Here is a 62786-nt window from a genome sequence, read left to right as displayed (position 1 = left end):
TCAAGAGTTGGATGCTCTACTGACTCAGCTACCCACACTCTCTGAAGATCAAGAAATGGAAAACATTCTGTGTTCATGGGTTGGAAGAACAATCATTATTAAAATATCTATACTACCAAAAGCAATCTACACGTTTAATGCAATCCCTATTAAAATACCACCAACATATGGAATCACACACACACACACACACACACACACACACACACACACACACACAGCACAAATTTCCAAAGCAATCCTGAAAAGGTAAAGAAAAGCTGGAGGCATCATGATTCCGGACTTCAAGCTATATTACAAAGCTGTAGTCATCAAGACAGTATGGTACTAGCACAAAAATAGACACATATACATCAATGGAACAGAATAGAAAACCCAGAAATGGACCCACAGCTATATTTTCAGGTAATCTTCGACAAAGCAGGAAAGAATATCCAATGGAAAAAAGACAGTCTCTTCAACAAATGGTTTTGGGAAAACTGGACAGCAACAAGCAGAAGAATGAAACTGGACTGTTTTCTTATACCATACACAAAAATAAATTCGAGATGGGTGAAAGCTAAATGTGAGACCGTAAAGCATGAAAATCAAGAGGAGAACATAGACACCAATGTCTTTGACCTCAGCCATAGCAACTTCTTCCTAGACACATCACTAGATGCAATGGAGACAAAAGGAGAAATAAACTGTTGGGACTTCATCAAGATTAAAAGCTTCTACACAGTGAAGGAAAATAATCAACAAAAATAAAAGGCAGCCTACAGAATGGGACAAGACATTTGTAAATGACCTATCTGATAAAGGCTAGTATGCAAAATCTATAATGTGCTTATCAAACTCAGAACCTAAAAAACAATCCAGTTAAGAAATGGGCAGAAGACATGAATAGACATTTTTCCAAAGAAGACATCCAGATGACTAACAGACAAATGAAAAGATGCTCATCAGGGAAATACAAATCAAAACCATAATGCAATACCACCTCACACATGTCAGAACGGCCACAATTAACCACACAAGAAACCACAGATGTTGGCGAGGATGAGGAGAAAGGGGAACCCTATCGCACTGTTGGTGGGAATGCCAACTGGTGCAGCCACTTTCAAACAGGGAGGTTCCTCAAAAAAAATAGAACCACCCTACAACATAGCAATTGCATTACTATTTACCCAAAGTATACAAAAATACAGATTTAAAAGTGTACATACACTCTGATGTTTATAGCAGCATTTTCAACAATAGTCAAACTATGGAAAGAGCCCAAAGATGAATGAATGTGTGTGTGTGTGTGTGTGTGTGTGTGTGTGTGTGTAAAATGGAATATTACTCTGCCATCAAAAAGAAATCTTGCCATTTGCAAAAATGTGGATGGAACTAATGTATTATGCAAGTGAAATAAGTCAGAGAAAGACGGGTATCACAGGATTTCACTCGTGATATTTAAGAAACAAAGAAGATAAACATTTGGGAGGTGAGGTGAAGAAAAAAGAGAGAGGTAAAGAAACTGCAAGAGACTCTTAGAGAGCAAACTGAGTGTTAATGGAGAGAAGTTGAGGAGGATGGGCCAGATGGGTGATGGGTATTAAGGAGGGCACTTATTATGCTGTTGTATGTAAGTGAGGAATTACTGAAATCTACTCCTGAAACCAGTACTTCAGTGCATGTTAACTAGAATTTAGATATTAATTTGAGAATAAAATAAAAACTGTGTGCACCATTCTAATGAATAATGATATTGGACATTCATTTTGTGCTTCTCACCCATGTATCTTCTTTAAGTTTCAGTTTATATTTTTGCTCTTTTTCTAACAGGATTGTTATTTTCTTATGCTGAAATTAGAGAGTTTGCCATATACCATGAAAGTTTTTTTGTGTTAGATACGTGATTTCTAAGTATTTTTTCATAGTCTGCGGCTTATTGTTTTCATCCTCTAACAGTGTATTTCTCACAGGATAGGTTTATATTTTGGGTTGCATGTTTAATAGCTAACTCCAGGTCATAAGGATTTTCTCTTAGGATATCTCCTATAGTTTAGTGTTTCATAAAGATGTATAATTTAGACCTATATTCATTTTGAATTGATTTTTCAGTGTTTATTTATTTGTGTGTGTGAGAGAGAGACAGAGTGCAAGTGGAGGAGGGACAGAGAGAGAGGGAAACACAGCATCTGAATCAGGCTCTAGGTTCTGAGCTGTCAGTATAGACCCTGATGTGGTGCTCGATCCCATGAACCTTGAAATCATGATTTGAACCAAAGTTGGATGCTTAGCTTACCAAGCTACTCAGGCATGCCTATCTTGAGTTAATTTTTGTATATGGTGTGAGGATTAGTTTGAGGCTTTGTTTTGATTTTTTGTTTTTGTTTTGTCCTTGGTGTTGTATGATAATTATTCTAACACCATTTGCTGATAAGCAAATTGAGTTCTTCTTGTATCTTTGTGAAAAAACAAATGGACATTTTATATGGATCTGTTTCTGAAATCTGTCCTATACATCTCTGTGCCTACTCCTTGATTAATGTATATTTATAATTTTTTTAACTATAGTTTGATTTCTCTAACATAATTCTTCCTTATCAAAAACTGCTTTGGTTATACCTTTGCATATATATATATATATATATATATATATATATATATACTTTAAATCAGCCTATATCTACAAAAAATTCTGCTCTAATCTTAATAGCTATTGCATAAGATCTTTAGAAAACTGTGGGTATAATGAACAATTTTCCTATGTTGAATCTGCCAGTCTATAAATATGATATCTCTTTTACATTTATTTAGGGAGTCTTTAATTTTTTTAAACTTGATTTATTTATTTTGTGAAAGTAACAGAGCATGCACATGAGAAGGGAAAGAGGAAAGGGAGAGAGAGAATCCCAAGGATTTTTCTCCACGTGTGTAGAGTTGGCTCCTAGAGGGGCTTGATAGTCCTATTGGCTCAGTGGTGTGGCTCTGCCTGGCTCATGTCTCTGGAAGACTCTGAGGCCATAGTCTTATCTCTCCGAGCTTCCCAGCCTGCCTGGTTCAGTTAGCCAGGCAGCCCCAAATGTGCTCAGATTGATGATGCCTCCATCAACACCATTCCGTGGAAAGCTGAACAAAAAGAGTGAGAACTCACTATAGTCATTCTCATCGAAATTGAGGTCCAGCACGTTATCTGCCCCAGGGAACATAAGCGTGAGGACAACAGCTTCCCCTGGGTCACACTCCTTCAACTACCATCACCGAGGACCTCAGCATGGGAGAGGTTTCCTGAGGCCTCACGGTCCAGGAACTGTTTCCCCACCTTACTGGGACATCCAGGGCTCGCAGGTCCTGAGGGGGATGGCCAGTGTCTGGGGTCGTGTGGGGCAACTGGTCTCCAAGGCGTACTAGGATTTCAATGGCATGACTTTGATGCCAGCCCTGGGAGCCAAGGGCAGGGACCTGTGTGGGCCAGGATGGCACCTCGGGCATAGCTCATGGCCGAGAGTGTTGAGTTGCCAAGCGTGGGAGCTTGCCTAGCCTTGCGGGGAACCCCAGCTCAAGCCAGATGGGATTCCTGGATGAGCGCCTTCCCTCGCTGGCGTATGTGGAGTGGCCCATGGCTTGGGGTGGTGGGCCAAGTCATAAGTCTGGTTTGCAACACGTTCCACCTTGGGAATAAATCCCGGTCCACACACAAGTCGGCAAGCAATGCCTGTGTTTTGGGCCCAGGGTGGAAGTCAAGATGCTGTGCTGACCGTTGGACTGGACAGTAAAGGCACGGTCTGCAGAGGACTGCACCCTGGGTGATTCCAGAGGCCTGCTCAGATCTAGTGTCTCATGGTGTTCCCAGGTCAGTTGTGGGTTCCTGGGAAGGCTCAGACCTCCTCTCAGGGGGTAAAGCATGTCTACCAGGGCCGGCCTCAGGGTGCACAGATTAGCCACTGCGGTCCCACTCCTGTGTGCACTCCTGGCCCTGGGGCTCCCAAGGAAGGGCACCCAGCAGCAGTGTTCATCATGCCTTTCAGTGGGCCCTGCATGAAGAACTTATTGCCAGCCAGTCCTGCCATGGAGACCTTGTCTCTGCGGTCACAGAGCTGGGGAGGTGAAAGAGTTACTCTACGAGGTTCTGTCTGTTGGACTTGACACAGTTGTTCCATGTCTGTTCTGGTGGGTTGGAGACTCCTCTGTGGTGACCTCGCAGCCGGGCGGGGGCCTGAGAGCTACAAGGCCAGGCACAGTGCCATGGCAGCACATGGAGTTGAGAAGGGGTTGGCCTCCCTTTGTGACAGAGATATCTTCTCTCACTGTGCCCTTGGCCTGTGGGGCTGCAGCCCTTGTGCTCACTGTGAGGACCACACCGGTGTTCCTGGACCATGGGAAGGGGACATGTTGCTTGCAGCGGGCCGCATCCTTGCAAAGGCCAAAGCCTGTCTGCGGATGCCCACGCTGCAGCATCCTGCGGCCAACAGGGGAGTCCGATGGGCAGAGGGTGCCAGAGAGTAATTCCATGCAGGCAGGAACACGCTCCCATGGACCAGGCAGCCCAGGGGATGCTCGTTCCCTTGGAGGCCAGGGCCCTGGCACCCATTGGCCCTGGCCTTGCTGACACGCTGGGCTAGAACGTGGCTGTGGTTCAGTCGGGATTGTCACTAGTGTTTGGTGGGGGCAAGGCCCATGCTGCTCAGGTCATTCTGGCAGAGTGGACAGGAGTGGGCACCTGTTGTCGTGTGGCCACCTCAGAGGGCTCTGCGTTGGCCTCTGCCCCATAGCCTGGAGGCCAGGGCGGCTAGCCTCCCTGCAGGCAGTTTTTGGGTTTTCCTTTGACCCCTTAGTTTCCATCCCGTGCTGGCGTCCAAGTTGCCAGGGTGGCCAGCTGTGGGAGTGGATGGGTGTCTGGGCTGGTGGGCGCTTCTTGGCCAGAGTGGCTTTGGGAGAGGGAAACCCTGCCCAACGTTAGTGGCCCAGAATTGTCCAAGGAGGCTCCATGGTGTGCAAGGCCACCGGTCCTGTGCTGCTGTGTGGCAGGACTCCGGGGCCAGGATCTGCGCACCAGGTGTGTCCGTGGAGGGCCCCAGGCCTGCACGGCGGAGCAGCCACACACACCCCTGGCCCAACCTCCCAGCGCACACTGACCCTCCACACACAAGAAGAGGCACACATTCCTGCTCCTACAGTCCCCTGTGCCCGCGGCTTCTTGCCTATTCGCAGGCAGCCCCAAGGGGCTGTGGGACAGGACAGGCAGAGAGGTGCAAGGCTTGGTCATGGATTCCTTCTGCACTGTGTGGCGAGTGGAGGCCCTGGGTACCTTGCTCACTCCCATGGGTGACTGTTCCCCTTTTCTCAGGTGCAGTGGACATGTCAGGCTTGCCATCGGCCAAGAGAAGAAGGCCTTCCTGGCCCCCGAGTGCCTGTGGTTGGCGGGACCACCAGAAGAAGTGTGCCCCACTATGGGCACCTTGCCAACGGGAGTGACCAGACGGTAAGCCTTCCCCAGTTTAAGCTTGTACCGTGGCTTTCGCGGGCCTGCCCGAGAGGCCACCAGTGAAGGTTGCCAGCAGGGCATGTGGGGTTTTGATGCCAGAGGGGCCTGCCCGTTCCTCTGGCTCAGTGGCATGGCTCTGCATGACCCGGGCTGCGGGTGGACCCTGAGTCCCTCAGCTTGTCCCACTGAGCTACCCGGCCCACATGGGTCGGCTGTGCAGGTGGCCCCGAATGTGCTCGGATCGATGATGACTCCCTCAACAGCATTCCTTGGAAAGCTGAACAAAATGAGTGAGAACTCCCTACCGTCTTTCTCATCGAAACTGAGGTCCAGCACGTTGTCTGCCCCAGGGAAGGTAAGCGTCAGGAACAGCAGGCTTCCCCTTGGTCACACTCCTTCAAGCACCAGCACCCACAGCCTCTGCCTAGGTGAGCCTCAGGGGGGACTCATGGTCAGGGAGGCATTTACCACCTGAGCAGAGTTTCCAAGGCACAGAGGTCCTGAGGGCAATGACTGGTGTCTGGGGTCAGTGGGGCCGCTGGACCCCAAGGCCTCGGACTCAAAGGCATGTCTGTGGCACCAGAACGGGGAGTCAAGGGCTGGAGACTAGGCCAGAACAGACCCTGGGGCATAAGCTCGTGGAGGTGTGGGTTGAGAGGCCAAGCATGTCAAGATTACCTGGTCCAAGGGTGGGGGCGTGGAGCCCCAGCCTGAGGCAATGGCGATCCCTGGATGAGTCCTTGCTCTCACTGACATACATGGAGTGGGCTCCTGGCTTGGGCTGGTGGGCTAAGGCAGGAAGCCAGGCTGTGGCACCTGCCAGCTTGGCATCCTCGGCCCTACCCGGCAACAGAGAAAGCAGCAAGCAGTGCCAGCACTCCATGCCCAGGGCGGAATACAAGTTGCTGTGCTGGCCATTTGCCTGGATGGTAATGGCACAGTCCAGAGAGGGCTGCGCCCTGGGAGACCGCATGGGCCTGCTCAGCTCAGGTGTCTTGTTGAGTTCCCAGGTCATTCATGGTTTCCACGGAGGCATCAGTCCTCCTATTGCAGAGGGCAACACGTGGCTCCCAGGGCCAGATTCAAAGTGCACAGGTGAGGCATAGCGTTCCCTTTCCTGCGGGCAATCCTGGCCCCTGGGTTCCCAAGGAAGGGCACCCATTTGTGGTGTTCCTTGGGCCTTTCAGTGGGGTCCTGGCCAAAGAAGCTACCCCGGCTGGGTGTGCCACGGAGACCTTGTCTGCTCGGCACAGAGCTGGTGAGGTGGAAGTGATACTCTGGGATATTCTGTCCCTTATTTGGCACAGTGTGTCTTACATCCTCTCGGGTGGGCTGCAGACCCCTCTGTGGTGGCCTGGCAGCCAGGCACTGGCCTGCTAGCTCTGAAGCCAGGTGCTTTGCCTCGGCCCCATCGGCCGCTTGGCAGTCGTCCGCCTCCCTTTGGGAAGGAGATGTGTTCTCCTCTCAGTGTGTCCCTGGCCTGCAGAGCTGCAGCCTAGGGCTCTCTGTGAGGGCCACGCTGATGTTTCTGGGCTGTGGGAAGGGGCCACATCACCTGCAGAGGGCCACATCCTTGCAAAGGCCAAAGCCCATGGGAGGCTGCCCTTCCTGGAGTATCCTTCTGCTGATGGGGGTGTCCATTGGATGGAGGGCGCTGGAGGGACTTTCCATGCAGGTGGGGACACACTCCCATGGACCAGGCAGCCCAGGGAATGCTCACTCCCTTGTGGGCTGGGGCCTGGGTGCCCACTGGCCCTGGCCTCACCAATACCTCGGGCAAGAAAGTGCCTATGGTTCAGTTGGGTTTGGCACCTGATTCGGTGGGGGCTAGGCCCGTGTAGCCTAGACGCTGAGGGCATTCTGGCAGAGTGGAGAGGAGCGGGCAGCTCTTGTCGTGTGGTGACTTCAGAGGCCTCTGTGTTGGCTTCGGCCCTGTAGCCTGTGGGCCAGGGCAGCCAGCTTCCCTGTGGGCAGTTTTTCCATCCCGTGCTAGTGTCCATGGTCCACATTGACAGGGTGGCTAGTGGCGGAAGAGGATGCGTGTCTGGACTGGTGGGTGCTGCTTGGCCAGAGTGGCTTTGGGAGAGGGAAACCCTGCCCAATGTTAGTGGCCCAGAGGCGTCCAACATGGCTCCCTGGAGTGCAAGGCCACTGGTCCTGTGCCGTTGCCTGGCAGGACACTGGGACTAAGATCTGTGCACCACGGGTGCTCTTGCAAGGCCCCAGGCCCTCACGGTAGAGCGGCCACACATGCTCCCTAGCCGAAACTCCCAGCACACACTGACACTCCATGCACAGGAACAGGCACACGCTCCTGCTCTTATAGTCCCCTGCGCCAGCGGCTTCTTGCCCATCCGCGGGCAGCCCCAAAAGACTGAAGGACAGGACAGGCAGAGAGGCACAAGGCTTGGTCATGGATTCATTCCATCCTGTGTGGTGAGGGGAGCCCCTGGGTACTTTGCTCACTCCCATGGGCGATTGTTCCTCTTTTCTCAGGTGCATTGGACAGGCCACGCTTGCCGTCGGTCGAGAGAAGGCCTCCCTGGCCCCCAAGTGCCTGTGATTGGCGGGACCGCTGGAAAAGGTGTGCCCTGCTATGGGAATCTTACTGACAGGAGCACCCAGACGGTAAGCCATCTCCAGCGTCAGCTGTGCTGCTGGCTTTAGACTTCGGGAACTTGTCGAAGAGACCGCTAATGAAGGTTGCCCCCAGAGCATGTGGGGTTTTGATCCCAGAGGGGCCTGACTATTCCTCTGGCTCAGTGTCAAGGCTCTGCATGGCCCGGGCGGTGGGCAGACCCTGAGTTCTTCGGCTTGTCCCGCTGAGCCATCCGGCCCACCAGGGTCGGCTGTGCAGGTGGCCCTGAATGTGCTCGGATCGATGATGACTCCCTCAACAGCATTCCTTGGAAAGCTGAACAAAATGAGTGAGAACTCCCTACCGTCTTTCTCATCAAAACTGAGGTCCAGCACGTTGTCTACCCCAGGGAAGGTAAGCGTCAGGGACAGCTTCCCCTTGGTCACACTCCTTCAAGCACCAGCACCCATGGCCTCCGCCTGGGAGAGCCTCGCTGGTGGCTCATGGTCAGGGAGGCATTTACCACCTGAGCAGGGTTTCCAAGGCATGCAGGTCCTGAGGGGAATGGCCGGCGACTGGGGTCACTGGGACAGCTGGTCCCCAAGGCGTTGGACTTGAAAGGCGTGTCTGTGGCACCAGCCCAGGGTGTCGAGGGCTGGGTCCTGTGTGGGCCAGGATGGCCCCACGGCATAAGCTCATGGCAGGGTGTGTTGAGAGGCCAAGCATGGCAAGTTTGGCAGGCCGTGGGGGGCGCGGGAGCCCCAGCCCGAGGCAGCAGCAATCCCTGGAGTATTCCTTCTCTCACTGACGTACGTGGAGTGGCCCCTGGCTTGGGCTTCTGGGCCAAGGCAAGAGGCCAGGCTGTGGCACCTACCAGGTTGGGAACATCGGCCCTGCCCGGTGCCACACAAGGCAGCAAACAGTGCCAGTGCTTCGAGCCCAGGGTGGAAGTCAGGATGCTGTGCCGGCCAAAGGCCTGGAAGGTAATGGCACGGTCCAAAGGGGACCACGCCCTGGGGGAGTGCCTGGGCCTGCTTAGCCCTGGTGTCTTGTTGCATTCCCAGGTCAGTCGTGGGTTACGTGGAGGCCTGCAGCCTCCTCTTGTAGATGGCAAAGTGTAGCTCCCAGGGCCAGCTTCAGGGTGCACTGGTGTGGCACGGCAGTCTCCGTCCTGAGGGCCCTCCTGGCTGCTGGGCTCCAGAGGAAGGGTGCCCAGTGGTGGTGTTCCTCAGGGATTTCAGCAGGGCCCTGGCCAAAGAAGCTACTCTGGCTGGGCCTGCCACAGAAACCTTGTCTCCTTGGCACCTTGCTGGTAAGGCAAAAGTGATACTCTTTGATGGTCTCTCCCTTGGAGTCAGGCACAGTGTGTTTCACGTCCTCTTGGGTGGGCCACAGATTCCTCTGTGGTGGCCTGGCAGCCAGGCGGGCATGAGAGTTCTGAGGCCAGGTGTAGTACCTTGGCCTCATGGGCCGCTTGGAAAAGGTCAGCCTCCCCTTGGGAACAAGATGTGTTCTCCTCTCAGTGTGCCCCTGGGCTGTGGGGCTATAGCCTAGCACTCTCTGTGAGGGCCATAATGGTGTTCCTGGGCCGTGGGAAGGGGCCACGTCACCTGCAGAGGGCCACATCCTTGCAAAGGCCAAAGCCTGTGGGCAGCTGCCCTCCCTAGAGCATCCTGCCACTGACAGGGGCCTGTGTTGTGCGGAGGGCACCAGAGGGACTTTCTGTGCAATCAGGAAACACTCCCCTGGACCGGGCAGCCCATGGGATGCTATTTCCCTTGTGCCTGGGACCCTGGCGCACACTGGACCTGGCCTCGCCCACACCCCGGGTGAGAAAGCGCCTGTGGTTTGGTCAGGATTGGCACTGGATTCAGTGGGGACAAGACCGGTGTAGCCTAGCCACTCAGGGCATACTGGCAGAGTGAAGAGAAGCAGGCAGCTGTTGTCGTGTGGCTGTCTTGGAGGGCTCTGCATTGGCTTCTGCCCCGTAGCCTGAGGACCAGGGCGGCCAGACTCCCTGCGGGTGGTTGTTGGGTTTTCCTTTGACTCCTGAGTTTCCATCCCGTCCTGGCGTCCACAGTCCACGTTGACAGGGTGGCTAGTGGTGGGAGAGGATGCGTGTCTGGGCCAGAGGGCTCTGCTTGGCCAGAGTGGCTTTGGGAGAGGGAAAACCTGCCCAACGTTAGTGGCCCAGAGGCATCCAACATGGCTCCCTGGTGTGCAAGGCCACTGAGCGTGTGCCATTGCTTGGCAGGACACTGGGGCCAGGATCTGCACACCAGGCATGCATGCCCTTGCAGGGACTCAGGCCTCCGAGCTCAGCAGCCCCATACACCCCCTAGCCCAGCCTCCCAGCACACATGACCCTCCATGTACATGAAGAGGCACATGCTCCTGCTCCCACAGTGCCCTGCGCCCGTGGCTTGTTGCCCGTCTGCAGGCAGCCCCAAGGGGCCGAGGGACAGGACAGGCAGACAGACGCAAGGCATAGTCACAGTTCCTTCTGACCTGTGTGGAGAGCAGAGCCCCTGGGTAGCTTGGTCACGCCCGCGAGTGATTGCTCCCCCTTTCTCAGGTGCAGGGGACACACCAGGCTCGCCATCGGCGGAGAGAAGAAGGCCTCCCTGGTCTCCGAGTGCCTGTGGTTGGCGGGACTGCTGGAAGAGGTGTTTCCCGTGACGGGCACCTTGCTGACTGGAGCGAGAAGACGGTAAGCCATCTCCGTATCAGTTGTGCCGCTGGCTTTAGGCTTTCGCAAGCCTGTCCAAAAGGCCACTAAGGAAGGTTGCTGGCAGGACAGGTGGGGTTTTGAACCCAGAGGGGCCTGTCCTTTAATGGCTCTGCACGTCCTGGGCCACGGGAAGACCCTGAGTCCTTCAGCTTGTCCCGCTGAGCCATCTGGCCCACCAGGGTCGGCTGTGCAGGTGGCCCCGAATGTGCTCGGATCGATGATGACTCCCTCAACAGCATTCCTTGGAAAGCTGAACAAAATGAGTGAGAACTCCCTACCGTCTTTCTCGTCGAAACTGAGGTCCAGCACGTTGTCTACCCCAGGGAAGGTAAGCGTCAGGGACAGCAGGCTTCCCCTTGGTCACACTCCTTCAAGCACCAGCACCCACAGCCTCTGCCTAGGAGAGCCTCACGGGGGACTCATGGTCAGGGAGGCATTTACCACCTGAGCAGGGTTTCCAAGGCATGCAGGTCCTGAGGGGAATGGCCGGCGACTGGGGTCACTGGAGCAGCTGGTCCCCAAGGCCTTGGACTTGAAATGTGTGTCTGTGGCACCAGCCTGGGGTGTCGAGGGCTGGGACCTGTGTAGGCCAGGATGGCCCCACAGGCATAAGCTCATGGCAGTGTGTGTTGAGAGGCCACGCATGGCAAGCTTGCCTGGCCTGTGGGTGGGGGTGCAGAGGCCCAGCCCGAGGCAGCAGCGATCCCTGGACGAGCCCTTTCTTTCCCTGACGTATGTGGAGCAGGCACCTACTCTGGCTGGTGGGCTAAAGCAGGAAGCCAGGCTGCAGTACCTGCCAGCGTGGCATCCTCAGCCCTACCAGGCGACAAACAAGGTGGCAAACAGTGCCAGCACTTCGTGCCCAGGGCAGAATACAAGTTTCTGTGCTGGCCATTTGCCTGGATAGTAATGGCACAGTCCAGAGAGGGCTGTGCCCTGGGAGACCACATGAGCCTACTCAGCTCAAGTGTGTCATAGCGTTCCCAGGTCTTTCATGGGTTCTGCAGAGGCCTCAGGCCTCCTCTTGACGATGGCAAAGTGTGGCTCCCAGGGCTGGCTTCAGGGTGCACAGGTGTGGAACGGCAGTCCCCCTCTTGAGGGCCCTCCTGGCTTCTTGACTCTTGAGGAAGGGTACCCAGTGGTTGTGTTCCTCGGGGCTTTCAGCAGGGCTCTGGTCAAAGAAGCTACCCCGGCCAGAGACCTTGTCTCCTTGTCACTGTACTGGTGAGGTGAAAGGGATATTCTGAGTCTCACTTGGACTCGGGCACAGTGTGTCTCATGTCCTCTCTGGTGGGCTGCAGACTACTCTGGGATGGCCTTGCGGTCAGGCATGGGCCTGCGAGGTCTGAGGGCAAGCCCCGTACCTCGGCCCCATGGGCTATTTGGAAGACATCTGCCTCCCCGTGGGAAGGAGATGTATTCTCCTCTCATTGTGACCCTGTCCTGTGGGGCTACAACCTAGCCCTCTCTGTGAGGGCCACGCTGGTGTTCCTGGCCTGTCAGAATGGGCCACGTCGCCTACAGAGGGCCACATCCTTGCAAAGGCCAAAGCCTGGGGGCAGCTGCCGTCCCTGGAGCATCCTGACACTGACGGGGGCGTCCGTTGGGATAAGGGCAACGAAGGGACTTTCTGTGAAAACAGGAACACACTCCTGAGGACGGGCAGCCCAGGGGATGCTCATTCCATTGCAGCCTAGGGCCCTGGTGCCCACTGGCCCTGAACTTACTGACACCATGGGCAAGAAAGCGCCCATGGTTTGGTCGCATTTGGCACCATATTCGGTGGAGGCTAGGACCATGTAGCCTAGCCATTCAGGGCATTCTGGCAGAGTGGAGAAGAAATGCACCTGTTGTTGTGTGGGTGTCTCGGAGGGCTCAGCTTTGGTTTCAGCCCCGTAGCTGCAGGCCAGGGTGGCCGGCCTAACTGTGGGTGGTTGTTAGGTTTTCCTTGGACCCTTGAGTTTCCATCCTGTACTGGGGTCCACGGTCCACATTGACAGGGTGGCCAGTGGAGGAAGAGGATGCATGTCCGGGCCGAGGGCACAGCTTGGCCAGAGTGGCTTTGGGAGAGGGAAACCCTAACCAACGTTAGTGGCCCAGAGGCATCCAACGTGGCTCCCTGGTGTGCAAGGCCACCAGTCCTGTGCTGTTGTGTGTTAGGACGCCAGGGCCAGGATCGGCACACCAGGCCTGCTCTTGGGGAGCCACAGGCTCAAACGGCAGAGCGGCAACACATGCCTCCTAAACCAACCTCCCAGTGCACTCAGACCCTCCATGCACATGAAGAGATACCTGCTCGTGCTCCTACAGTCCCCTGAACCCACAGCTTCTTGCATATCTGCAGGCTGCCCCAAGGGACAGGGGAAAAGAACAGGCAGAGAGGCGCAAGTCATAGTAATAGATTCCTTCTGCCCTGTGTGGAGACTGGAACCCCTGGGTAAATTGCCCATGCCCATGGGTGATTGCTCCACTTTTCTCAGGTGCAGTCGACATGCCAAGCTCGCCGTCGACTGAGAGAAGAATGCATCTCTGGCCCCGACTGTCGGTGGCTAGCGTATCTCCCGGAAGAAGTGTGCCCCACTATGTACAACTTCACGAAAGGAGCACCGAGACGGTAAGGAGTCTATAGTGTCATTGGTGCTGCTGGATATAGGCTTTCCAAAAAACGCCTGAGAGGCAGCTAATGAAGGTGGTCGGAAGGGCAAGTAGGATTAGCAATTCACAGGGGCCTGTCCGTTCCTCTGGCTCAGTGGCTCGGCTCTGCACGGCCCGGGCACCGGGAGGACCCTGAGTCCCTCGGCTTGCCCCGCTGAGCCACCCGGCCCGCCTGGGTCAGCCGGCCAGGCGGCCCTGAATGTGCTCGGATCGATGATGACTCCCTCAACAGCATTCCTTGGAAAAGCTGAACAAAATGAGTGAGAACTCCCTCCCGTCGTTCTCATCGAAACTGAGGTCCAGCACGTTGTCCGCCCCAGGGAAGGTAAGCGTCAGGGACAGCAGGCTTCCCATTGGCCACACTGCTTCAAGCACCAGCACCCACGGCCTGCGCCTGGGAGAGGCTCGCGGGGTGTGTCCGGGTCAGGGAGCCGTTTCCCCGCCTTAGCAGGCTTTCCACGGCTCGCAGGGCCTGAGGGCAACGAGCGGCATCGGAGGTCGAGGGGGGCAGCTGGTGCCCGAGGCCTAGGACTTCAAAGGCGTGTCCGTGGCACGGGCCCTGGGCGCCGCGGGCAGGGCCCTGGCTGGCAGGGCCTGCGGGCGGTGGCTGGCGACTGGGGTCGAGTGGGGCAGCCGGTCCCCCAAGGCCTAGGGCTTCAACGGCGTGTCTTGTGGCGCCGGCCCTTGGGAGTCGAGGGCTGGGGCCTGCGAGGGCCCGGACGGCTGTGCGGGCCTAAGCGCGCGGCGGTGTGTGTTGAGGGGCCGAGCGTGGCAAGCCTGGCAGGCCGTGGGGGGCGCGGGAGCCCCAGCCCGAGGCGGCGGCCATCCCGGGACGGGGCCTTTCTCTCACTGACGTACGTGGAGCGGCCCCTGGCTCGGGCTTCTGGGCCAAGGCAAGAGGCCGGGCTGCGGCACCGGCCAGGTTGGAAACATCGGCCCTGCCCGGCGGCCACACAAGGCGGCGAGTGGCGCCGGCGCTTCGGGCCCAGGGCGAAGTCGGCATGCCGTGCCGGCCGAAGGCCAGAACGGTAATGGCACGGTCCGGAGGGGACCGCGCCCTGGGGGAGTGCCCGGGCCTGCTCAGCCCTGGTGCCTCGTTGCGTTCCCACGTCAGTCGTGGGTTACGCGGAGGCCTGCGGCCTCCTCCCGTCGATGGCAAAGCTAGGGCCTCCCAGGGCCGGCTTCAGGGTGCACCGGTGTGGCACGGCGGTCCCCCTCCTCAGGGCCCTCCTGGCCTCTGGTCTCCGGAGGAAGGGCGCCCAGGGGTGGTGGCCTTTCAACCGGGGCTTTCCACAGGGCCCCGGCCAAAGAAGCTACCCCCCGCCCCGGGCAGGGCCTGCCACGGAGGCATTGTCTCCTCGGGCACGGAGCTGGTGAGGCGAAAGTGACACCCCGGGAGGGACTGTCCCTTGGAGTCGGGCACAGTGTGTCTCCCGTCCTCTCGGGTGGGCCGCAGATTCCTCTGCGGTGACCTGGCAGGCAGGCGCGGGTCTGCGAGCCCTGAGGCCGGGCGCGGTGCCTCGGCCCCGCGGGCCGCTTGGCACAGGTCCGTCTCCCCTTGCGAGGGCGACGCGATCTCCTCTCGCTGTGGCCCTGGCCTGCGGGGCTGCAGCCCTTGTGTCCCCTGTGAGGGCCACGCTGGTGTTCCTGGGCCGTGGGCGGGGGCCACGTGCGTCGCCTGCCGCGGGCCGCGACCTTGCAAAGGTCAAAGCCTGTCTGCGGCTGCCCTCCCTGCAGCTCCCGGCCGTCGGCGGCGGGGTCCACTTGGCAGAGATCGCGGGAGGGAATTTCCATGCAGGTGGGAACACACTCCCACGGAGCGGGCCGCCCAGGGAATGCTCGTTCCCTCGCGGGCCGGGGCCCTGGCGCCCAGGGGCCGTGGCCTCGCCGCCACCCTGGTAGAGAACGCGCGCGCGGCTCGGTGGGCTTTGGCGCCGGCGTTAGTTGGGGGCCGGGCCCGTGCAGCCTAGCCGCCCCGGCCCTTCTGGCAGAGTGGAGAGGTGGGGGCACCGTTTGTCCCGTGGCCGCCTGGGAGGGCTCTGCCTCGTCCTCTGCCCCGTAGCCTGCGGGCCAGGGCGGCCAGACTCCCCGTGGGCAGTTTTTGGGTTTTCCTGGGACCCCTGAGGTTCCATCGAGTGCTGGCTTCCACGGTGCACGTGGAATGGGTGGGCAGCGGCGGGAACGGATGCGTGTGGAGGTCGGTGGGCACCGCGGGGCCAGAGAGTGTTTGGGCGGGGGAAAGCCTGGCCGACGTCAGTGGCCCAGAGGCGTCCAGCGCGGCTCCCTGGGGTGCAAGGCCACCGGGCCTGTGCCGTCGCTTGGCGCGACGCCGGGGCCAGGACCTGGGCACCAGGCACGCGTGCCCTTGCAGGGACCACCCAGGCCGCCCGGCTCAGCAGCCCCCTACACCCCCTAGCCCACCCGGCCTCCCAGCACACACGACCCTCCGTGCGCACGAAGAGGCACGCGCTCCTGCTCCCACAGTGCCCTGCGCCCGTGGCTTGTTGCCCGTCCGCAGGCAGCCCCAAGGGGCCGAGGGACAGGGCAGGCAGACAGACGCAAGGCGTAGTCTCGGACTCGTTCTGCCCGGCGTGGCGAGCGGAGCCCCTGGGTAGCTTGGTCACGCCCGCGGGCGATTGCTCCCCCTTTCTCAGGTGCAGTGGCCACGCCAGGCTCGCGGTCGGCCGAGAGAAGAAGGCCTCCCTGGCCCCCGAGTGCCTGTGGTGTGCGGCACGGCCGGAAGAAGTGTGGCCCGGAACGGGCACCTTGCTGACGCGAGCGTCCGGACGGTAAGCCTTCCCTGGGTGTCAGCTAGCGCCCCTGGCTTTAGGCTTTCCCGGGGCTGCCCGAGAGGCCGCCAGTGCAGGCGGCCCGCTGGGCGTGTGGGGTTTTGCTCCCAGAGGGGCCTGTCCGTTCCTCTGGCTCAGTGGCGCGGCTCTGCACGGCCCGGGCACCGGGAGGACCCTGAGTCCCTCGGCTTGCCCCGCTGAGCCACCCGGCCCGCCTGGGTCAGCCGGCCAGGCGGCCCTGAATGTGCTCGGATCGATGATGACTCCCTCAACAGCATTCCTTGGAAAAGCTGAACAAAATGAGTGAGAACTCCCTCCCGTCGTTCTCATCGAAACTGAGGTCCAGCACGTTGTCCGCCCCAGGGAAGGTAAGCGTCAGGGACAGCAGGCTTCCCATTGGCCACACTGCTTCAAGCACCAGCACCCACGGCCTGCGCCTGGGAGAGGCTCGCGGGGTGTGTCCGGGTCAGGGAGCCGTTTCCCCGCCTTAGCAGGCTTTCCACGGCTCGCAGGGCCTGAGGGCAACGAGCGGCATCGGAGGTCGAGGGGGGCAGCTGGTGCCCGAGGCCTAGGACTTCAAAGGCGTGTCCGTGGCACGGGCCCTGGGCGCCGCGGGCAGGGCCCTGGCTGGCAGGGCCTGCGGGCGGTGGCTGGCGACTGGGGTCGAGTGGGGCAGCCGGTCCCCCAAGGCCTAGGGCTTCAACGGCGTGTCTTGTGGCGCCGGCCCTTGGGAGTCGAGGGCTGGGGCCTGCGAGGGCCCGGACGGCTGTGCGGGCCTAAGCGCGCGGCGGTGTGTGTTGAGGGGCCGAGCGTGGCAAGCCTGGCAGGCCGTGGGGGGCGCGGGAGCCCCAGCCCGAGGCGGCGGCCATCCCGGGACGGGGCCTTTCTCTCACTGACGTACGTGGAGCGGCCCCTGGCTCGGGCTTCTGGGCCAAGGCAAGAGGCCGGGCTGCGGCACCGGCCAGGTTGGAAACATCGGCCCTGCCCGGCGGCCACACAAGGCGGCGAGTGGCGCCGGCGCTTCGGGCCCAGGGCGAAGTCGGCATGCCGTGCCGGCCGAAGGCCAGAACGGTAATGGCACGGTCCGGAGGGGACCGCGCCCTGGGGGAGTGCCCGGGCCTGCTCAGCCCTGGTGCCTCGTTGCGTTCCCACGTCAGTCGTGGGTTACGCGGAGGCCTGCGGCCTCCTCCCGTCGATGGCAAAGCTAGGGCCTCCCAGGGCCGGCTTCAGGGTGCACCGGTGTGGCACGGCGGTCCCCCTCCTCAGGGCCCTCCTGGCCTCTGGTCTCCGGAGGAAGGGCGCCCAGGGGTGGTGGCCTTTCAACCGGGGCTTTCCACAGGGCCCCGGCCAAAGAAGCTACCCCCCGCCCCGGGCAGGGCCTGCCACGGAGGCATTGTCTCCTCGGGCACGGAGCTGGTGAGGCGAAAGTGACACCCCGGGAGGGACTGTCCCTTGGAGTCGGGCACAGTGTGTCTCCCGTCCTCTCGGGTGGGCCGCAGATTCCTCTGCGGTGACCTGGCAGGCAGGCGCGGGTCTGCGAGCCCTGAGGCCGGGCGCGGTGCCTCGGCCCCGCGGGCCGCTTGGCACAGGTCCGTCTCCCCTTGCGAGGGCGACGCGATCTCCTCTCGCTGTGGCCCTGGCCTGCGGGGCTGCAGCCCTTGTGTCCCCTGTGAGGGCCACGCTGGTGTTCCTGGGCCGTGGGCGGGGGCCACGTGCGTCGCCTGCCGCGGGCCGCGACCTTGCAAAGGTCAAAGCCTGTCTGCGGCTGCCCTCCCTGCAGCTCCCGGCCGTCGGCGGCGGGGTCCACTTGGCAGAGATCGCGGGAGGGAATTTCCATGCAGGTGGGAACACACTCCCACGGAGCGGGCCGCCCAGGGAATGCTCGTTCCCTCGCGGGCCGGGGCCCTGGCGCCCAGGGGCCGTGGCCTCGCCGCCACCCTGGTAGAGAACGCGCGCGCGGCTCGGTGGGCTTTGGCGCCGGCGTTAGTTGGGGGCCGGGCCCGTGCAGCCTAGCCGCCCCGGCCCTTCTGGCAGAGTGGAGAGGTGGGGGCACCGTTTGTCCCGTGGCCGCCTGGGAGGGCTCTGCCTCGTCCTCTGCCCCGTAGCCTGCGGGCCAGGGCGGCCAGACTCCCCGTGGGCAGTTTTTGGGTTTTCCTGGGACCCCTGAGGTTCCATCGAGTGCTGGCTTCCACGGTGCACGTGGAATGGGTGGGCAGCGGCGGGAACGGATGCGTGTGGAGGTCGGTGGGCACCGCGGGGCCAGAGAGTGTTTGGGCGGGGGAAAGCCTGGCCGACGTCAGTGGCCCAGAGGCGTCCAGCGCGGCTCCCTGGGGTGCAAGGCCACCGGGCCTGTGCCGTCACTTGGCGCGACGCCGGAGCCAGGACCTGCGCACCAGGCACGCGTGCCCTTGCAGGGACCACCCAGGCCGCCCGGCTCAGCAGCCCCCTACACCCCCTAGCCCACCCGGCCTCCCAGCACACACGACCCTCCGTGCGCACGAAGAGGCACGCGCTCCTGCTCCCACAGTGCCCTGCGCCCGTGGCTTGTTGCCCGTCCGCAGGCAGCCCCAAGGGGCCGAGGGACAGGGCAGGCAGACAGACGCAAGGCGTAGTCTCGGACTCGTTCTGCCCGGCGTGGCGAGCGGAGCCCCTGGGTAGCTTGGTCACGCCCGCGGGCGATTGCTCCCCCTTTCTCAGGTGCAGTGGCCACGCCAGGCTCGCGGTCGGCCGAGAGAAGAAGGCCTCCCTGGCCCCCGAGTGCCTGTGGTGTGCGGCACGGCCGGAAGAAGTGTGGCCCGGAACGGGCACCTTGCTGACGCGAGCGTCCGGACGGTAAGCCTTCCCTGGGTGTCAGCTAGCGCCCCTGGCTTTAGGCTTTCCCGGGGCTGCCCGAGAGGCCGCCAGTGCAGGCGGCCCGCTGGGCGTGTGGGGTTTTGCTCCCAGAGGGGCCTGTCCGTTCCTCTGGCTCAGTGGCGCGGCTCTGCACGGCCCGGGCACCGGGAGGACCCTGAGTCCCTCGGCTTGCCCCGCTGAGCCACCCGGCCCGCCTGGGTCAGCCGGCCAGGCGGCCCTGAATGTGCTCGGATCGATGATGACTCCCTCAACAGCATTCCTTGGAAAAGCTGAACAAAATGAGTGAGAACTCCCTCCCGTCGTTCTCATCGAAACTGAGGTCCAGCACGTTGTCCGCCCCAGGGAAGGTAAGCGTCAGGGACAGCAGGCTTCCCATTGGCCACACTGCTTCAAGCACCAGCACCCACGGCCTGCGCCTGGGAGAGGCTCGCGGGGTGTGTCCGGGTCAGGGAGCCGTTTCCCCGCCTTAGCAGGCTTTCCACGGCTCGCAGGGCCTGAGGGCAACGAGCGGCATCGGAGGTCGAGGGGGGCAGCTGGTGCCCGAGGCCTAGGACTTCAAAGGCGTGTCCGTGGCACGGGCCCTGGGCGCCGCGGGCAGGGCCCTGGCTGGCAGGGCCTGCGGGCGGTGGCTGGCGACTGGGGTCGAGTGGGGCAGCCGGTCCCCCAAGGCCTAGGGCTTCAACGGCGTGTCTTGTGGCGCCGGCCCTTGGGAGTCGAGGGCTGGGGCCTGCGAGGGCCCGGACGGCTGTGCGGGCCTAAGCGCGCGGCGGTGTGTGTTGAGGGGCCGAGCGTGGCAAGCCTGGCAGGCCGTGGGGGGCGCGGGAGCCCCAGCCCGAGGCGGCGGCCATCCCGGGACGGGGCCTTTCTCTCACTGACGTACGTGGAGCGGCCCCTGGCTCGGGCTTCTGGGCCAAGGCAAGAGGCCGGGCTGCGGCACCGGCCAGGTTGGAAACATCGGCCCTGCCCGGCGGCCACACAAGGCGGCGAGTGGCGCCGGCGCTTCGGGCCCAGGGCGAAGTCGGCATGCCGTGCCGGCCGAAGGCCAGAACGGTAATGGCACGGTCCGGAGGGGACCGCGCCCTGGGGGAGTGCCCGGGCCTGCTCAGCCCTGGTGCCTCGTTGCGTTCCCACGTCAGTCGTGGGTTACGCGGAGGCCTGCGGCCTCCTCCCGTCGATGGCAAAGCTAGGGCCTCCCAGGGCCGGCTTCAGGGTGCACCGGTGTGGCACGGCGGTCCCCCTCCTCAGGGCCCTCCTGGCCTCTGGTCTCCGGAGGAAGGGCGCCCAGGGGTGGTGGCCTTTCAACCGGGGCTTTCCACAGGGCCCCGGCCAAAGAAGCTACCCCCCGCCCCGGGCAGGGCCTGCCACGGAGGCATTGTCTCCTCGGGCACGGAGCTGGTGAGGCGAAAGTGACACCCCGGGAGGGACTGTCCCTTGGAGTCGGGCACAGTGTGTCTCCCGTCCTCTCGGGTGGGCCGCAGATTCCTCTGCGGTGACCTGGCAGGCAGGCGCGGGTCTGCGAGCCCTGAGGCCGGGCGCGGTGCCTCGGCCCCGCGGGCCGCTTGGCACAGGTCCGTCTCCCCTTGCGAGGGCGACGCGATCTCCTCTCGCTGTGGCCCTGGCCTGCGGGGCTGCAGCCCTTGTGTCCCCTGTGAGGGCCACGCTGGTGTTCCTGGGCCGTGGGCGGGGGCCACGTGCGTCGCCTGCCGCGGGCCGCGACCTTGCAAAGGTCAAAGCCTGTCTGCGGCTGCCCTCCCTGCAGCTCCCGGCCGTCGGCGGCGGGGTCCACTTGGCAGAGATCGCGGGAGGGAATTTCCATGCAGGTGGGAACACACTCCCACGGAGCGGGCCGCCCAGGGAATGCTCGTTCCCTCGCGGGCCGGGGCCCTGGCGCCCAGGGGCCGTGGCCTCGCCGCCACCCTGGTAGAGAACGCGCGCGCGGCTCGGTGGGCTTTGGCGCCGGCGTTAGTTGGGGGCCGGGCCCGTGCAGCCTAGCCGCCCCGGCCCTTCTGGCAGAGTGGAGAGGTGGGGGCACCGTTTGTCCCGTGGCCGCCTGGGAGGGCTCTGCCTCGTCCTCTGCCCCGTAGCCTGCGGGCCAGGGCGGCCAGACTCCCCGTGGGCAGTTTTTGGGTTTTCCTGGGACCCCTGAGGTTCCATCGAGTGCTGGCTTCCACGGTGCACGTGGAATGGGTGGGCAGCGGCGGGAACGGATGCGTGTGGAGGTCGGTGGGCACCGCGGGGCCAGAGAGTGTTTGGGCGGGGGAAAGCCTGGCCGACGTCAGTGGCCCAGAGGCGTCCAGCGCGGCTCCCTGGGGTGCAAGGCCACCGGGCCTGTGCCGTCGCTTGGCGCGACGCCGGGGCCAGGACCTGGGCACCAGGCATGCGTGCCCTTGCAGGGACCACCCAGGCCGCCCGGCTCAGCAGCCCCCTACACCCCCTAGCCCACCCGGCCTCCCAGCACACACGACCCTCCGTGCGCACGAAGAGGCACGCGCTCCTGCTCCCACAGTGCCCTGCGCCCGTGGCTTGTTGCCCGTCCGCAGGCAGTCCCAAGGGGCCGAGGGACAGGGCAGGCAGACAGACGCAAGGCGTAGTCTCGGACTCGTTCTGCCCGGCGTGGCGAGCGGAGCCCCTGGGTAGCTTGGTCACGCCCGCGGGCGATTGCTCCCCCTTTCTCAGGTGCAGTGGCCACGCCAGGCTCGCGGTCGGCCGAGAGAAGAAGGCCTCCCTGGCCCCCGAGTGCCTGTGGTGTGCGGCACGGCCGGAAGAAGTGTGGCCCGGAACGGGCACCTTGCTGACGCGAGCGTCCGGACGGTAAGCCTTCCCTGGGTGTCAGCTAGCGCCCCTGGCTTTAGGCTTTCCCGGGGCTGCCCGAGAGGCCGCCAGTGCAGGCGGCCCGCTGGGCGTGTGGGGTTTTGCTCCCAGAGGGGCCTGTCCGTTCCTCTGGCTCAGTGGCGCGGCTCTGCACGGCCCGGGCACCGGGAGGACCCTGAGTCCCTCGGCTTGCCCCGCTGAGCCACCCGGCCCGCCTGGGTCAGCCGGCCAGGCGGCCCTGAATGTGCTCGGATCGATGATGACTCCCTCAACAGCATTCCTTGGAAAAGCTGAACAAAATGAGTGAGAACTCCCTCCCGTCGTTCTCATCGAAACTGAGGTCCAGCACGTTGTCCGCCCCAGGGAAGGTAAGCGTCAGGGACAGCAGGCTTCCCATTGGCCACACTGCTTCAAGCACCAGCACCCACGGCCTGCGCCTGGGAGAGGCTCGCGGGGTGTGTCCGGGTCAGGGAGCCGTTTCCCCGCCTTAGCAGGCTTTCCACGGCTCGCAGGGCCTGAGGGCAACGAGCGGCATCGGAGGTCGAGGGGGGCAGCTGGTGCCCGAGGCCTAGGACTTCAAAGGCGTGTCCGTGGCACGGGCCCTGGGCGCCGCGGGCAGGGCCCTGGCTGGCAGGGCCTGCGGGCGGTGGCTGGCGACTGGGGTCGAGTGGGGCAGCCGGTCCCCCAAGGCCTAGGGCTTCAACGGCGTGTCTTGTGGCGCCGGCCCTTGGGAGTCGAGGGCTGGGGCCTGCGAGGGCCCGGACGGCTGTGCGGGCCTAAACGCGCGGCGGTGTGTGTTGAGGGGCCGAGCGTGGCAAGCCTGGCAGGCCGTGGGGGGCGCGGGAGCCCCAGCCCGAGGCGGCGGCCATCCCGGGACGGGGCCTTTCTCTCACTGACGTACGTGGAGCGGCCCCTGGCTCGGGCTTCTGGGCCAAGGCAAGAGGCCGGGCTGCGGCACCGGCCAGGTTGGAAACATCGGCCCTGCCCGGCGGCCACACAAGGCGGCGAGTGGCGCCGGCGCTTCGGGCCCAGGGCGAAGTCGGCATGCCGTGCCGGCCGAAGGCCAGAACGGTAATGGCACGGTCCGGAGGGGACCGCGCCCTGGGGGAGTGCCCGGGCCTGCTCAGCCCTGGTGCCTCGTTGCGTTCCCACGTCAGTCGTGGGTTACGCGGAGGCCTGCGGCCTCCTCCCGTCGATGGCAAAGCTAGGGCCTCCCAGGGCCGGCTTCAGGGTGCACCGGTGTGGCACGGCGGTCCCCCTCCTCAGGGCCCTCCTGGCCTCTGGTCTCCGGAGGAAGGGCGCCCAGGGGTGGTGGCCTTTCAACCGGGGCTTTCCACAGGGCCCCGGCCAAAGAAGCTACCCCCCGCCCCGGGCAGGGCCTGCCACGGAGGCATTGTCTCCTCGGGCACGGAGCTGGTGAGGCGAAAGTGACACCCCGGGAGGGACTGTCCCTTGGAGTCGGGCACAGTGTGTCTCCCGTCCTCTCGGGTGGGCCGCAGATTCCTCTGCGGTGACCTGGCAGGCAGGCGCGGGTCTGCGAGCCCTGAGGCCGGGCGCGGTGCCTCGGCCCCGCGGGCCGCTTGGCACAGGTCCGTCTCCCCTTGCGAGGGCGACGCGATCTCCTCTCGCTGTGGCCCTGGCCTGCGGGGCTGCAGCCCTTGTGTCCCCTGTGAGGGCCACGCTGGTGTTCCTGGGCCGTGGGCGGGGGCCACGTGCGTCGCCTGCCGCGGGCCGCGACCTTGCAAAGGTCAAAGCCTGTCTGCGGCTGCCCTCCCTGCAGCTCCCGGCCGTCGGCGGCGGGGTCCACTTGGCAGAGATCGCGGGAGGGAATTTCCATGCAGGTGGGAACACACTCCCACGGAGCGGGCCGCCCAGGGAATGCTCGTTCCCTCGCGGGCCGGGGCCCTGGCGCCCAGGGGCCGTGGCCTCGCCGCCACCCTGGTAGAGAACGCGCGCGCGGCTCGGTGGGCTTTGGCGCCGGCGTTAGTTGGGGGCCGGGCCCGTGCAGCCTAGCCGCCCCGGCCCTTCTGGCAGAGTGGAGAGGTGGGGGCACCGTTTGTCCCGTGGCCGCCTGGGAGGGCTCTGCCTCGTCCTCTGCCCCGTAGCCTGCGGGCCAGGGCGGCCAGACTCCCCGTGGGCAGTTTTTGGGTTTTCCTGGGACCCCTGAGGTTCCATCGAGTGCTGGCTTCCACGGTGCACGTGGAATGGGTGGGCAGCGGCGGGAACGGATGCGTGTGGAGGTCGGTGGGCACCGCGGGGCCAGAGAGTGTTTGGGCGGGGGAAAGCCTGGCCGACGTCAGTGGCCCAGAGGCGTCCAGCGCGGCTCCCTGGGGTGCAAGGCCACCGGGCCTGTGCCGTCGCTTGGCGCGACGCCGGAGCCAGGACCTGGGCACCAGGCACGCGTGCCCTTGCAGGGACCACCCAGGCCGCCCGGCTCAGCAGCCCCCTACACCCCCTAGCCCACCCGGCCTCCCAGCACACACGACCCTCCGTGCGCACGAAGAGGCACGCGCTCCTGCTCCCACAGTGCCCTGCGCCCGTGGCTTGTTGCCCGTCCGCAGGCAGCCCCAAGGGGCCGAGGGACAGGGCAGGCAGACAGACGCAAGGCGTAGTCTCGGACTCGTTCTGCCCGGCGTGGCGAGCGGAGCCCCTGGGTAGCTTGGTCACGCCCGCGGGCGATTGCTCCCCCTTTCTCAGGTGCAGTGGCCACGCCAGGCTCGCGGTCGGCCGAGAGAAGAAGGCCTCCCTGGCCCCCGAGTGCCTGTGGTGTGCGGCACGGCCGGAAGAAGTGTGGCCCGGAACGGGCACCTTGCTGACGCGAGCGTCCGGACGGTAAGCCTTCCCTGGGTGTCAGCTAGCGCCCCTGGCTTTAGGCTTTCCCGGGGCTGCCCGAGAGGCCGCCAGTGCAGGCGGCCCGCTGGGCGTGTGGGGTTTTGCTCCCAGAGGGGCCTGTCCGTTCCTCTGGCTCAGTGGCGCGGCTCTGCACGGCCCGGGCACCGGGAGGACCCTGAGTCCCTCGGCTTGCCCCGCTGAGCCACCCGGCCCGCCTGGGTCAGCCGGCCAGGCGGCCCTGAATGTGCTCGGATCGATGATGACTCCCTCAACAGCATTCCTTGGAAAAGCTGAACAAAATGAGTGAGAACTCCCTCCCGTCGTTCTCATCGAAACTGAGGTCCAGCACGTTGTCCGCCCCAGGGAAGGTAAGCGTCAGGGACAGCAGGCTTCCCATTGGCCACACTGCTTCAAGCACCAGCACCCACGGCCTGCGCCTGGGAGAGGCTCGCGGGGTGTGTCCGGGTCAGGGAGCCGTTTCCCCGCCTTAGCAGGCTTTCCACGGCTCGCAGGGCCTGAGGGCAACGAGCGGCATCGGAGGTCGAGGGGGGCAGCTGGTGCCCGAGGCCTAGGACTTCAAAGGCGTGTCCGTGGCACGGGCCCTGGGCGCCGCGGGCAGGGCCCTGGCTGGCAGGGCCTGCGGGCGGTGGCTGGCGACTGGGGTCGAGTGGGGCAGCCGGTCCCCCAAGGCCTAGGGCTTCAACGGCGTGTCTTGTGGCGCCGGCCCTTGGGAGTCGAGGGCTGGGGCCTGCGAGGGCCCGGACGGCTGTGCGGGCCTAAGCGCGCGGCGGTGTGTGTTGAGGGGCCGAGCGTGGCAAGCCTGGCAGGCCGTGGGGGGCGCGGGAGCCCCAGCCCGAGGCGGCGGCCATCCCGGGACGGGGCCTTTCTCTCACTGACGTACGTGGAGCGGCCCCTGGCTCGGGCTTCTGGGCCAAGGCAAGAGGCCGGGCTGCGGCACCGGCCAGGTTGGAAACATCGGCCCTGCCCGGCGGCCACACAAGGCGGCGAGTGGCGCCGGCGCTTCGGGCCCAGGGAGAAGTCGGCATGCCGTGCCGGCCGAAGGCCAGAACGGTAATGGCACGGTCCGGAGGGGACCGCGCCCTGGGGGAGTGCCCGGGCCTGCTCAGCCCTGGTGCCTCGTTGCGTTCCCACGTCAGTCGTGGGTTACGCGGAGGCCTGCGGCCTCCTCCCGTCGATGGCAAAGCTAGGGCCTCCCAGGGCCGGCTTCAGGGTGCACCGGTGTGGCACGGCGGTCCCCCTCCTCAGGGCCCTCCTGGCCTCTGGTCTCCGGAGGAAGGGCGCCCAGGGGTGGTGGCCTTTCAACCGGGGCTTTCCACAGGGCCCCGGCCAAAGAAGCTACCCCACGCCCCGGGCAGGGCCTGCCACGGAGGCATTGTCTCCTCGGGCACGGAGCTGGTGAGGCGAAAGTGACACCCCGGGAGGGACTGTCCCTTGGAGTCGGGCACAGTGTGTCTCCCGTCCTCTCGGGTGGGCCGCAGATTCCTCTGCGGTGACCTGGCAGGCAGGCGCGGGTCTGCGAGCCCTGAGGCCGGGCGCGGTGCCTCGGCCCCGCGGGCCGCTTGGCACAGGTCCGTCTCCCCTTGCGAGGGCGACGCGATCTCCTCTCGCTGTGGCCCTGGCCTGCGGGGCTGCAGCCCTTGTGTCCCCTGTGAGGGCCACGCTGGTGTTCCTGGGCCGTGGGCGGGGGCCACGTGCGTCGCCTGCCGCGGGCCGCGACCTTGCAAAGGTCAAAGCCTGTCTGCGGCTGCCCTCCCTGCAGCTCCCGGCCGTCGGCGGCGGGGTCCACTTGGCAGAGATCGCGGGAGGGAATTTCCATGCAGGTGGGAACACACTCCCACGGAGCGGGCCGCCCAGGGAATGCTCGTTCCCTCGCGGGCCGGGGCCCTGGCGCCCAGGGGCCGTGGCCTCGCCGCCACCCTGGTAGAGAACGCGCGCGCGGCTCGGTGGGCTTTGGCGCCGGCGTTAGTTGGGGGCCGGGCCCGTGCAGCCTAGCCGCCCCGGCCCTTCTGGCAGAGTGGAGAGGTGGGGGCACCGTTTGTCCCGTGGCCGCCTGGGAGGGCTCTGCCTCGTCCTCTGCCCCGTAGCCTGCGGGCCAGGGCGGCCAGACTCCCCGTGGGCAGTTTTTGGGTTTTCCTGGGACCCCTGAGGTTCCATCGAGTGCTGGCTTCCACGGTGCACGTGGAATGGGTGGGCAGCGGCGGGAACGGATGCGTGTGGAGGTCGGTGGGCACCGCGGGGCCAGAGAGTGTTTGGGCGGGGGAAAGCCTGGCCGACGTCAGTGGCCCAGAGGCGTCCAGCGCGGCTCCCTGGGGTGCAAGGCCACCGGGCCTGTGCCGTCGCTTGGCGCGACGCCGGGGCCAGGACCTGGGCACCAGGCACGCGTGCCCTTGCAGGGACCACCCAGGCCGCCCGGCTCAGCAGCCCCCTACACCCCCTAGCCCACCCGGCCTCCCAGCACACACGACCCTCCGTGCGCACGAAGAGGCACGCGCTCCTGCTCCCACAGTGCCCTGCGCCCGTGGCTTGTTGCCCGTCCGCAGGCAGCCCCAAGGGGCCGAGGGACAGGGCAGGCAGACAGACGCAAGGCGTAGTCTCGGACTCGTTCTGCCCGGCGTGGCGAGCGGAGCCCCTGGGTAGCTTGGTCACGCCCGCGGGCGATTGCTCCCCCTTTCTCAGGTGCAGTGGCCACGCCAGGCTCGCGGTCGGCCGAGAGAAGAAGGCCTCCCTGGCCCCCGAGTGCCTGTGGTGTGCGGCACGGCTGGAAGAAGTGTGGCCCGGAACGGGCACCTTGCTGACGCGAGCGTCCGGACGGTAAGCCTTCCCTGGGTGTCAGCTAGTGCCCCTGGCTTTAGGCTTTCCCGGGGCTGCCCGAGAGGCCGCCAGTGCAGGCGGCCCGCTGGGCGTGTGGGGTTTTGCTCCCAGAGGGGCCTGTCCGTTCCTCTGGCTCAGTGGCGCGGCTCTGCACGGCCCGGGCACCGGGAGGACCCTGAGTCCCTCGGCTTGCCCCGCTGAGCCACCCGGCCCGCCTGGGTCAGCCGGCCAGGCGGCCCTGAATGTGCTCGGATCGATGATGACTCCCTCAACAGCATTCCTTGGAAAAGCTGAACAAAATGAGTGAGAACTCCCTCCCGTCGTTCTCATCGAAACTGAGGTCCAGCACGTTGTCCGCCCCAGGGAAGGTAAGCGTCAGGGACAGCAGGCTTCCCATTGGCCACACTGCTTCAAGCACCAGCACCCACGGCCTGCGCCTGGGAGAGGCTCGCGGGGTGTGTCCGGGTCAGGGAGCCGTTTCCCCGCCTTAGCAGGCTTTCCACGGCTCGCAGGGCCTGAGGGCAACGAGCGGCATCGGAGGTCGAGGGGGGCAGCTGGTGCCCGAGGCCTAGGACTTCAAAGGCGTGTCCGTGGCACGGGCCCTGGGCGCCGCGGGCAGGGCCCTGGCTGGCAGGGCCTGCGGGCGGTGGCTGGCGACTGGGGTCGAGTGGGGCAGCCGGTCCCCCAAGGCCTAGGGCTTCAACGGCGTGTCTTGTGGCGCCGGCCCTTGGGAGTCGAGGGCTGGGGCCTGCGAGGGCCCGGACGGCTGTGCGGGCCTAAGCGCGCGGCGGTGTGTGTTGAGGGGCCGAGCGTGGCAAGCCTGGCAGGCCGTGGGGGGCGCGGGAGCCCCAGCCCGAGGCGGCGGCCATCCCGGGACGGGGCCTTTCTCTCACTGACGTACGTGGAGCGGCCCCTGGCTCGGGCTTCTGGGCCAAGGCAAGAGGCCGGGCTGCGGCACCGGCCAGGTTGGAAACATCGGCCCTGCCCGGCGGCCACACAAGGCGGCGAGTGGCGCCGGCGCTTCGGGCCCAGGGTGAAGTCGGCATGCCGTGCCGGCCGAAGGCCAGAACGGTAATGGCACGGTCCGGAGGGGACCGCGCCCTGGGGGAGTGCCCGGGCCTGCTCAGCCCTGGTGCCTCGTTGCGTTCCCACGTCAGTCGTGGGTTACGCGGAGGCCTGCGGCCTCCTCCCGTCGATGGCAAAGCTAGGGCCTCCCAGGGCCGGCTTCAGGGTGCACCGGTGTGGCACGGCGGTCCCCCTCCTCAGGGCCCTCCTGGCCTCTGGTCTCCGGAGGAAGGGCGCCCAGGGGTGGTGGCCTTTCAACCGGGGCTTTCCACAGGGCCCCGGCCAAAGAAGCTACCCCCCGCCCCGGGCAGGGCCTGCCACGGAGGCATTGTCTCCTCGGGCACGGAGCTGGTGAGGCGAAAGTGACACCCCGGGAGGGACTGTCCCTTGGAGTCGGGCACAGTGTGTCTCCCGTCCTCTCGGGTGGGCCGCAGATTCCTCTGCGGTGACCTGGCAGGCAGGCGCGGGTCTGCGAGCCCTGAGGCCGGGCGCGGTGCCTCGGCCCCGCGGGCCGCTTGGCACAGGTCCGTCTCCCCTTGCGAGGGCGACGCGATCTCCTCTCGCTGTGGCCCTGGCCTGCGGGGCTGCAGCCCTTGTGTCCCCTGTGAGGGCCACGCTGGTGTTCCTGGGCCGTGGGCGGGGGCCACGTGCGTCGCCTGCCGCGGGCCGCGACCTTGCAAAGGTCAAAGCCTGTCTGCGGCTGCCCTCCCTGCAGCTCCCGGCCGTCGGCGGCGGGGTCCACTTGGCAGAGATCGCGGGAGGGAATTTCCATGCAGGTGGGAACACACTCCCACGGAGCGGGCCGCCCAGGGAATGCTCGTTCCCTCGCGGGCCGGGGCCCTGGCGCCCAGGGGCCGTGGCCTCGCCGCCACCCTGGTAGAGAACGCGCGCGCGGCTCGGTGGGCTTTGGCGCCGGCGTTAGTTGGGGGCCGGGCCCGTGCAGCCTAGCCGCCCCGGCCCTTCTGGCAGAGTGGAGAGGTGGGGGCACCGTTTGTCCCGTGGCCGCCTGGGAGGGCTCTGCCTCGTCCTCTGCCCCGTAGCCTGCGGGCCAGGGCGGCCAGACTCCCCGTGGGCAGTTTTTGGGTTTTCCTGGGACCCCTGAGGTTCCATCGAGTGCTGGCTTCCACGGTGCACGTGGAATGGGTGGGCAGCGGCGGGAACGGATGCGTGTGGAGGTCGGTGGGCACCGCGGGGCCAGAGAGTGTTTGGGCGGGGGAAAGCCTGGCCGACGTCAGTGGCCCAGAGGCGTCCAGCGCGGCTCCCTGGGGTGCAAGGCCACCGGGCCTGTGCCGTCGCTTGGCGCGACGCCGGGGCCAGGACCTGGGCACCAGGCACGCGTGCCCTTGCAGGGACCACCCAGGCCGCCCGGCTCAGCAGCCCCCTACACCCCCTAGCCCACCCGGCCTCCCAGCACACACGACCCTCCGTGCGCACGAAGAGGCACGCGCTCCTGCTCCCACAGTGCCCTGCGCCCGTGGCTTGTTGCCCGTCCGCAGGCAGCCCCAAGGGGCCGAGGGACAGGGCAGGCAGACAGACGCAAGGCGTAGTCTCGGACTCGTTCTGCCCGGCGTGGCGAGCGGAGCCCCTGGGTAGCTTGGTCACGCCCGCGGGCGATTGCTCCCCCTTTCTCAGGTGCAGTGGCCACGCCAGGCTCGCGGTCGGCCGAGAGAAGAAGGCCTCCCTGGCCCCCGAGTGCCTGTGGTGTGCGGCACGGCCGGAAGAAGTGTGGCCCGGAACGGGCACCTTGCTGACGCGAGCGTCCGGACGGTAAGCCTTCCCTGGGTGTCAGCTAGCGCCCCTGGCTTTAGGCTTTCCCGGGGCTGCCCGAGAGGCCGCCAGTGCAGGCGGCCCGCTGGGCGTGTGGGGTTTTGCTCCCAGAGGGGCCTGTCCGTTCCTCTGGCTCAGTGGCGCGGCTCTGCACGGCCCGGGCACCGGGAGGACCCTGAGTCCCTCGGCTTGCCCCGCTGAGCCACCTGGCCCGCCTGGGTCAGCCGGCCAGGCGGCCCTGAATGTGCTCGGATCGATGATGACTCCCTCAACAGCATTCCTTGGAAAAGCTGAACAAAATGAGTGAGAACTCCCTCCCGTCGTTCTCATCGAAACTGAGGTCCAGCACGTTGTCCGCCCCAGGGAAGGTAAGCGTCAGGGACAGCAGGCTTCCCATTGGCCACACTGCTTCAAGCACCAGCACCCACGGCCTGCGCCTGGGAGAGGCTCGCGGGGTGTGTCCGGGTCAGGGAGCCGTTTCCCCGCCTTAGCAGGCTTTCCACGGCTCGCAGGGCCTGAGGGCAACGAGCGGCATCGGAGGTCGAGGGGGGCAGCTGGTGCCCGAGGCCTAGGACTTCAAAGGCGTGTCCGTGGCACGGGCCCTGGGCGCCGCGGGCAGGGCCCTGGCTGGCAGGGCCTGCGGGCGGTGGCTGGCGACTGGGGTCGAGTGGGGCAGCCGGTCCCCCAAGGCCTAGGGCTTCAACGGCGTGTCTTGTGGCGCCGGCCCTTGGGAGTCGAGGGCTGGGGCCTGCGAGGGCCCGGACGGCTGTGCGGGCCTAAGCGCGCGGCGGTGTGTGTTGAGGGGCCGAGCGTGGCAAGCCTGGCAGGCCGTGGGGGGCGCGGGAGCCCCAGCCCGAGGCGGCGGCCATCCCGGGACGGGGCCTTTCTCTCACTGACGTACGTGGAGCGGCCCCTGGCTCGGGCTTCTGGGCCAAGGCAAGAGGCCGGGCTGCGGCACCGGCCAGGTTGGAAACATCGGCCCTGCCCGGCGGCCACACAAGGCGGCGAGTGGCGCCGGCGCTTCGGGCCCAGGGCGAAGTCGGCATGCCGAAGGCCAGAACGGTAATGGCACGGTCCGGAGGGGACCGCGCGCCCTGGGGGAGTGCCCGGGCCTGCTCAGCCCTGGTGCCTCGTTGCGTTCCCACGTCAGACGTGGGTTACGCGGAGGCCTGCGGCCTCCTCCCGTCGATGGCAAAGCTAGGGCCTCCCAGGGCCGGCTTCAGGGTGCACCGGTGTGGCACGGCGGTCCCCCTCCTCAGGGCCCTCCTGGCCTCTGGTCTCCGGAGGAGTGGCGCCCAGGGGTGGTGGCCTTTCAACCGGGGCTTTCCACAGGGCCCCGGCCAAAGAAGCTACCCCCCCCCCCCCGGGCAGGGCCTGCCACGGAGGCATTGTCTCCTCGGGCACGGAGCTGGTGAGGCGAAGGGAAAGTGACACCCCGGGAGGGACTGTCCCTTGGAGTCGGGCACAGTGTGTCTCCCGTCCTCTCGGGTGGGCCGCAGATTCCTCTGCGGTGACCTGGCAGGCAGGCGCGGGTCTGCGAGCCCTGAGGCCGGGCGCGGTGCCTCGGCCCCGCGGGCCGCTTGGCACAGGTCCGTCTCCCCTTGCGAGGGCGACGCGATCTCCTCTCGCTGTGGCCCTGGCCTGCGGGGCTGCAGCCCTTGTGTCCCCTGTGAGGGCCACGCTGGTGTTCCTGGGCCGTGGGCGGGGGCCACGTGCGTCGCCTGCCGCGGGCCGCGACCTTGCAAAGGTCAAAGCCTGTCTGCGGCTGCCCTCCCTGCAGCTCCCGGCCGTCGGCGGCGGGGTCCACTTGGCAGAGATCGCGGGAGGGAATTTCCATGCAGGTGGGAACACACTCCCACGGAGCGGGCCGCCCAGGGAATGCTCGTTCCCTCGCGGGCCGGGGCCCTGGCGCCCAGGGGCCGTGGCCTCGCCGCCACCCTGGTAGAGAACGCGCGCGCGGCTCGGTGGGCTTTGGCGCCGGCGTTAGTTGGGGGCCGGGCCCGTGCAGCCTAGCCGCCCCGGCCCTTCTGGCAGAGTGGAGAGGTGGGGGCACCGTTTGTCCCGTGGCCGCCTGGGAGGGCTCTGCCTCGTCCTCTGCCCCGTAGCCTGCGGGCCAGGGCGGCCAGACTCCCCGTGGGCAGTTTTTGGGTTTTCCTGGGACCCCTGAGGTTCCATCGAGTGCTGGCTTCCACGGTGCACGTGGAATGGGTGGGCAGCGGCGGGAACGGATGCGTGTGGAGGTCGGTGGGCACCGCGGGGCCAGAGAGTGTTTGGGCGGGGGAAAGCCTGGCCGACGTCAGTGGCCCAGAGGCGTCCAGCGCGGCTCCCTGGGGTGCAAGGCCACCGGGCCTGTGCCGTCGCTTGGCGCGACGCCGGGGCCAGGACCTGGGCACCAGGCACGCGTGCCCTTGCAGGGACCACCCAGGCCGCCCGGCTCAGCAGCCCCCTACACCCCCTAGCCCACCCGGCCTCCCAGCACACACGACCCTCCGTGCGCACGAAGAGGCACGCGCTCCTGCTCCCACAGTGCCCTGCGCCCGTGGCTTGTTGCCCGTCCGCAGGCAGCCCCAAGGGGCCGAGGGACAGGGCAGGCAGACAGACGCAAGGCGTAGTCTCGGACTCGTTCTGCCCGGCGTGGCGAGCGGAGCCCCTGGGTAGCTTGGTCACGCCCGCGGGCGATTGCTCCCCCTTTCTCAGGTGCAGTGGCCACGCCAGGCTCGCGGTCGGCCGAGAGAAGAAGGCCTCCCTGGCCCCCGAGTGCCTGTGGTGTGCGGCACGGCCGGAAGAAGTGTGGCCCGGAACGGGCACCTTGCTGACGCGAGCGTCCGGACGGTAAGCCTTCCCTGGGTGTCAGCTAGCGCCCCTGGCTTTAGGCTTTCCCGGGGCTGCCCGAGAGGCCGCCAGTGCAGGCGGCCCGCTGGGCGTGTGGGGTTTTGCTCCCAGAGGGGCCTGTCCGTTCCTCTGGCTCAGTGGCGCGGCTCTGCACGGCCCGGGCACCGGGAGGACCCTGAGTCCCTCGGCTTGCCCCGCTGAGCCACCCGGCCCGCCTGGGTCAGCCGGCCAGGCGGCCCTGAATGTGCTCGGATCGATGATGACTCCCTCAACAGCATTCCTTGGAAAAGCTGAACAAAATGAGTGAGAACTCCCTCCCGTCGTTCTCATCGAAACTGAGGTCCAGCACGTTGTCCGCCCCAGGGAAGGTAAGCGTCAGGGACAGCAGGCTTCCCATTGGCCACACTGCTTCAAGCACCAGCACCCACGGCCTGCGCCTGGGAGAGGCTCGCGGGGTGTGTCCGGGTCAGGGAGCCGTTTCCCCGCCTTAGCAGGCTTTCCACGGCTCGCAGGGCCTGAGGGCAACGAGCGGCATCGGAGGTCGAGGGGGGCAGCTGGTGCCCGAGGCCTAGGACTTCAAAGGCGTGTCCGTGGCACGGGCCCTGGGCGCCGCGGGCAGGGCCCTGGCTGGCAGGGCCTGCGGGCGGTGGCTGGCGACTGGGGTCGAGTGGGGCAGCCGGTCCCCCAAGGCCTAGGGCTTCAACGGCGTGTCTTGTGGCGCCGGCCCTTGGGAGTCGAGGGCTGGGGCCTGCGAGGGCCCGGACGGCTGTGCGGGCCTAAGCGCGCGGCGGTGTGTGTTGAGGGGCCGAGCGTGGCAAGCCTGGCAGGCCGTGGGGGGCGCGGGAGCCCCAGCCCGAGGCGGCGGCCATCCCGGGACGGGGCCTTTCTCTCACTGACGTACGTGGAGCGGCCCCTGGCTCGGGCTTCTGGGCCAAGGCAAGAGGCCGGGCTGCGGCACCGGCCAGGTTGGAAACATCGGCCCTGCCCGGCGGCCACACAAGGCGGCGAGTGGCGCCGGCGCTTCGGGCCCAGGGCGAAGTCGGCATGCCGTGCCGGCCGAAGGCCAGAACGGTAATGGCACGGTCCGGAGGGGACCGCGCCCTGGGGGAGTGCCCGGGCCTGCTCAGCCCTGGTGCCTCGTTGCGTTCCCACGTCAGTCGTGGGTTACGCGGAGGCCTGCGGCCTCCTCCCGTCGATGGCAAAGCTAGGGCCTCCCAGGGCCGGCTTCAGGGTGCACCGGTGTGGCACGGCGGTCCCCCTCCTCAGGGCCCTCCTGGCCTCTGGTCTCCGGAGGAAGGGCGCCCAGGGGTGGTGGCCTTTCAACCGGGGCTTTCCACAGGGCCCCGGCCAAAGAAGCTACCCCCCGCCCCGGGCAGGGCCTGCCACGGAGGCATTGTCTCCTCGGGCACGGAGCTGGTGAGGCGAAAGTGACACCCCGGGAGGGACTGTCCCTTGGAGTCGGGCACAGTGTGTCTCCCGTCCTCTCGGGTGGGCCGCAGATTCCTCTGCGGTGACCTGGCAGGCAGGCGCGGGTCTGCGAGCCCTGAGGCCGGGCGCGGTGCCTCGGCCCCGCGGGCCGCTTGGCACAGGTCCGTCTCCCCTTGCGAGGGCGACGCGATCTCCTCTCGCTGTGGCCCTGGCCTGCGGGGCTGCAGCCCTTGTGTCCCCTGTGAGGGCCACGCTGGTGTTCCTGGGCCGTGGGCGGGGGCCACGTGCGTCGCCTGCCGCGGGCCGCGACCTTGCAAAGGTCAAAGCCTGTCTGCGGCTGCCCTCCCTGCAGCTCCCGGCCGTCGGCGGCGGGGTCCACTTGGCAGAGATCGCGGGAGGGAATTTCCATGCAGGTGGGAACACACTCCCACGGAGCGGGCCGCCCAGGGAATGCTCGTTCCCTCGCGGGCCGGGGCCCTGGCGCCCAGGGGCCGTGGCCTCGCCGCCACCCTGGTAGAGAACGCGCGCGCGGCTCGGTGGGCTTTGGCGCCGGCGTTAGTTGGGGGCCGGGCCCGTGCAGCCTAGCCGCCCCGGCCCTTCTGGCAGAGTGGAGAGGTGGGGGCACCGTTTGTCCCGTGGCCGCCTGGGAGGGCTCTGCCTCGTCCTCTGCCCCGTAGCCTGCGGGCCAGGGCGGCCAGACTCCCCGTGGGCAGTTTTTGGGTTTTCCTGGGACCCCTGAGGTTCCATCGAGTGCTGGCTTCCACGGTGCACGTGGAATGGGTGGGCAGCGGCGGGAACGGATGCGTGTGGAGGTCGGTGGGCACCGCGGGGCCAGAGAGTGTTTGGGCGGGGGAAAGCCTGGCCGACGTCAGTGGCCCAGAGGCGTCCAGCGCGGGCTCCCTGGGGTGCAAGGCCACCGGGCCTGTGCCGTCGCTTGGCGCGACGCCGGGGCCAGGGACCTGGGCACCAGGCACGCGTGCCCTTGCAGGGACCACCCAGGCCGCCCGGCTCAGCAGCCCCCTACACCCCCTAGCCCACCCGGCCTCCCAGCACACACGACCCTCCGTGCGCACGAAGAGGCACGCGCTCCTGCTCCCACAGTGCCCTGCGCCCGTGGCTTGTTGCCCGTCCGCAGGCAGCCCCAAGGGGCCGAGGGACAGGGCAGGCAGACAGACGCAAGGCGTAGTCTCGGACTCGTTCTGCCCGGCGTGGCGAGCGGAGCCCCTGGGTAGCTTGGTCACGCCCGCGGGCGATTGCTCCCCCTTTCTTAGGTGCAGTGGCCACGCCAGGCTCGCGGTCGGCCGAGAGAAGAAGGCCTCCCTGGCCCCCGAGTGCCTGTGGTGTGCGGCACGGCCGGAAGAAGTGTGGCCCGGAACGGGCACCTTGCTGACGCGAGCGTCCGGACGGTAAGCCTTCCCTGGGTGTCAGCTAGCGCCCCTGGCTTTAGGCTTTCCCGGGGCTGCCCGAGAGGCCGCCAGTGCAGGCGGCCCGCTGGGCGTGTGGGGTTTTGCTCCCAGAGGGGCCTGTCCGTTCCTCTGGCTCAGTGGCGCGGCTCTGCACGGCCCGGGCACCGGGAGGACCCTGAGTCCCTCGGCTTGCCCCGCTGAGCCACCCGGCCCGCCTGGGTCAGCCGGCCAGGCGGCCCTGAATGTGCTCGGATCGATGATGACTCCCTCAACAGCATTCCTTGGAAAAGCTGAACAAAATGAGTGAGAACTCCCTCCCGTCGTTCTCATCGAAACTGAGGTCCAGCACGTTGTCCGCCCCAGGGAAGGTAAGCGTCAGGGACAGCAGGCTTCCCATTGGCCACACTGCTTCAAGCACCAGCACCCACGGCCTGCGCCTGGGAGAGGCTCGCGGGGTGTGTCCGGGTCAGGGAGCCGTTTCCCCGCCTTAGCAGGCTTTCCACGGCTCGCAGGGCCTGAGGGCAACGAGCGGCATCGGAGGTCGAGGGGGGCAGCTGGTGCCCGAGGCCTAGGACTTCAAAGGCGTGTCCGTGGCACGGGCCCTGGGCGCCGCGGGCAGGGCCCTGGCTGGCAGGGCCTGCGGGCGGTGGCTGGCGACTGGGGTCGAGTGGGGCAGCCGGTCCCCCAAGGCCTAGGGCTTCAACGGCGTGTCTTGTGGCGCCGGCCCTTGGGAGTCGAGGGCTGGGGCCTGCAAGGGCCCGGACGGCTGTGCGGGCCTAAGCGCGCGGCGGTGTGTGTTGAGGGGCCGAGCGTGGCAAGCCTGGCAGGCCGTGGGGGGCGCGGGAGCCCCAGCCCGAGGCGGCGGCCATCCCGGGACGGGGCCTTTCTCTCACTGACGTACGTGGAGCGGCCCCTGGCTCGGGCTTCTGGGCCAAGGCAAGAGGCCGGGCTGCGGCACCGGCCAGGTTGGAAACATCGGCCCTGCCCGGCGGCCACACAAGGCGGCGAGTGGCGCCGGCGCTTCGGGCCCAGGGCGAAGTCGGCATGCCGTGCCGGCCGAAGGCCAGAACGGTAATGGCACGGTCCGGAGGGGACCGCGCCCTGGGGGAGTGCCCGGGCCTGCTCAGCCCTGGTGCCTCGTTGCGTTCCCACGTCAGTCGTGGGTTACGCGGAGGCCTGCGGCCTCCTCCCGTCGATGGCAAAGCTAGGGCCTCCCAGGGCCGGCTTCAGGGTGCACCGGTGTGGCACGGCGGTCCCCCTCCTCAGGGCCCTCCTGGCCTCTGGTCTCCGGAGGAAGGGCGCCCAGGGGTGGTGGCCTTTCAACCGGGGCTTTCCACAGGGCCCCGGCCAAAGAAGCTACCCCCCGCCCCGGGCAGGGCCTGCCACGGAGGCATTGTCTCCTCGGGCACGGAGCTGGTGAGGCGAAAGTGACACCCCGGGAGGGACTGTCCCTTGGAGTCGGGCACAGTGTGTCTCCCGTCCTCTCGGGTGGGCCGCAGATTCCTCTGCGGTGACCTGGCAGGCAGGCGCGGGTCTGCGAGCCCTGAGGCCGGGCGCGGTGCCTCGGCCCCGCGGGCCGCTTGGCACAGGTCCGTCTCCCCTTGCGAGGGCGACGCGATCTCCTCTCGCTGTGGCCCTGGCCTGCGGGGCTGCAGCCCTTGTGTCCCCTGTGAGGGCCACGCTGGTGTTCCTGGGCCGTGGGCGGGGGCCACGTGCGTCGCCTGCCGCGGGCCGCGACCTTGCAAAGGTCAAAGCCTGTCTGCGGCTGCCCTCCCTGCAGCTCCCGGCCGTCGGCGGCGGGGTCCACTTGGCAGAGATCGCGGGAGGGAATTTCCATGCAGGTGGGAACACACTCCCACGGAGCGGGCCGCCCAGGGAATGCTCGTTCCCTCGCGGGCCGGGGCCCTGGCGCCCAGGGGCCGTGGCCTCGCCGCCACCCTGGTAGAGAACGCGCGCGCGGCTCGGTGGGCTTTGGCGCCGGCGTTAGTTGGGGGCCGGGCCCGTGCAGCCTAGCCGCCCCGGCCCTTCTGGCAGAGTGGAGAGGTGGGGGCACCGTTTGTCCCGTGGCCGCCTGGGAGGGCTCTGCCTCGTCCTCTGCCCCGTAGCCTGCGGGCCAGGGCGGCCAGACTCCCCGTGGGCAGTTTTTGGGTTTTCCTGGGACCCCTGAGGTTCCATCGAGTGCTGGCTTCCACGGTGCACGTGGAATGGGTGGGCAGCGGCGGGAACGGATGCGTGTGGAGGTCGGTGGGCACCGCGGGGCCAGAGAGTGTTTGGGCGGGGGAAAGCCTGGCCGACGTCAGTGGCCCAGAGGCGTCCAGCGCGGCTCCCTGGGGTGCAAGGCCACCGGGCCTGTGCCGTCGCTTGGCGCGACGCCGGGGCCAGGACCTGGGCACCAGGCACGCGTGCCCTTGCAGGGACCACCCAGGCCGCCCGGCTCAGCAGCCCCCTACACCCCCTAGCCCACCCGGCCTCCCAGCACACACGACCCTCCGTGCGCACGAAGAGGCACGCGCTCCTGCTCCCACAGTGCCCTGCGCCCGTGGCTTGTTGCCCGTCCGCAGGCAGCCCCAAGGGGCCGAGGGACAGGGCAGGCAGACAGACGCAAGGCGTAGTCTCGGACTCGTTCTGCCCGGCGTGGCGAGCGGAGCCCCTGGGTAGCTTGGTCACGCCCGCGGGCGATTGCTCCCCCTTTCTCAGGTGCAGTGGCCACGCCAGGCTCGCGGTCGGCCGAGAGAAGAAGGCCTCCCTGGCCCCCGAGTGCCTGTGGTGTGCGGCACGGCCGGAAGAAGTGTGGCCCGGAACGGGCACCTTGCTGACGCGAGCGTCCGGACGGTAAGCCTTCCCTGGGTGTCAGCTAGCGCCCCTGGCTTTAGGCTTTCCCGGGGCTGCCCGAGAGGCCGCCAGTGTAGGCGGCCCGCTGGGCGTGTGGGGTTTTGCTCCCAGAGGGGCCTGTCCGTTCCTCTGGCTCAGTGGCGCGGCTCTGCACGGCCCGGGCACCGGGAGGACCCTGAGTCCCTCGGCTTGCCCCGCTGAGCCACCCGGCCCGCCTGGGTCAGCCGGCCAGGCGGCCCTGAATGTGCTCGGATCGATGATGACTCCCTCAACAGCATTCCTTGGAAAAGCTGAACAAAATGAGTGAGAACTCCCTCCCGTCGTTCTCATCGAAACTGAGGTCCAGCACGTTGTCCGCCCCAGGGAAGGTAAGCGTCAGGGACAGCAGGCTTCCCATTGGCCACACTGCTTCAAGCACCAGCACCCACGGCCTGCGCCTGGGAGAGGCTCGCGGGGTGTGTCCGGGTCAGGGAGCCGTTTCCCCGCCTTAGCAGGCTTTCCACGGCTCGCAGGGCCTGAGGGCAACGAGCGGCATCGGAGGTCGAGGGGGGCAGCTGGTGCCCGAGGCCTAGGACTTCAAAGGCGTGTCCGTGGCACGGGCCCTGGGCGCCGCGGGCAGGGCCCTGGCTGGCAGGGCCTGCGGGCGGTGGCTGGCGACTGGGGTCGAGTGGGGCAGCCGGTCCCCCAAGGCCTAGGGCTTCAACGGCGTGTCTTGTGGCGCCGGCCCTTGGGAGTCGAGGGCTGGGGCCTGCGAGGGCCCGGACGGCTGTGCGGGCCTAAGCGCGCGGCGGTGTGTGTTGAGGGGCCGAGCGTGGCAAGCCTGGCAGGCCGTGGGGGGCGCGGGAGCCCCAGCCCGAGGCGGCGGCCATCCCGGGACGGGGCCTTTCTCTCACTGACGTACGTGGAGCGGCCCCTGGCTCGGGCTTCTGGGCCAAGGCAAGAGGCCGGGCTGCGGCACCGGCCAGGTTGGAAACATCGGCCCTGCCCGGCGGCCACACAAGGCGGCGAGTGGCGCCGGCGCTTCGGGCCCAGGGCGAAGTCGGCATGCCGTGCCGGCCGAAGGCCAGAACGGTAATGGCACGGTCCGGAGGGGACCGCGCCCTGGGGGAGTGCCCGGGCCTGCTCAGCCCTGGTGCCTCGTTGCGTTCCCACGTCAGTCGTGGGTTACGCGGAGGCCTGCGGCCTCCTCCCGTCGATGGCAAAGCTAGGGCCTCCCAGGGCCGGCTTCAGGGTGCACCGGTGTGGCACGGCGGTCCCCCTCCTCAGGGCCCTCCTGGCCTCTGGTCTCCGGAGGAAGGGCGCCCAGGGGTGGTGGCCTTTCAACCGGGGCTTTCCACAGGGCCCCGGCCAAAGAAGCTACCCCCCGCCCCGGGCAGGGCCTGCCACGGAGGCATTGTCTCCTCGGGCACGGAGCTGGTGAGGCGAAAGTGACACCCCGGGAGGGACTGTCCCTTGGAGTCGGGCACAGTGTGTCTCCCGTCCTCTCGGGTGGGCCGCAGATTCCTCTGCGGTGACCTGGCAGGCAGGCGCGGGTCTGCGAGCCCTGAGGCCGGGCGCGGTGCCTCGGCCCCGCGGGCCGCTTGGCACAGGTCCGTCTCCCCTTGCGAGGGCGACGCGATCTCCTCTCGCTGTGGCCCTGGCCTGCGGGGCTGCAGCCCTTGTGTCCCCTGTGAGGGCCACGCTGGTGTTCCTGGGCCGTGGGCGGGGGCCACGTGCGTCGCCTGCCGCGGGCCGCGACCTTGCAAAGGTCAAAGCCTGTCTGCGGCTGCCCTCCCTGCAGCTCCCGGCCGTCGGCGGCGGGGTCCACTTGGCAGAGATCGCGGGAGGGAATTTCCATGCAGGTGGGAACACACTCCCACGGAGCGGGCCGCCCAGGGAATGCTCGTTCCCTCGCGGGCCGGGGCCCTGGCGCCCAGGGGCCGTGGCCTCGCCGCCACCCTGGTAGAGAACGCGCGCGCGGCTCGGTGGGCTTTGGCGCCGGCGTTAGTTGGGGGCCGGGCCCGTGCAGCCTAGCCGCCCCGGCCCTTCTGGCAGAGTGGAGAGGTGGGGGCACCGTTTGTCCCGTGGCCGCCTGGGAGGGCTCTGCCTCGTCCTCTGCCCCGTAGCCTGCGGGCCAGGGCGGCCAGACTCCCCGTGGGCAGTTTTTGGGTTTTCCTGGGACCCCTGAGGTTCCATCGAGTGCTGGCTTCCACGGTGCACGTGGAATGGGTGGGCAGCGGCGGGAACGGATGCGTGTGGAGGTCGGTGGGCACCGCGGGGCCAGAGAGTGTTTGGGCGGGGGAAAGCCTGGCCGACGTCAGTGGCCCAGAGGCGTCCAGCGCGGCTCCCTGGGGTGCAAGGCCACCGGGCCTGTGCCGTCGCTTGGCGCGACGCCGGGGCCAGGACCTGGGCACCAGGCACGCGTGCCCTTGCAGGGACCACCCAGGCCGCCCGGCTCAGCAGCCCCCTACACCCCCTAGCCCACCCGGCCTCCCAGCACACACGACCCTCCGTGCGCACGAAGAGGCACGCGCTCCTGCTCCCACAGTGCCCTGCGCCCGTGGCTTGTTGCCCGTCCGCAGGCAGCCCCAAGGGGCCGAGGGACAGGGCAGGCAGACAGACGCAAGGCGTAGTCTCGGACTCGTTCTGCCCGGCGTGGCGAGCGGAGCCCCTGGGTAGCTTGGTCACGCCCGCGGGCGATTGCTCCCCCTTTCTCAGGTGCAGTGGCCACGCCAGGCTCGCGGTCGGCCGAGAGAAGAAGGCCTCCCTGGCCCCCGAGTGCCTGTGGTGTGCGGCACGGCCGGAAGAAGTGTGGCCCGGAACGGGCACCTTGCTGACGCGAGCGTCCGGACGGTAAGCCTTCCCTGGGTGTCAGCTAGCGCCCCTGGCTTTAGGCTTTCCCGGGGCTGCCCGAGAGGCCGCCAGTGCAGGCGGCCCGCTGGGCGTGTGGGGTTTTGCTCCCAGAGGGGCCTGTCCGTTCCTCTGGCTCAGTGGCGCGGCTCTGCACGGCCCGGGCACCGGGAGGACCCTGAGTCCCTCGGCTTGCCCCGCTGAGCCACCCGGCCCGCCTGGGTCAGCCGGCCAGGCGGCCCTGAATGTGCTCGGATCGATGATGACTCCCTCAACAGCATTCCTTGGAAAAGCTGAACAAAATGAGTGAGAACTCCCTCCCGTCGTTCTCATCGAAACTGAGGTCCAGCACGTTGTCCGCCCCAGGGAAGGTAAGCGTCAGGGACAGCAGGCTTCCCATTGGCCACACTGCTTCAAGCACCAGCACCCACGGCCTGCGCCTGGGAGAGGCTCGCGGGGTGTGTCCGGGTCAGGGAGCCGTTTCCCCGCCTTAGCAGGCTTTCCACGGCTCGCAGGGCCTGAGGGCAACGAGCGGCATCGGAGGTCGAGGGGGGCAGCTGGTGCCCGAGGCCTAGGACTTCAAAGGCGTGTCCGTGGCACGGGCCCTGGGCGCCGCGGGCAGGGCCCTGGCTGGCAGGGCCTGCGGGCGGTGGCTGGCGACTGGGGTCGAGTGGGGCAGCCGGTCCCCCAAGGCCTAGGGCTTCAACGGCGTGTCTTGTGGCGCCGGCCCTTGGGAGTCGAGGGCTGGGGCCTGCGAGGGCCCGGACGGCTGTGCGGGCCTAAGCGCGCGGCGGTGTGTGTTGAGGGGCCGAGCGTGGCAAGCCTGGCAGGCCGTGGGGGGCGCGGGAGCCCCAGCCCGAGGCGGCGGCCATCCCGGGACGGGGCCTTTCTCTCACTGACGTACGTGGAGCGGCCCCTGGCTCGGGCTTCTGGGCCAAGGCAAGAGGCCGGGCTGCGGCACCGGCCAGGTTGGAAACATCGGCCCTGCCCGGCGGCCACACAAGGCGGCGAGTGGCGCCGGCGCTTCGGGCCCAGGGCGAAGTCGGCATGCCGTGCCGGCCGAAGGCCAGAACGGTAATGGCACGGTCCGGAGGGGACCGCGCCCTGGGGGAGTGCCCGGGCCTGCTCAGCCCTGGTGCCTCGTTGCGTTCCCACGTCAGTCGTGGGTTACGCGGAGGCCTGCGGCCTCCTCCCGTCGATGGCAAAGCTAGGGCCTCCCAGGGCCGGCTTCAGGGTGCACCGGTGTGGCACGGCGGTCCCCCTCCTCAGGGCCCTCCTGGCCTCTGGTCTCCGGAGGAAGGGCGCCCAGGGGTGGTGGCCTTTCAACCGGGGCTTTCCACAGGGCCCCGGCCAAAGAAGCTACCCCCCGCCCCGGGCAGGGCCTGCCACGGAGGCATTGTCTCCTCGGGCACGGAGCTGGTGAGGCGAAAGTGACACCCCGGGAGGGACTGTCCCTTGGAGTCGGGCACAGTGTGTCTCCCGTCCTCTCGGGTGGGCCGCAGATTCCTCTGCGGTGACCTGGCAGGCAGGCGCGGGTCTGCGAGCCCTGAGGCCGGGCGCGGTGCCTCGGCCCCGCGGGCCGCTTGGCACAGGTCCGTCTCCCCTTGCGAGGGCGACGCGATCTCCTCTCGCTGTGGCCCTGGCCTGCGGGGCTGCAGCCCTTGTGTCCCCTGTGAGGGCCACGCTGGTGTTCCTGGGCCGTGGGCGGGGGCCACGTGCGTCGCCTGCCGCGGGCCGCGACCTTGCAAAGGTCAAAGCCTGTCTGCGGCTGCCCTCCCTGCAGCTCCCGGCCGTCGGCGGCGGGGTCCACTTGGCAGAGATCGCGGGAGGGAATTTCCATGCAGGTGGGAACACACTCCCACGGAGCGGGCCGCCCAGGGAATGCTCGTTCCCTCGCGGGCCGGGGCCCTGGCGCCCAGGGGCCGTGGCCTCGCCGCCACCCTGGTAGAGAACGCGCGCGCGGCTCGGTGGGCTTTGGCGCCGGCGTTAGTTGGGGGCCGGGCCCGTGCAGCCTAGCCGCCCCGGCCCTTCTGGCAGAGTGGAGAGGTGGGGGCACCGTTTGTCCCGTGGCCGCCTGGGAGGGCTCTGCCTCGTCCTCTGCCCCGTAGCCTGCGGGCCAGGGCGGCCAGACTCCCCGTGGGCAGTTTTTGGGTTTTCCTGGGACCCCTGAGGTTCCATCGAGTGCTGGCTTCCACGGTGCACGTGGAATGGGTGGGCAGCGGCGGGAACGGATGCGTGTGGAGGTCGGTGGGCACCGCGGGGCCAGAGAGTGTTTGGGCGGGGGAAAGCCTGGCCGACGTCAGTGGCCCAGAGGCGTCCAGCGCGGCTCCCTGGGGTGCAAGGCCACCGGGCCTGTGCCGTCGCTTGGCGCGACGCCGGGGCCAGGACCTGGGCACCAGGCACGCGTGCCCTTGCAGGGACCACCCAGGCCGCCCGGCTCAGCAGCCCCCTACACCCCCTAGCCCACCCGGCCTCCCAGCACACACGACCCTCCGTGCGCACGAAGAGGCACGCGCTCCTGCTCCCACAGTGCCCTGCGCCCGTGGCTTGTTGCCCGTCCGCAGGCAGCCCCAAGGGGCCGAGGGACAGGGCAGGCAGACAGACGCAAGGCGTAGTCTCGGACTCGTTCTGCCCGGCGTGGCGAGCGGAGCCCCTGGGTAGCTTGGTCACGCCCGCGGGCGATTGCTCCCCCTTTCTCAGGTGCAGTGGCCACGCCAGGCTCGCGGTCGGCCGAGAGAAGAAGGCCTCCCTGGCCCCCGAGTGCCTGTGGTGTGCGGCACGGCCGGAAGAAGTGTGGCCCGGAACGGGCACCTTGCTGACGCGAGCGTCCGGACGGTAAGCCTTCCCTGGGTGTCAGCTAGCGCCCCTGGCTTTAGGCTTTCCCGGGGCTGCCCGAGAGGCCGCCAGTGCAGGCGGCCCGCTGGGCGTGTGGGGTTTTGCTCCCAGAGGGGCCTGTCCGTTCCTCTGGCTCAGTGGCGCGGCTCTGCACGGCCCGGGCACCGGGAGGACCCTGAGTCCCTCGGCTTGCCCCGCTGAGCCACCCGGCCCGCCTGGGTCAGCCGGCCAGGCGGCCCTGAATGTGCTCGGATCGATGATGACTCCCTCAACAGCATTCCTTGGAAAAGCTGAACAAAATGAGTGAGAACTCCCTCCCGTCGTTCTCATCGAAACTGAGGTCCAGCACGTTGTCCGCCCCAGGGAAGGTAAGCGTCAGGGACAGCAGGCTTCCCATTGGCCACACTGCTTCAAGCACCAGCACCCACGGCCTGCGCCTGGGAGAGGCTCGCGGGGTGTGTCCGGGTCAGGGAGCCGTTTCCCCGCCTTAGCAGGCTTTCCACGGCTCGCAGGGCCTGAGGGCAACGAGCGGCATCGGAGGTCGAGGGGGGCAGCTGGTGCCCGAGGCCTAGGACTTCAAAGGCGTGTCCGTGGCACGGGCCCTGGGCGCCGCGGGCAGGGCCCTGGCTGGCAGGGCCTGCGGGCGGTGGCTGGCGACTGGGGTCGAGTGGGGCAGCCGGTCCCCCAAGGCCTAGGGCTTCAACGGCGTGTCTTGTGGCGCCGGCCCTTGGGAGTCGAGGGCTGGGGCCTGCGAGGGCCCGGACGGCTGTGCGGGCCTAAGCGCGCGGCGGTGTGTGTTGAGGGGCCGAGCGTGGCAAGCCTGGCAGGCCGTGGGGGGCGCGGGAGCCCCAGCCCGAGGCGGCGGCCATCCCGGGACGGGGCCTTTCTCTCACTGACGTACGTGGAGCGGCCCCTGGCTCGGGCTTCTGGGCCAAGGCAAGAGGCCGGGCTGCGGCACCGGCCAGGTTGGAAACATCGGCCCTGCCCGGCGGCCACACAAGGCGGCGAGTGGCGCCGGCGCTTCGGGCCCAGGGCGAAGTCGGCATGCCGTGCCGGCCGAAGGCCAGAACGGTAATGGCACGGTCCGGAGGGGACCGCGCCCTGGGGGAGTGCCCGGGCCTGCTCAGCCCTGGTGCCTCGTTGCGTTCCCACGTCAGTCGTGGGTTACGCGGAGGCCTGCGGCCTCCTCCCGTCGATGGCAAAGCTAGGGCCTCCCAGGGCCGGCTTCAGGGTGCACCGGTGTGGCACGGCGGTCCCCCTCCTCAGGGCCCTCCTGGCCTCTGGTCTCCGGAGGAAGGGCGCCCAGGGGTGGTGGCCTTTCAACCGGGGCTTTCCACAGGGCCCCGGCCAAAGAAGCTACCCCCCGCCCCGGGCAGGGCCTGCCACGGAGGCATTGTCTCCTCGGGCACGGAGCTGGTGAGGCGAAAGTGACACCCCGGGAGGGACTGTCCCTTGGAGTCGGGCACAGTGTGTCTCCCGTCCTCTCGGGTGGGCCGCAGATTCCTCTGCGGTGACCTGGCAGGCAGGCGCGGGTCTGCGAGCCCTGAGGCCGGGCGCGGTGCCTCGGCCCCGCGGGCCGCTTGGCACAGGTCCGTCTCCCCTTGCGAGGGCGACGCGATCTCCTCTCGCTGTGGCCCTGGCCTGCGGGGCTGCAGCCCTTGTGTCCCCTGTGAGGGCCACGCTGGTGTTCCTGGGCCGTGGGCGGGGGCCACGTGCGTCGCCTGCCGCGGGCCGCGACCTTGCAAAGGTCAAAGCCTGTCTGCGGCTGCCCTCCCTGCAGCTCCCGGCCGTCGGCGGCGGGGTCCACTTGGCAGAGATCGCGGGAGGGAATTTCCATGCAGGTGGGAACACACTCCCACGGAGCGGGCCGCCCAGGGAATGCTCGTTCCCTCGCGGGCCGGGGCCCTGGCGCCCAGGGGCCGTGGCCTCGCCGCCACCCTGGTAGAGAACGCGCGCGCGGCTCGGTGGGCTTTGGCGCCGGCGTTAGTTGGGGGCCGGGCCCGTGCAGCCTAGCCGCCCCGGCCCTTCTGGCAGAGTGGAGAGGTGGGGGCACCGTTTGTCCCGTGGCCGCCTGGGAGGGCTCTGCCTCGTCCTCTGCCCCGTAGCCTGCGGGCCAGGGCGGCCAGACTCCCCGTGGGCAGTTTTTGGGTTTTCCTGGGACCCCTGAGGTTCCATCGAGTGCTGGCTTCCACGGTGCACGTGGAATGGGTGGGCAGCGGCGGGAACGGATGCGTGTGGAGGTCGGTGGGCACCGCGGGGCCAGAGAGTGTTTGGGCGGGGGAAAGCCTGGCCGACGTCAGTGGCCCAGAGGCGTCCAGCGCGGCTCCCTGGGGTGCAAGGCCACCGGGCCTGTGCCGTCGCTTGGCGCGACGCCGGGGCCAGGACCTGGGCACCAGGCACGCGTGCCCTTGCAGGGACCACCCAGGCCGCCCGGCTCAGCAGCCCCCTACACCCCCTAGCCCACCCGGCCTCCCAGCACACACGACCCTCCGTGCGCACGAAGAGGCACGCGCTCCTGCTCCCACAGTGCCCTGCGCCCGTGGCTTGTTGCCCGTCCGCAGGCAGCCCCAAGGGGCCGAGGGACAGGGCAGGCAGACAGACGCAAGGCGTAGTCTCGGACTCGTTCTGCCCGGCGTGGCGAGCGGAGCCCCTGGGTAGCTTGGTCACGCCCGCGGGCGATTGCTCCCCCTTTCTCAGGTGCAGTGGCCACGCCAGGCTCGCGGTCGGCCGAGAGAAGAAGGCCTCCCTGGCCCCCGAGTGCCTGTGGTGTGCGGCACGGCCGGAAGAAGTGTGGCCCGGAACGGGCACCTTGCTGACGCGAGCGTCCGGACGGTAAGCCTTCCCTGGGTGTCAGCTAGCGCCCCTGGCTTTAGGCTTTCCCGGGGCTGCCCGAGAGGCCGCCAGTGCAGGCGGCCCGCTGGGCGTGTGGGGTTTTGCTCCCAGAGGGGCCTGTCCGTTCCTCTGGCTCAGTGGCGCGGCTCTGCACGGCCCGGGCACCGGGAGGACCCTGAGTCCCTCGGCTTGCCCCGCTGAGCCACCCGGCCCGCCTGGGTCAGCCGGCCAGGCGGCCCTGAATGTGCTCGGATCGATGATGACTCCCTCAACAGCATTCCTTGGAAAAGCTGAACAAAATGAGTGAGAACTCCCTCCCGTCGTTCTCATCGAAACTGAGGTCCAGCACGTTGTCCGCCCCAGGGAAGGTAAGCGTCAGGGACAGCAGGCTTCCCATTGGCCACACTGCTTCAAGCACCAGCACCCACGGCCTGCGCCTGGGAGAGGCTCGCGGGGTGTGTCCGGGTCAGGGAGCCGTTTCCCCGCCTTAGCAGGCTTTCCACGGCTCGCAGGGCCTGAGGGCAACGAGCGGCATCGGAGGTCGAGGGGGGCAGCTGGTGCCCGAGGCCTAGGACTTCAAAGGCGTGTCCGTGGCACGGGCCCTGGGCGCCGCGGGCAGGGCCCTGGCTGGCAGGGCCTGCGGGCGGTGGCTGGCGACTGGGGTCGAGTGGGGCAGCCGGTCCCCCAAGGCCTAGGGCTTCAACGGCGTGTCTTGTGGCGCCGGCCCTTGGGAGTCGAGGGCTGGGGCCTGCGAGGGCCCGGACGGCTGTGCGGGCCTAAGCGCGCGGCGGTGTGTGTTGAGGGGCCGAGCGTGGCAAGCCTGGCAGGCCGTGGGGGGCGCGGGAGCCCCAGCCCGAGGCGGCGGCCATCCCGGGACGGGGCCTTTCTCTCACTGACGTACGTGGAGCGGCCCCTGGCTCGGGCTTCTGGGCCAAGGCAAGAGGCCGGGCTGCGGCACCGGCCAGGTTGGAAACATCGGCCCTGCCCGGCGGCCACACAAGGCGGCGAGTGGCGCCGGCGCTTCGGGCCCAGGGCGAAGTCGGCATGCCGTGCCGGCCGAAGGCCAGAACGGTAATGGCACGGTCCGGAGGGGACCGCGCCCTGGGGGAGTGCCCGGGCCTGCTCAGCCCTGGTGCCTCGTTGCGTTCCCACGTCAGTCGTGGGTTACGCGGAGGCCTGCGGCCTCCTCCCGTCGATGGCAAAGCTAGGGCCTCCCAGGGCCGGCTTCAGGGTGCACCGGTGTGGCACGGCGGTCCCCCTCCTCAGGGCCCTCCTGGCCTCTGGTCTCCGGAGGAAGGGCGCCCAGGGGTGGTGGCCTTTCAACCGGGGCTTTCCACAGGGCCCCGGCCAAAGAAGCTACCCCCCGCCCCGGGCAGGGCCTGCCACGGAGGCATTGTCTCCTCGGGCACGGAGCTGGTGAGGCGAAAGTGACACCCCGGGAGGGACTGTCCCTTGGAGTCGGGCACAGTGTGTCTCCCGTCCTCTCGGGTGGGCCGCAGATTCCTCTGCGGTGACCTGGCAGGCAGGCGCGGGTCTGCGAGCCCTGAGGCCGGGCGCGGTGCCTCGGCCCCGCGGGCCGCTTGGCACAGGTCCGTCTCCCCTTGCGAGGGCGACGCGATCTCCTCTCGCTGTGGCCCTGGCCTGCGGGGCTGCAGCCCTTGTGTCCCCTGTGAGGGCCACGCTGGTGTTCCTGGGCCGTGGGCGGGGGCCACGTGCGTCGCCTGCCGCGGGCCGCGACCTTGCAAAGGTCAAAGCCTGTCTGCGGCTGCCCTCCCTGCAGCTCCCGGCCGTCGGCGGCGGGGTCCACTTGGCAGAGATCGCGGGAGGGAATTTCCATGCAGGTGGGAACACACTCCCACGGAGCGGGCCGCCCAGGGAATGCTCGTTCCCTCGCGGGCCGGGGCCCTGGCGCCCAGGGGCCGTGGCCTCGCCGCCACCCTGGTAGAGAACGCGCGCGCGGCTCGGTGGGCTTTGGCGCCGGCGTTAGTTGGGGGCCGGGCCCGTGCAGCCTAGCCGCCCCGGCCCTTCTGGCAGAGTGGAGAGGTGGGGGCACCGTTTGTCCCGTGGCCGCCTGGGAGGGCTCTGCCTCGTCCTCTGCCCCGTAGCCTGCGGGCCAGGGCGGCCAGACTCCCCGTGGGCAGTTTTTGGGTTTTCCTGGGACCCCTGAGGTTCCATCGAGTGCTGGCTTCCACGGTGCACGTGGAATGGGTGGGCAGCGGCGGGAACGGATGCGTGTGGAGGTCGGTGGGCACCGCGGGGCCAGAGAGTGTTTGGGCGGGGGAAAGCCTGGCCGACGTCAGTGGCCCAGAGGCGTCCAGCGCGGCTCCCTGGGGTGCAAGGCCACCGGGCCTGTGCCGTCGCTTGGCGCGACGCCGGAGCCAGGACCTGCGCACCAGGCACGCGTGCCCTTGCAGGGACCACCCAGGCCGCCCGGCTCAGCAGCCCCCTACACCCCCTAGCCCACCCGGCCTCCCAGCACACACGACCCTCCGTGCGCACGAAGAGGCACGCGCTCCTGCTCCCACAGTGCCCTGCGCCCGTGGCTTGTTGCCCGTCCGCAGGCAGCCCCAAGGGGCCGAGGGACAGGGCAGGCAGACAGACGCAAGGCGTAGTCTCGGACTCGTTCTGCCCGGCGTGGCGAGCGGAGCCCCTGGGTAGCTTGGTCACGCCCGCGGGCGATTGCTCCCCCTTTCTCAGGTGCAGTGGCCACGCCAGGCTCGCGGTCGGCCGAGAGAAGAAGGCCTCCCTGGCCCCCGAGTGCCTGTGGTGTGCGGCACGGCCGGAAGAAGTGTGGCCCGGAACGGGCACCTTGCTGACGCGAGCGTCCGGACGGTAAGCCTTCCCTGGGTGTCAGCTAGCGCCCCTGGCTTTAGGCTTTCCCGGGGCTGCCCGAGAGGCCGCCAGTGCAGGCGGCCCGCTGGGCGTGTGGGGTTTTGCTCCCAGAGGGGCCTGTCCGTTCCTCTGGCTCAGTGGCGCGGCTCTGCACGGCCCGGGCACCGGGAGGACCCTGAGTCCCTCGGCTTGCCCCGCTGAGCCACCCGGCCCGCCTGGGTCAGCCGGCCAGGCGGCCCTGAATGTGCTCGGATCGATGATGACTCCCTCAACAGCATTCCTTGGAAAAGCTGAACAAAATGAGTGAGAACTCCCTCCCGTCGTTCTCATCGAAACTGAGGTCCAGCACGTTGTCCGCCCCAGGGAAGGTAAGCGTCAGGGACAGCAGGCTTCCCATTGGCCACACTGCTTCAAGCACCAGCACCCACGGCCTGCGCCTGGGAGAGGCTCGCGGGGTGTGTCCGGGTCAGGGAGCCGTTTCCCCGCCTTAGCAGGCTTTCCACGGCTCGCAGGGCCTGAGGGCAACGAGCGGCATCGGAGGTCGAGGGGGGCAGCTGGTGCCCGAGGCCTAGGACTTCAAAGGCGTGTCCGTGGCACGGGCCCTGGGCGCCGCGGGCAGGGCCCTGGCTGGCAGGGCCTGCGGGCGGTGGCTGGCGACTGGGGTCGAGTGGGGCAGCCGGTCCCCCAAGGCCTAGGGCTTCAACGGCGTGTCTTGTGGCGCCGGCCCTTGGGAGTCGAGGGCTGGGGCCTGCGAGGGCCCGGACGGCTGTGCGGGCCTAAGCGCGCGGCGGTGTGTGTTGAGGGGCCGAGCGTGGCAAGCCTGGCAGGCCGTGGGGGGCGCGGGAGCCCCAGCCCGAGGCGGCGGCCATCCCGGGACGGGGCCTTTCTCTCACTGACGTACGTGGAGCGGCCCCTGGCTCGGGCTTCTGGGCCAAGGCAAGAGGCCGGGCTGCGGCACCGGCCAGGTTGGAAACATCGGCCCTGCCCGGCGGCCACACAAGGCGGCGAGTGGCGCCGGCGCTTCGGGCCCAGGGCGAAGTCGGCATGCCGTGCCGGCCGAAGGCCAGAACGGTAATGGCACGGTCCGGAGGGGACCGCGCCCTGGGGGAGTGCCCGGGCCTGCTCAGCCCTGGTGCCTCGTTGCGTTCCCACGTCAGTCGTGGGTTACGCGGAGGCCTGCGGCCTCCTCCCGTCGATGGCAAAGCTAGGGCCTCCCAGGGCCGGCTTCAGGGTGCACCGGTGTGGCACGGCGGTCCCCCTCCTCAGGGCCCTCCTGGCCTCTGGTCTCCGGAGGAAGGGCGCCCAGGGGTGGTGGCCTTTCAACCGGGGCTTTCCACAGGGCCCCGGCCAAAGAAGCTACCCCCCGCCCCGGGCAGGGCCTGCCACGGAGGCATTGTCTCCTCGGGCACGGAGCTGGTGAGGCGAAAGTGACACCCCGGGAGGGACTGTCCCTTGGAGTCGGGCACAGTGTGTCTCCCGTCCTCTCGGGTGGGCCGCAGATTCCTCTGCGGTGACCTGGCAGGCAGGCGCGGGTCTGCGAGCCCTGAGGCCGGGCGCGGTGCCTCGGCCCCGCGGGCCGCTTGGCACAGGTCCGTCTCCCCTTGCGAGGGCGACGCGATCTCCTCTCGCTGTGGCCCTGGCCTGCGGGGCTGCAGCCCTTGTGTCCCCTGTGAGGGCCACGCTGGTGTTCCTGGGCCGTGGGCGGGGGCCACGTGCGTCGCCTGCCGCGGGCCGCGACCTTGCAAAGGTCAAAGCCTGTCTGCGGCTGCCCTCCCTGCAGCTCCCGGCCGTCGGCGGCGGGGTCCACTTGGCAGAGATCGCGGGAGGGAATTTCCATGCAGGTGGGAACACACTCCCACGGAGCGGGCCGCCCAGGGAATGCTCGTTCCCTCGCGGGCCGGGGCCCTGGCGCCCAGGGGCCGTGGCCTCGCCGCCACCCTGGTAGAGAACGCGCGCGCGGCTCGGTGGGCTTTGGCGCCGGCGTTAGTTGGGGGCCGGGCCCGTGCAGCCTAGCCGCCCCGGCCCTTCTGGCAGAGTGGAGAGGTGGGGGCACCGTTTGTCCCGTGGCCGCCTGGGAGGGCTCTGCCTCGTCCTCTGCCCCGTAGCCTGCGGGCCAGGGCGGCCAGACTCCCCGTGGGCAGTTTTTGGGTTTTCCTGGGACCCCTGAGGTTCCATCGAGTGCTGGCTTCCACGGTGCACGTGGAATGGGTGGGCAGCGGCGGGAACGGATGCGTGTGGAGGTCGGTGGGCACCGCGGGGCCAGAGAGTGTTTGGGCGGGGGAAAGCCTGGCCGACGTCAGTGGCCCAGAGGCGTCCAGCGCGGCTCCCTGGGGTGCAAGGCCACCGGGCCTGTGCCGTCGCTTGGCGCGACGCCGGGGCCAGGACCTGGGCACCAGGCACGCGTGCCCTTGCAGGGACCACCCAGGCCGCCCGGCTCAGCAGCCCCCTACACCCCCTAGCCCACCCGGCCTCCCAGCACACACGACCCTCCGTGCGCACGAAGAGGCACGCGCTCCTGCTCCCACAGTGCCCTGCGCCCGTGGCTTGTTGCCCGTCCGCAGGCAGCCCCAAGGGGCCGAGGGACAGGGCAGGCAGACAGACGCAAGGCGTAGTCTCGGACTCGTTCTGCCCGGCGTGGCGAGCGGAGCCCCTGGGTAGCTTGGTCACGCCCGCGGGCGATTGCTCCCCCTTTCTCAGGTGCAGTGGCCACGCCAGGCTCGCGGTCGGCCGAGAGAAGAAGGCCTCCCTGGCCCCCGAGTGCCTGTGGTGTGCGGCACGGCCGGAAGAAGTGTGGCCCGGAACGGGCACCTTGCTGACGCGAGCGTCCGGACGGTAAGCCTTCCCTGGGTGTCAGCTAGCGCCCCTGGCTTTAGGCTTTCCCGGGGCTGCCCGAGAGGCCGCCAGTGCAGGCGGCCCGCTGGGCGTGTGGGGTTTTGCTCCCAGAGGGGCCTGTCCGTTCCTCTGGCTCAGTGGCGCGGCTCTGCACGGCCCGGGCACCGGGAGGACCCTGAGTCCCTCGGCTTGCCCCGCTGAGCCACCCGGCCCGCCTGGGTCAGCCGGCCAGGCGGCCCTGAATGTGCTCGGATCGATGATGACTCCCTCAACAGCATTCCTTGGAAAAGCTGAACAAAATGAGTGAGAACTCCCTCCCGTCGTTCTCATCGAAACTGAGGTCCAGCACGTTGTCCGCCCCAGGGAAGGTAAGCGTCAGGGACAGCAGGCTTCCCATTGGCCACACTGCTTCAAGCACCAGCACCCACGGCCTGCGCCTGGGAGAGGCTCGCGGGGTGTGTCCGGGTCAGGGAGCCGTTTCCCCGCCTTAGCAGGCTTTCCACGGCTCGCAGGGCCTGAGGGCAACGAGCGGCATCGGAGGTCGAGGGGGGCAGCTGGTGCCCGAGGCCTAGGACTTCAAAGGCGTGTCCGTGGCACGGGCCCTGGGCGCCGCGGGCAGGGCCCTGGCTGGCAGGGCCTGCGGGCGGTGGCTGGCGACTGGGGTCGAGTGGGGCAGCCGGTCCCCCAAGGCCTAGGGCTTCAACGGCGTGTCTTGTGGCGCCGGCCCTTGGGAGTCGAGGGCTGGGGCCTGCGAGGGCCCGGACGGCTGTGCGGGCCTAAGCGCGCGGCGGTGTGTGTTGAGGGGCCGAGCGTGGCAAGCCTGCAGGTCATGGGTTGCCTGTCTACCCCAATCTGAACCAGCGGCGATCCCTGGGCTAGCCCTTTTTCTCCCTCTCGTACATGGAGCAGCTTACGTCTCGGTTGTTGGGACATGTCTTTAGACCCTCTTTTTGTTGGTTACTTCTTGGGAATCTCTTTCAGTTTTCTTCACAATGTGTCTATGACTACACTTCTTAACGCCTCCGTTTCCCGTCATGTCCGTCATGTCTTTGTTCTGCCCTTAGCCTGGATACTAATGGTAGGGAAAGCAGAGTCCCACATTCTTGGTGATTCTATCTGTCTTCTCTTCCCTAGTGTCACATTTTGTTCCCAGTTCCTTCCTGGTTTCCTGATGATATCTGGCTTTTGATGTGGATGGCAAACCGTGGCTCAATGTCCCAGCTTCAGTGTGCATGATTTTTGTACTGTAGTCCTTCTGCTGTGTGCTCTCCTTTCCCTTTGTGCCCTAAAGATCTGCATTCATTGGTGGTGTTCTTCATGAGTGTAACTGTGGCATTGGATGAAGACCTATCTCTGGTCAGTCCTGCTTTTTTGACAATGTCTCCTTTGTTATAATGCTGCTGACATGACACTGTTACTCTGGGAGTTTCTGTTGAACTTGGGCACAGGTGTCTCCAGTACTTTTAGGTGGAGTGGGCACTTTTCTGCAGGAACCTACCAGCACACTGGGGGCTTATGTTCTGTGATGCTAGGCGCAATGCCCCTGCTGGATGGGAATCTTCGGAGAGGTCCCCCCACCTGTGAGGAAGACATGTCATCTTCCAGCAAGTGCAGTGTACCTCTCACCTACGGGGCTGCAGCACTTGAGCTTTGTGAGGGCCATTCCACTGTTCCTGGTCGTAGGCAGAGGGCGCACATCTTATGCCATAGCCTGGGTCCTTTCAAAGACCAATGCATTGGTGGTTTTCCTCCCTGAAGAATTGTGCCCCCAATGTGTGGGTCTGTTTTTTGGAAGTGCTGAAGAGACTATCCATGTAGGCTTGATCAGGCTGCTCTGGACCAGGCAGCCAATAGATTTCTCCTTTCTTCACAGCTCTAGGCCCTGAAGTCCACTGGCCTTGGCCATGCCGGTTCTCTGGCTGGGATTGCACCCTGGTTTCATTGGGGTTGTATACTGACATTTGGTGGGGAAGGCATGTGCTTCGTTGCTGCAGAGGGTGTTTTGTCAAAATGGATAAGTATGGGCACCTGGCCTATAATCCTTTGGCCGCCTCACATGGCTATGCCTAGGCTTCTGCCTAGTTGCCCGCACCGGAGGTTTGCCAGCCTTACTTTGGGATGTTTCGGTTTTCCACTGACTGCTGAGGTTCATTCAAGTGTGCTTCCAGTGTGATGGCTTGCTGGCCTCCACAGTCCACGTTGTCATGGTTACCAGCGGCATGAGAGGAGGGGTGTAGATACTGGTGTGCTATGCTTGGCAACAGTGCTTTAAGAGAGGGTATCACTGGCCAGTTTCAGCCACCCCTAGAGATCAAAGGTGAACTCTGATTTGCAAGGAAATATGTCTTGTGCTGTTTTGTGGCAGGACATCAAGTTATGGATTTGCACACCGAGTAACTCTTGCATGCATGGAGACCTCCCTAGATGAGCAAAAACACCCTCTCTCAACCACACCACTGAACAGACTCAGACACAACCCGTACACTCACACACACAAACACACACACACCCAAACTCACAGACAGGCACATGCACCTGCTCACATAATCCCCTGTATACGTGGCATCTTGCCCATCTGAAGGCAGCCCAAAGGGACAGAGGGACAGGACAGGCAGACGCAAGGTGTAGTCACAAATTCGTTCTTCCCGGTGTGGCAAGCTGAGCACCTGGGTATGTTTCTCACATGTGAATGCGATTTCTCCACCCTTCTCAGGTGCCTTCTCAGGTGCCTTCTCAGGTCTTCAGGTTGCATATGTATGGAGCAGAGGTCCCTGACTTGTGTGTGCTCCTGGCATCTGTGTTCCCACAGAATGGTGGTCAGTGGTGGTGTTCTTCATGCCTGAAACTGGGGCTAGCTGAAAACGTATATCTGGCTGGTTTTGCTCCAGGTGTCTCAGTCAAACTTTACTTTGGAGATCTTTTCTCCTCACGCAGGGATCTGGCGAGGTGCAAGTGTTACTCTGGGACAGTCCGTTGGACTCAGACACAGGTGTGTCACATCTTGTTGGGTGGGGTGGAGACGTCTCTCCTGGGAGCCTACCAGCAGGACGGGTACCTGAGTGATCTCCCGAGAGGTTCAGTGCCCCAGCGGTACCAGGAACTTGGAGAAGGTCCGCATTTCCTTGTGAAGGAGATGTGTTCTCCTACCGTTGTGCCTCACCTGTGGGGCTGCAGCCCTTGAGCTCTGTGTGGGCCATGCTGATGTTACTTATTGGCAGGACAGAGCCCACATGGCATGCCACAGGCTGGATCCCTGCAAAGGCCAAAGTGTTGGTGGCTGTCTTAGCTGAAGGATCCTGCCCCCAATGTAGGAGTCAATTTTGAGGAGAGTGCTAGCGGGACCTGTGGTGTAGGCATGAGCAGCCTCCTGTGGACCAAGAAGCTAAGGTTTTGCATGTTTCCTTCCAGGTTGGGGCTCCCAAACCTGCTTCCTGTGGCCATGTCAGTTCCCTGTGTGGAATGAGCCCTGGGTTCAGTCGAGTTTTACACTGGCTTTTGGTTGGGCAAGTGTAGTGTTTTGTTTTGTTTTTTTTTTTCTCACAGAGGGTATTTTGGAAGCCTGCACATTTTCTGAAAGAGGTTCCTGAAGGAGTTAGCCATCTTGATGGTTACAGGGATATGGGATTTATATTACAGGGCTATTGTTGGTGGTGATTCAATTAGACTTCGGCATATATGGAGACTGCTAGACACATCTGGGTAAGATATACCTATATTGCTCCTCTATTAGGAATGTTGTGTGAATTGCCTCTGTCCCAGGCATTCCATGGCTGGATGCCTGTAATAGACATGGATCTCTAGTGTGTGTTCAGTGAAAATAATGCAGGCTGCCTGTTATCTTGGGGTGTACAGTGTTTCACAGTGGGTATATGCACCAGGATGTGATCATCTTCATGGTTCCCAGTTGTGGTTTGAGTAGTGTGTTGATTCTGTGGACATATGTCTTTTCCTCCACTCTTCCCCTCTCCCCCCACATGCCTACCATTGACATGGACTTGAAAGTGTTTTGATGAGACAATTGTTTAGTTTGTGTTGCCAGTCCCTATCCAGTTCCCTTAAAGTAGGGATTTTCCACTGGAAGGCAGTGGGGAAGTGGAAATTAGGGAGTTCAGTGCCATGAGAAAGGCTCTTAAAATGGTGGCATGAGAAATTTCAGATTGGGGGAAAGAGCTGACTGGTTTTATGCCCCGAAGCTATTTAAATGTTTCCTGTTTGGTTATGCAAGTTGCTAGGTACTTCCTTGGAGGGGAGTTGCTTTTGGGTAGAGGGGCTCTGGTCTGGGGAACATCCCATGGGAGGACAAGGTAGACATGGTCCACATTGGGCCTTGGGTATTGGGTTCGGGAGCCGATATGTGGTGTGTGAGGATAGGAATAGATTCTATGCACAGCACTTTTGCCCGGGATTGGTGCCTCAGCCCAAACCCATGCCTGGATACATCCATGTTTGGACATGTGCCCCACATGCATGGAAGGAGCCCACGAATCATAGGGAGAGATAGAGAGAGTGGTCCCAGTGGGTGTCACTCCCCTGGATGCCTATGGACCTGTGTGACTTTCTGAAGCTTGTGTTGTCTCTTCTCATCACTTCCCAGGTGGAATAAGCAGGATGCAGATATCAGGGATAGTCAGCTAGGCCTATACTGTGTAAAATGTGATGCCAGCCAGCCATGACTCCCCAGTAGGCACAGAGCATGTTTTGTGTGGTCATGTGGGTACAGTCATCGTGGTGTTAAGCAGTGCTTCTCTGCCAAATCCTACTGGTTTTCTTTCCAGGGCACACCAAGCTGCCTACCCATTCCTGGGCCTGACTCCTCTTGTTCCCCGGGGGCTTGGCCCTGGGGTTCCCCCAAGGGCCAACATGTTTGAGCTCCTCAGCTGTCCTTGGGTGGAGTCCAGTAATGTTAAATGTTCAATGCCCTTAAATGTGCTTGGATTGATGATGATATGCATCCTTTGGACACTTGAACAAAATAAGTGAGGAATCCTTACCATCACCCTCATTGAAACTGATGTCTAGCATGTGAGTCTGACAGTGAACACACAGGAGGGACACATGCCGTTCATTAGCTTTGGTGGCAGCTGCGAGTGTAGTGGCCCCCTTTAGGCAGGAAAGGCTCACTGGCAGGGGGAGACCCTGCTCCCATCTGTAAGGGATTATCTGGGGGAACCAGGGCCATCAGAGTGCACACATCTGGCACCCCTTAGAGGAGCTGGTGAGGGTACATATGACAGTTCAGCTTACCCACTAGCCCGCATTTGGGCTGCCTTTAAGCCATTGAGGGCCTATCCCCACCGCTTTATTTCCTTGTCCTTTTAAGGGCTCGGAAGGTTTATATAGATAAGAGAAGGGTATGAGGCCAATCCCAGACAACTCCCCCTTCACAGCTTCTCCCTGAGATTAGGACAGGTAGCTTCTTGTGTCAGTTGGGCAGACTCAGGGAGCTTTGGGTCTTGGGAGGTTGACACCAACTAAGCTGACTGAACCTTTTGGGAGAGAGGGTCCTATAGGAGGTGGCCATGATCATGGTTACAGGGACATGGGAGTGACATCATGGGGCTATGGCCAGGGGTGATGTTATCAGTCTGAGGCAGAGATGGATATGGCTAGACACTTCTCAGGAAGGTTTCTGTATGGCTCCTCAGGGAAGGATGGGTGGGTGATTCTTCCACTGTCCCAGATTTTCCCTGATGGGAGGCCCATAATAGATAAGGATCCCTGATGTAGGTTCAATGACGATCACGCAGGATGCTTATTATCTTGGGGTGTGAATTGTTTCATTGTGGGTGTAGATGACACCAGCAGGTGGTTGCTTTCATGGTGCCTGGCTGTGATCCAACAGGCAGGTTGATTCTGTGAACAAATGTCCTTTCCCTCCCCACCACCTGCCTCCCATTGGTGTGGGGCTGAAGGTGTTTTGGGGAGAGTTGGGTTTCGTTTGTGTAGCCATCCCAATCCACTTCCCTAAGGGAAGGGATTTTCTGCTGGAAGGCAGTGGGCACCACCTCATGGAAAGCAGGGAAACCATTGCCATGAGAATGGCTCATGGAATAGGAGCATGAGAGACCTAATCCTATTTGATCATGGTGAATAATTCCACTTGATCATGGTGAATAATTCTTTTAATGTACTGTTGAATTTTTTTTTGCTAGTATCTTGTTGAGAATTTTTGCATCCATGTTCATCAGGGATATTAGCCCATAATTCTCCTTTTATGTGGAGTCGCTTTCTGGTTTTGGAATCGAGTTAATGTTGACTTAATAGAATGAGTTTGGAAGCTTTCCCCCCATTTTTTTGGAACAGTTTGAGAAGAGTATATATTAACTCTTCTTTAAATGGTTGGTAGAATTCCTCTGGGAAGCCATCTGGCCCTGGACTTCTGTTTGTTGGGAGATTTTTGATAACTGATTCCATTTATTTGCTGGTTATGGGACTGTTCAAATTATATATTTCTTCCTGTTTGAGTTTTGGTAGTGTGTGAGTGTCTAGGAATTTTTCCCTTTCTTCCAGATTGTCCAGTTGATTGGCATATAATTTTTTCATGGTATTCTCTTATAACTGTATTTCTGTGTGTTGGTTGTGATCTCTCTTTCCTTCGTGATTTTATCTATTTGGGTCCTCTCTCTTTTCTTTATGATAATTCTGGCTAAGGGCTTATAAATTTTATTCTTTCAAAAAACCAGCTTTTACTTTCATTGATCGATTCTACTGTTTTTTCTTTCTATATCATTTATTTCTGATCTAATCTTTATTATTTCCTTCTGCTGGCTTTGGACTTTATTTGCTGCTCCTTTCCTTGCTCCTTTAGGCATCATGTTAAGTTGTATATTTGGGATCTTTCTTGCTTCTTGAGATAGGCCTGATTGCAATGTACTTTCTTCTTAAGACTGACTTTGATACATCACAAAGGGTTTGGACTGTCATGTTTTCATTTTCATTTGCTTTCCATGTATTTTTTATTTATTCTTTAATTTCTTAGTTAACCCATTCATTTTTAGTATGATGCTCTTTAACCTCCATATATTTGAGGGCTTTCCAAATTTTTTCTTGTGAATGATTTCAACTTTCATAGTGTTGTGATCTGAAAATATGTATGACGTGATCTTGATCTTTTCGTACCTGTTGAGGGCTGATTTGTGACCCAGTATGTGATCTATTCTTGAGAATGTTCCATGTGTACTCCAGAAGAATATGTATTCAAGGGATGCCTGGGTGGCTCAGTCAGTTGGGTATCTGAATTCAGCTCAGGTCATGGTCTCACAGTTTGTGAATTCAATCCCTGTATCAGGCTCTGTTCTGACAGGTCAGAACCTAGAGCCTGCTTCAGTTTCTGTGTTTCCCCCTCTCTCTGCCCCTCCCATACTCATGCTCTGTCTCTCTGTCTCTCAATAATAAATAAATGTTAATTTAAAAAAAAAAAAAAGAAGAATGTGTATTCTGCTTTAGGATGAAATTTCTGAATGTATCTGTTAAGACCATATTTTCCAGTATGTCATTCAAAGCCATTGTTTCCTTCTTTATTTTCTACTTAGATGATCTGTTCATTGCTATAAGTGAGATATTAATGTATTCTACTATTATGGTATTATTATTATAAATGGGTTTTTTATGTTTATTATTAATCAATTTATATATCTGGGTATTTCAAGTTGGGGGCATAAATATTTACAACTGTGAGATATTGATGGATAGACCCTTTAATTATGGTATAATGCCCTTGTTCATCTCTTGTTACAGTCTTTGTTTTATTTTTTTTATTTTATTTTTTTCAATATATGGAATTTATTGTGAAATTGGTTTCCATACAACACCCAGTGCTCATCCCAAAAGGTGCCCTCCTCAATACCCATCACCCACCCTCCCCTCCCTCCCACCCCCCCGCCCATCAACCCTCAGTTTGTTCTCAGTTTTTAACAGTCTCTTATGCTTTGGCTCTCTCCCACTCTAACCTCTTTTTTTTTTCCTTCCCCTCCCCCATGGGTTTCTGTTAAGTTTCTCAGGATCCACATAAGAGTGAAACCATATGGTATCTGTCTTTCTCTGTATGGCTTATTTCACTTAGCATCACACTCTCCAGTTCCATCCACGTTGCTACAAAAGGTCATATTTCATTCTTTCTCATTGCCACATAGTATTCCATTGTGTATATAAACCATAATTTCTTTATCCATTCATCAGTTGATGGATATTTAGGCTCTTTCCATAATTTGGCTATTGTTGAGAGTGCTGCGATAAACATTGGGGTACAAGTGCCCCTATGCATCAGTACTCCTGTATCCCTTGGGTAAATTCCTAGCAGTGCTATTGCTGGGTCATAAGGTAGGTGATTTTTAATTTTTTGAGGAACCTCCACACTGTTTTCCAGAGCGGCTGCACCAATTTGCATTCCCACCAACAGTGCAAGAGGGTTCCCGTTTCTTCACATCCTCTCCAGCATCTATAGTCTCCTGATTTGTTCATTTTGGCCACTCTGACTGGCGTGAGGTGATATCTGAGTGTGGTTTTGATTTGTATTTCCCTGATAAGGAGCGACGTTGAACATCTTTTCATGTGCCTGTTGGCCATCCGGATGTCTTCTTTAGAGAAGTGTCTATTCATGTTTTCTGCCCATTTCTTCACTGGGTTATTTGTTTTTCGGGTGTGGAGTTTGCTGAGCTCTTTATAGATTTTGGATACTAGCCCTTTGTCCGATATGTCATTTGCAAATATCTTTTCCCATTCCGTTGGTTGCCTTTTAGTTTTGTTGGTTGTTTCCTTTGCTGTGCAGAAGCTCTTTATCTTCATAAGGTCCCAGTAATTAATTTTTGCTTTTAATTCCCTTGCCTTTGGGGATGTGTCGAGTAAGAGATTGCTACGGCTGAGGTCAGAGAGGTCTTTTCCTGCTTTCTCCTCTAGGGTTTTGATGGTTTCCTGTCTCACATTCAGGTCCTTTATCCATTTTGAGTTTATTTTTGTGAATGGTGTGAGAAAGTGGTCTAGTTTCAACCTTCTGCATGTTGCTGTCCAGTTCTCCCAGCACCATTTGTTAAAGAGACTGTCTTTTTTACAGTCTTTGTTTTAAAGTCTAGTTTGTCTGATATAAGTATGGGTACTATGATTTCTTTTGACATCCATTAGTATGATAGATGGTTCTCCATCCCCTTACTTTCAATCTGCAGATGTCTTCAGGTCTAAAATGAGTCTCTTTCAGGTACAATATAGATGGACCTTGGTTTTTTATCCATTCAGAAACTTTACGTCTTTTGACTAGAGCATTTAGTCCATCTACATTCAGAATGGTTATTGAAGGATGAAGCTGGTGCCATTGTGTTGCCCATAAAGTTGGTGTTTCTGGTGCTTTTCTCTTGTTCTTTATTGTCTCTGTTGCCTTGGTCTTTTTTTTTTCTCCACTGAGAATCTTCCTTAAAATTTCTTGCAGGGCTGCTTCAGTGATCACAAACTCCTTTAGTTTTCATTTGTCTGGGAAAGTCTTTACCACTCCTATTCTGAATGACAGCCTTGCTAGGTAAAAAATACTTGGCTGCATAATTTTTCTATTCAGTACATTGAATATTTCCTGCCACTCCCTTCTGACCTGCGAAGTTTCAGTAGATAGGTCTGCTGGTAACCTTAGGTGTTTACCTTTATAGATTAAGGAACTTTTTGTCCCTAACTGCTCTCAGAATTCTCTTTATCTTTGTATTTTGCAAGTTTCTCTATGATATATCATAGTGTTGACCTGTTTCTGTTAATTTTGATGGGAATTCTCTGTGACTCT

General features: G+C 64.1%; 19 non-coding genes and 1 pseudogene across 19 annotated transcripts; all 20 read left to right on the top strand.

Annotated features, from left to right (window-relative positions):
- Positions 1-3063: 3063 nt before the first annotated feature.
- LOC124517446 (small nucleolar RNA SNORD116) lies at positions 3064-3156 on the top strand. The gene has a single exon (XR_006963450.1). It is a non-coding gene; the product is annotated as a small nucleolar RNA SNORD116 (small nucleolar RNA).
- A 2540-nt stretch (positions 3157-5696) lies between these two features.
- LOC124517492 (small nucleolar RNA SNORD116) lies at positions 5697-5789 on the top strand. Its single transcript, XR_006963490.1, has one exon. It is a non-coding gene; the product is annotated as a small nucleolar RNA SNORD116 (small nucleolar RNA).
- A 2544-nt stretch (positions 5790-8333) lies between these two features.
- Positions 8334-8426, top strand: LOC124517493 (small nucleolar RNA SNORD116). Its single transcript, XR_006963492.1, has one exon. It is a non-coding gene; the product is annotated as a small nucleolar RNA SNORD116 (small nucleolar RNA).
- Positions 8427-10978: 2552 nt separating this feature from the next.
- LOC124517494 (small nucleolar RNA SNORD116) lies at positions 10979-11071 on the top strand. Its single transcript, XR_006963493.1, has one exon. It is a non-coding gene; the product is annotated as a small nucleolar RNA SNORD116 (small nucleolar RNA).
- A 2558-nt stretch (positions 11072-13629) lies between these two features.
- On the top strand, positions 13630-13723 carry LOC124517445 (small nucleolar RNA SNORD116). The gene has a single exon (XR_006963449.1). It is a non-coding gene; the product is annotated as a small nucleolar RNA SNORD116 (small nucleolar RNA).
- A 2738-nt stretch (positions 13724-16461) lies between these two features.
- LOC124517444 (small nucleolar RNA SNORD116) lies at positions 16462-16555 on the top strand. The gene has a single exon (XR_006963448.1). It is a non-coding gene; the product is annotated as a small nucleolar RNA SNORD116 (small nucleolar RNA).
- Positions 16556-19293: 2738 nt separating this feature from the next.
- On the top strand, positions 19294-19387 carry LOC124517442 (small nucleolar RNA SNORD116). Its single transcript, XR_006963446.1, has one exon. It is a non-coding gene; the product is annotated as a small nucleolar RNA SNORD116 (small nucleolar RNA).
- Positions 19388-22125: 2738 nt separating this feature from the next.
- Positions 22126-22219, top strand: LOC124517440 (small nucleolar RNA SNORD116). Its single transcript, XR_006963445.1, has one exon. It is a non-coding gene; the product is annotated as a small nucleolar RNA SNORD116 (small nucleolar RNA).
- Positions 22220-24957: 2738 nt separating this feature from the next.
- LOC124517439 (small nucleolar RNA SNORD116) lies at positions 24958-25051 on the top strand. The gene has a single exon (XR_006963444.1). It is a non-coding gene; the product is annotated as a small nucleolar RNA SNORD116 (small nucleolar RNA).
- A 2738-nt stretch (positions 25052-27789) lies between these two features.
- LOC124517438 (small nucleolar RNA SNORD116) lies at positions 27790-27883 on the top strand. Its single transcript, XR_006963443.1, has one exon. It is a non-coding gene; the product is annotated as a small nucleolar RNA SNORD116 (small nucleolar RNA).
- Positions 27884-30621: 2738 nt separating this feature from the next.
- On the top strand, positions 30622-30715 carry LOC124517437 (small nucleolar RNA SNORD116). The gene has a single exon (XR_006963442.1). It is a non-coding gene; the product is annotated as a small nucleolar RNA SNORD116 (small nucleolar RNA).
- A 2738-nt stretch (positions 30716-33453) lies between these two features.
- LOC124517503 (small nucleolar RNA SNORD116) lies at positions 33454-33547 on the top strand. Its single transcript, XR_006963502.1, has one exon. It is a non-coding gene; the product is annotated as a small nucleolar RNA SNORD116 (small nucleolar RNA).
- Positions 33548-36287: 2740 nt separating this feature from the next.
- LOC124517502 (small nucleolar RNA SNORD116) lies at positions 36288-36381 on the top strand. Its single transcript, XR_006963501.1, has one exon. It is a non-coding gene; the product is annotated as a small nucleolar RNA SNORD116 (small nucleolar RNA).
- Positions 36382-39119: 2738 nt separating this feature from the next.
- On the top strand, positions 39120-39213 carry LOC124517501 (small nucleolar RNA SNORD116). Its single transcript, XR_006963500.1, has one exon. It is a non-coding gene; the product is annotated as a small nucleolar RNA SNORD116 (small nucleolar RNA).
- A 2738-nt stretch (positions 39214-41951) lies between these two features.
- On the top strand, positions 41952-42045 carry LOC124517500 (small nucleolar RNA SNORD116). The gene has a single exon (XR_006963499.1). It is a non-coding gene; the product is annotated as a small nucleolar RNA SNORD116 (small nucleolar RNA).
- A 2738-nt stretch (positions 42046-44783) lies between these two features.
- On the top strand, positions 44784-44877 carry LOC124517499 (small nucleolar RNA SNORD116). Its single transcript, XR_006963498.1, has one exon. It is a non-coding gene; the product is annotated as a small nucleolar RNA SNORD116 (small nucleolar RNA).
- Positions 44878-47615: 2738 nt separating this feature from the next.
- LOC124517497 (small nucleolar RNA SNORD116) lies at positions 47616-47709 on the top strand. Its single transcript, XR_006963496.1, has one exon. It is a non-coding gene; the product is annotated as a small nucleolar RNA SNORD116 (small nucleolar RNA).
- Positions 47710-50447: 2738 nt separating this feature from the next.
- Positions 50448-50541, top strand: LOC124517496 (small nucleolar RNA SNORD116). The gene has a single exon (XR_006963495.1). It is a non-coding gene; the product is annotated as a small nucleolar RNA SNORD116 (small nucleolar RNA).
- A 2738-nt stretch (positions 50542-53279) lies between these two features.
- LOC124517495 (small nucleolar RNA SNORD116) lies at positions 53280-53373 on the top strand. The gene has a single exon (XR_006963494.1). It is a non-coding gene; the product is annotated as a small nucleolar RNA SNORD116 (small nucleolar RNA).
- A 4588-nt stretch (positions 53374-57961) lies between these two features.
- Positions 57962-58046, top strand: LOC124517447 (uncharacterized; annotated as a pseudogene).
- The last annotated feature ends 4740 nt before the right edge of the window (positions 58047-62786 follow it).

Source organism: Lynx rufus, unplaced genomic scaffold (assembly GCF_022079265.1).
Source record: "Lynx rufus isolate CCGP_SWC_20201006 ecotype Redwood Valley unplaced genomic scaffold, mLynRuf1.p SCAF_21, whole genome shotgun sequence".
Taxonomy (NCBI): domain Eukaryota; kingdom Metazoa; phylum Chordata; class Mammalia; order Carnivora; family Felidae; genus Lynx; species Lynx rufus.
The sequence above is the reverse complement of the archived record's forward strand: the minus strand, read 5'-3'. Positions and strand labels throughout refer to the sequence as shown.